This window comes from Ammospiza nelsoni, chromosome 2 (assembly GCF_027579445.1).
Source record: "Ammospiza nelsoni isolate bAmmNel1 chromosome 2, bAmmNel1.pri, whole genome shotgun sequence".
NCBI classification, from domain to species: Eukaryota; Metazoa; Chordata; class Aves; order Passeriformes; family Passerellidae; genus Ammospiza; species Ammospiza nelsoni.
This window is the reverse complement of record NC_080634.1, coordinates 74898835-74970923: the sequence shown is the minus strand read 5'-3', so window position 1 is coordinate 74970923 and position 72089 is coordinate 74898835. Positions and strand designations below refer to the sequence as shown.

Here is a 72089-nt window from a genome sequence, read left to right as displayed (position 1 = left end):
AATGTGATCCAAGATTCAATGAATATTGCAAATGGATTATCTTAAATAAACTTTTAGTCTGGCTTTGAGAATCAGATGTATGCAGTGAAGTTTTTTTAATTAATAATACAGTAAACATGGTCTCAATTTCTATAGTAATTTTCATGTCATGTACCATAAATTTTAATGTATTTCTTAATTCCACACTAATGTTTAAAAATACCCAGATTTTTCTTAAAATTAGAGTGTAAACATCTAGTTAATTTTTTCAAAATGTTTAGTTATTATTTATAATTTTCTATATTAAAAGTTAACAAAACCAAATCAGCATGAAGATTTTGAAAATATAAAGCATTAGCTTCTAAGCATGTTGGAATTAATGAAATTCACAAAATAATTTTTTCTATTTTAAGACAAATACTGCTATGAGATATGTTATAGCAAAATGTCCTGGTCATCAGAAGGGGAATCAGTGATTAATTGCTTTGTTAAATAAGGCCTGTGTATGCTGACTTAAAAGAACCTGTTAATAAAAAAAAAATTAAACTATTTTCAAATAATTTCTTTACCATAGTATTTAAAACTACATTCTTTTTCTTGCCCCTGTTAGTGCAAGAGGATCAAACACTATAAAATATAATTCAAGCATTTACTTAAAATATCATTAAAAATAAAAACAGATGTCCTTATACATATTTAAATTTTTAAAATGTAACATTTTTGAACAACCTATTCTGATTTTATTGAAGTGAAATGAGGTTTAAGCAAAAATAGGTTTAGACCAAAAAGCAAGATGTACTGTATAAGACTATTGTAGTGTTTGCCCTCTAGATCTTCCCATAAATTATATCACCTGACAGCTTCTTCAGGCAACCTAAATATGTGGTTAAGGTCTAGAAAAAGATTAAATCAAAATGATTAACAAAGATTAAATCAAAATGATAAACACATCCTGCTTTAAAAAAGCCCTAAGCATAACTCAAAGTGAAAACAATTCCTGACTACAGGACAGAAAACAACAGGTTTACAATGGCAATTTTAATTTATTTTTGTGACTTTTTACATGTTACTACTGGCTTTAAAGAAACACTATGACATGTCTTATTTCTCTGTTTTTCCTTGTTCCATTAAAAAAAGTGCTACAAAGACATCTACATAGACAGGCCATTTACTATAACCCTTGATTTTTCTCTAAACTGTAGTCTCCTTGTTGTGATTAGGGCATTCCTACAAATTTCTTTTCTGTTTAGCTCATTTTAAATGACAAGTATAGAAACTCTTTGTGTGAAAATAATATTCTCATTTGATGGGTATGACAGAAGTGTATATTTACCATTTTTTTGGCATGAAGCTTCTTAGTTTCATTACTCCACTTTCTGCCAGCAAATTTTGCTAAATTTCACCATGGAACAAGGATTTTGCCATTACTACTAAAAAACATCAGGCACTACCCGACATCCAAAATGGTGACTCAGGGCCTTCAGAAATTATATCAGCCTCAGTTTTAACAATTTTAGTGGTCAAGTGACTATGCCCTCACCTGTTGCAGCATCAGCTTGTTGAATCACAGATACAGCAAGGGCCTGAGAAAATTTGGTGGCCATTGTGTAAGAAACAATAGACTTTCATGTCAAATAACACTGAAGAAGGCAGTTGTACAAATTCCAGACAGCAGCTGGGAAGCAAGAAGTCTGTGATGAGAAGGAAAAGGCATTTTTTTGAGGGCTTAATACTAAGCAGAAAGAAGACACTACAATGGCTAGGACTTTTCTGTCAGAAAATGCTTTATATTGCTAATGTCTTGCCACAACTCCCCACCCATCATTTCCTTTTAAAAAATGAGAAGTATATAAGTATATAACCTCAGATATGAGGTTCACTGAAAGGATATGTGTAACACCTAGGAAAAAGTGTACACAAATATAACATCCCTGCTCAACAGTCCTGTCTCTACTATTCTATTTTCAGTATTATTAGACTGATAAATTCTTTGCTTTGTAAATAGTCCAAGGTGGTTTTTTTGGTAAGAGTTGAAATGTGACAGTGCTTACAAGTGAGATAAATAGGGACTTAATTCAGTTTCCCACCTTACCCATTAGTGTCATCTGAGAAACCCAAGGAGTTGAAGCATCCATATATGACAGAGTTATCCCCATGTCTTTAATAATTTTCTCCTCTTCTTCATTTCCCCTGTCTAATATTTCCAAGGAAAAAAACCTATTTTCTTGATAAGGAAGTGTCATCAGACACTATGAGGTTGTTCCGAGTCATAATTGTGAAACCTTTTCCTTATTTTTCAGGGTTTTTTTTTGATTTCTTTTGTCCTTTGGCTTGTGTTCTGCTACATTTATGATTTTTACATTGAAGTTTGAATAATACTAGAACTACCACTGATAAATAGTGAAAATGCACAATAGAAATTGAAGGAATTGAAGGGAGATTAAGGGACTGTCACATTTCAGCTGTTTGGAGTAAATTTTAAGATAGATGAGGCTAACTGACATTAATTTTACTTTCTTTTATAATCATGACTGCTTCTATTTTCTATTCTGACTGTTGGAGAAGAGTCACAATAAAAAAGTTACAGTGAGGAAAAAAGGAAGTAAATGCAATGTATTTAGCCTCATCAAAGTTTGAGTTAAACCTGTGTTTTGTCTCACTGTACACGTACAGAGCAAATTCTCACCACTAAAGGTCCAAAGCTTATGGTCTTGAGGTTGTGGGTGTGTGTTGAATGCAGCCCTGGTAAAAACACCCACATCTGATATATGTGTGTTGTTTACCTGTAAAAACATATGAAAGGACAATACATCTATAAAATAGGACATAATCTGGTTTGAATACGTACATTAAAAGTCTTTGTAAGTCAATCCTTAAATGCCTTCAGAAACACCATTATTTCACTCTTTGGTAAAATCAAAAGAAATCTGTCATAGGATCATAAAGCACACTAGAAAGATGAGTTAAAACTCATGCTTGTCATGACATTTGACATTATGTCATCCTCCCTTTTTGGGGAAGGGGGTGTTCAGTTGTCAATAATGGTGGTGGTGACTGGACTAGAAATTTAGACCCAGAGTCAGATCACTACATGGAACTAAGCTTGCACATTTTGTTACTCTATTATAATTACTGCTTAATAGCATTTTATCTGCAGTCAAACTTTTGTGTTTCTTAAATTAATGTGATTGTCAGAACATTTTATGTTGAAAATGTTTTCAATGCAGTATGCAACAGAGTTGACATATCTAATAAGAACTGAGAGTATAGTAAGGTTCATTTTATTCTTTTTCATTCATTAATTTTGCCGGCGTAGACTTTGCTCCCATTTTATTAATAATATAGCCACTCTTTGGTAGAGGTAGAGCATTATAAATATAATAAATACTGCCCAAACAGGTACAGAAATGGAGAATGTAAAATTTAAAATCAGAGAAAGCCATGAATTAATGAGCATTTAGATAGGCATTAACCAGGTACCATGTGTCAAGATTTGGTTTGCCTAAAACACACTTTTCCCTAGACAGCTCCAAGTAAGAAAAACTTCTTTTGATGATATATTGCTTAAGAACTTTTCAGAGCAAGGGCAGTCTCCTGTGATGGCACCATCATGACCTTTATTTATGATTTAACACCACTGCACTGTAAATAATAAAAAACAAAAAAAAAGAAAGAAAAATAAGGCAAAAGAAAAGAAAACAAAACAATGCCCCCAAAACCCCAGATGTGTTTCCTAAATATGCAGAGCTTAAATATTTCTTGATACACAGAGTAAACACCTTAGTCTAAAGCATTTCTAGTGAATCAATTTGGGTGGGATTTTTGTTTTTTTCAATCCAAGAAAATTCTGTCCTGGTCTTAAAATCATCACATAATTTTTCAGAACACCAAGACATGAAAATCGGTGGGAGACTTCATAGGCAGTACAGCTGCAAACAATAGTTGTAAAGTTGTAAACAGCTTTACAAAAATTTTTGTAAAAAATTGTTTAGATACGCTTGCAGAAGGAATTTCAAATAATGCATTCTGATGTGAATAGAATAAGAAAATAGGGTTAAAATAAAGGCTGATTTCTGTCACCAAAACTCAGAGCACTCATTTTGCATATGAAATTTTTCATGGAAGTAGGCTTTTGATTTCTGAGCTTGTAAAGAAGTGTGAGGAAGTGAAATCATAATGCTGGTGGCAGAAACTACCCACAGATATTTCGAAGCATTACCTGAATTAGACAGTTTTAATCCAATTTAATCTGCAAAAATAAGTCTGAGTTTGGCAGCATATACATATCACTCAGTTTACATATAAGGAGAATTTGTGAGTAAATTATACATAGTAACATACATTTGTTCTTTGTATTAATGCCCTGAAATTAGGTTTACAGACTTATGAGATATGAGTTCAGATAGCTAATGAAAGAATATAAATATCATCATGAAAATGATATGCTATGCTGTTGACTGAAACATATAAGGGGTTTGCATATCTCATCATTTTTCATACACAGATCTCAGACCAAAAAAAAAACCCAAACAAAAACAAACAAAAAACCCCAAACAAACGAAAAAAAATAAAAACCAAAACAAAACCACCAATCCAGCAAACAAACCTGATCAAAAATTTGTCCACATCTCAGATAACATTTAATCAATGACTGGGAAAGCAGGCTTACTTTGAGATAGTCTACATAAGTCAACAGTGTGATATCCACGTAATTTCTCTAGCTATCTAAAATCTTCCTGTCTAGTCTGAGCTGACCATTTGCACTACAGCCTTTGTAATGGACTGCTCCAGAGGCAATTATCTCACTTGTTTTGCAAATTCAGAATGGGATGAGTCAATGTCCTGAATGTTTCTACAGAGTGCAGAGAGAATCTGTATGGTGAAATTAGAGAACTACTTCTCAAGCAGAAAATAATGCACAAGGTAAATCTTTTCCAAGTGTCTAGATATGATGACAATAGATAATATGTCCATTGTCACAGCAATACAGGAAGCTTGAGATTTAGGCATTCACATCATATTTTTGTATCTGGAAGAGCAGTACAACATTTAAATTTAGTTTTAGGTGAAAAAACTTGAAAATATGGAAAATTAAGACAGTAAAAAGTATGGGAAGTAAGCAGGGTTAAAGTCTAAACTGTTCAAGGATTTTCATAGGATGAGAACACAGAGCTGAAAGGAATGGTTAACTTCTGCTCTTGCACAAAATGTGTAATTTAGAACTACTGGCAAAAATGATTTTGATATGATGGTACTCATCACAGGTAAAAAAACAATTTTAAAACATCAATAGCAAACAGAAGTTATTAAAAATAAAAAGAATGAAATCAAATATTAAAAGGTTAACTATGTGCCTTATAGTACTCATACTTTTGAGGTGGATTGCCACCCTGTCTCTCTTAATGTGAGCACCCAAAAGCTACTAAAGGGACTTTCCAAGATGTTTGTGTTCCAGAAAGTTTTTCATATGAGCATTCTTCGCTGCTCACAGAGGTTCAGTCTTGCTCCTTCTTTTCAGAGGTCGCTCTGTGCAGTTGCTCAAATCAAGCAAAAAAATCCCAGACTTTCTCTCTTATATCTTCTCAAGTACTTCTAAAAGAACATAATTTATGAACATACATGCATGTGTGTGCAACTTCACAATGAACATAAAGAGCTAATCAGAGCAGGCTTGTGCTTTTATCTTATTGCAAAAGTTCCATACCTTCTCAGTGATTTCTCATGGTCACCTCCTCATACCACTGACTCCTTCTGCCTCACAGCCCAACCAATAAACTCCAACTCTCTCCTCACCCAGCTACCCCACTCTTTTGTAGCACTCATCCTCATTGGGCACAGCTGAGGCCTGTTAAGGGCAGGGCTGTTCCTAATCTTTGGTGATTAGTGCAGCTGCAACTCCTCAGGGGTGAGATTGCCTTCTGCACTATTCTCTTACATTCTATCCCTCCACAGGTTTGCAAAAGAAGGTGCTATTTGTTGAGATCAATCAAAGGCATTAATTATTTCTATTAAAATTTTTCAGACAATGCAATGAAATAATTAATTCAACCACCTTAGACTACTTTTGAGACTTTTTTGGGAGATGGGATTAGTGTTTTTTCTATATATACATTTTTCTACACACATTTATAGATAAATTTATTAGTTATTACATAAGAAATCTGTTGGCTTTTATAGCATGCTATGTTTCATCATTGTCCTTCTAGACAACTTCATATGCTATTAGTAAAAAATAAAAATTAAAAAGTAAAATAACCTAATTTCCCCTAAAAAAATAGCTATGTTTTTGTGCTCTAGCATACTAATGTGTTCACATTAATTTTGGGTCACTTCCTCTATCATACATTACCCTTTAGCTCATTTGCTACTATACAAGTACACAAACTGCTCATGAACTGCTGATACTAAATGTGTGGGTTTTGCTGAAGGAAAACTACTGACTTTATAATATGGGTTTTTGATTAGCTCTTTTTCCTCAGCACTTCACTTACTAGCAAGAGGATATTCAGCATATTTCTGTATATAATTATAAATAGAGACAATTCAAGGCTCACACTGTACTCCAGTTCTGTAGCTTTACATAATTGCTTTCAATTTAAGAATGCTGAAGGCCAATTAAAATGGACAATTACTGAGATTTTATTAGTTCAGTTACAGCTATGTAAGCTTTGAAATTTCCAAACTCTTGAAGAACTAAATATGCCTGAAGGTATCTTAGAAATTTCCATATACCTTGATTTATGACTTTGTCTTTGGTAAAATAAACATTTTGTTGTAATTATATAATTAAAGGAACAGTGTAATTATGAGGAAAGCTGAGAGAATAATTGAAAGAAGACTGTCTAACAGCTATTAATTTTTCAGCACACTAAGATAGAGTTTCAAAAGCATCTATATATTTTGGGAAAAAACAAGAAATCAATGTACTTGAGTCAAGTGATATTTAAGAACCCAGGGAGGAATTTAGTTACATGCCCTTTAGAGATATCTCATTTTTCAGAAACAGACCCCTCCAGGTGAAAACATATCTGTTTACACATAGGAAGTGACTGACTAATGACAATCTGTGCAGCTCAGCATTTATTTTATTTTTAAATCCTGAGAGAGTTTCTAAAATTAGGATCTCTGCCTCTCATCTCCTTGAGAGATCCAAGGGGGGGGGTGTATTTTAACTTGTATATCTTATATATTGGTGATCTTATATAATACTCAAGATGACCATTCGTGCAGTTGACCTGCTACTTTACCTTGCTTTGCAGATGGTAAATTTTCAATTTTTTAGTTGAAAAGACCAATGAATGGCACAATAACCAATGGTTTGCTCTGTACCTTCATCTAGAAATCACATTCTTTTTTCTTGCTCCCTTCTCCAGCTTTCCTACATAAATAGCTTCAGTTTTTCACTAAATTTTCTAAGTTGGATTTGCAAATGGTTAAGCGTACATAAAATAAAGTTTTGCATCACACGAACTGTGTGTCTAGAACTGTCTGGAGTCAAGTGTAATCTGTACAGGGAAGGAAATCTCTGCAGAGTGGCAAATCCTTGAACAATAAATTGTTTGTGGTGAATTTACCTGCCCCTTCTTTTACCATGAATATTCCACTAACATCAACATAGTCTTTGAATTTCTACAGACTTTGATTTATCAGAGTATGAGTTAGAACAAGGTAACTTTTGATACAGAGAAAATGCAAATCACTCAGCTAATAAGCATTTTAAATAACTTTCAAACAAATATTTTTCTTCTTTCCTACAGTCTGTACACAAGGACAGATTTTATTTTAGTCCACCAGCTTTCATTGTCTCCCCTTCTGCAACAGACTCCATGCATTCCTCCCTGGGTCTTCAGGGCACATGTCTCCACCAAATCTCTAACATAGCATGGTACCTCCCGAGGCACTGTGCTTGCAGCTTTTCTCATTGCTGTGTGAGCCACTGGAACCCAAATTAGCACCCAGCTGAACAAAGCTTGTACTTCTCTATTTCATCTGTTGCAGATGAGAAATAAACAAAACCGCTAACAGTTTAGACCATAAGAGTCACCCATTTCTTGCCACTTCCAAAAATGTAGTTTTGAGAAGACCGCTTCATTAATAAAGGGCAAAAAAGAAACTATTGAAATTTTAGGGTTCTGGTTTTCCACAGAGAGAAGCTTCTCATGTGATTTATTCTTTATTATACAAATTGAAAGTAGGTATGATCCAATACCATTCTTTGTTTCATACAAATGAAAGAGCTTCATTAGCATACTTATGACTCAAGCATCTGTTAAATTAAAACGTTTTAGAAAGAGATTATGTTTTGTCTGTATCATTTGTTTATATTGTGATGGGATCATGTTTTAATTTAGAAAACAGATGTAGTGATCAAGAAAAAAAGAATCTGTCTGGCATGTTCTACTGAGATGTACATCTTGGAATGTTTCTTTACCTTTAGTTGCAGTTGTCTTTTAAATAGAAACTGCTTTTTCTGAAATGTTCTTTGCATAATGATGTTTCATTAGCTCACTTTAAATTGTTACTCAGAAATATTTTTCAAGTTGAAAATTATGTGAGGAAGAAGAGATGAAATATTTGCTGATTTTGATTCTGTAAAATTTTTTTATTGTTGGTTTGTTGTAACTATTTGTTTTGGTTTCGAGTGGGGCTTTTTTGTTATTTTATTTATTACCAGAACTGTTATAATGACTTCAGATAAACTCAATGGCAGTGCTTAGGTCTGAATTGCATAAAAATTAATTACCTTATTCATTTCTTATGTTTTACTCCAAATTTGTAATAATTATGTAAAACAGCTCTCCTCTCTACTCTAAAATTACTAGTAATAAGCATGTCATCATCATTTTATTTTGTTTTCTTGGAATTTTTATGCTCACAAATGTAGTCATTTTTAGGTATTTTCCTGTTAAGCAACCTAGAACAAGAAAGAAACATAAAGGAAATTTTAAACTAATTTATAAGAAACCTTTATTACTGAAATTTAAACATTCATCTTAAAATTCCTTAATTACATTAGGTTATGGATTTGGAAATGTGTCTTTCAACATTTGTGTTCCAATCTCCTGCCCCTTTTTCTTGCCTTTCTTATGTGAAGGTTGGTGAATGGTACACAGCAACATTTAACAATCTGTCAAAATTGTTAAAAAGGCTAACAGAACAGACCGGTAGGATTCTTATTGCTAGTAGTCTCAGATTTCAAATTCAAAAATAAAATTCAAAAAGAAACTAAAATTAGAAAATATCCCTTTGTCAGGTTCGGTGAATCTGAAGGAATGATTCACTTTTTACTAATAGTCTTTTTTTTAAATACAGAACATGAATTAAGGAACATTTTCACTTAAGAAATTTTGACATGGATAGATAGAAAATGTCTAAATTATAGAGACTGCCTGTTAAGCCAGACCCCAATTCTAGGTCTTGCTAAGGACAGTTACTTCAGGGTGGAGACAAAACCAGAATTCTGAACATGTGATTTCTTAAAATATCTTACCCATTGTGGCAGCAGCTCTCTGGCCACAGGAAGAAACACAGTTTTCCCAGGCTTCAGTCTGGGAAAGGCTGTGAGGAGATCAAAGAAAAGAATGAGAAACAATTCTTAACTTGCTGCACCTGGTACTGTGGAGTGTGTAATGGAGATTTGTTTACTAAAGGATGGTTTCTTCATTGGCCAATGGTGATGGTGTTTTGATTGGAGGAACGATTAGCTCCAGCTGTATTGTGACTGTCTATTAAAATAATGGGTTTCTGTTGGGGAAGATGAAACAGGAAAGCCTTATAAATATGATTGCCTGGCAAAAGATTTTGAGAATATGGAAACTAAACATGAGATTGAAATGAAAACGAGCTTTGAGATACCAAGCCTTAGTTACTGAACAACTGGAAAACAATGGTATGGCCAGCTGAAGGTAATCCCCTTTTGATTAAACAATGCCCTCTGCTTGCAGACAAGTCCAAGGGTCAGAGCAGACCCTTCTAACTTGGCAGAAGGGGTCTAAAGAGCAGTTTTTAGGGTTTAAAATGTAACACAGTATGGTAATGTAATGATTCTTATAGGCTGTATGTAAATGCTATAGGATTTGTGTCTTGTACTAGATTGGTTAGTGAAAATTAGACTGTTCAGCACAGAATAAGATTTATTGTATTGTAAGGAGAACTTCATCTTCTTATTCTTCGCTGTGTCTCTTTTTTGGGCTCCTCTTTCGGGCCTGCTCCGAGCAGGGTCCCTGCACCCAGGCTCTTTGCAATAAACCACAAGTTCTGGCTTCAGAGATCTCTCATTTCTGTCCATCCTGACTGACTGTCCTACCCACTGTCACTCCTACAGGTTTCCTAATAAAGAAAACGATCAGTCTTCTGTAAGTGCATGGAGTCTGTGTAACTTGTTACCTGGCTGTGAGCCCCTTGCAGTGACAACCCAGTTTGTGGAAAATGGAAATGGAAGAGTAGAAAATCAGAACTCTTTTAGTCTTCATAAACAATCTATATTGTGGTTATGTAAAGCCAAGAGATTTTTGGCCAAATAAATTTCTTGGTCCTGTGAAACCACGGGGCTAAACCAAGCTGTCTCAGAAAGTAAGCAAACAAGCAAATTAGTCCAACAATTTATTTAGGATATCAGGCTACTGAAGTTAACATGTTGTGGTTTTCCCTGGATCACTAGTTCTTAATTTCTCAAGAATTAAAATTGAGGGTTGTTCATTCTACTTTGCTCCTGACTCACAAAAGTGAGTGTCTCCCTGATAAATCTAACTTCTGGCCTCAAAAACTTTCAGAGCTGTCTTGCAGCTTTATTTAAGATCCTGATCAATAGAAAATGAATTTTAGATATTTCACTAAGACAGGAACCTTAGCAGTTTTGGGCTGATGCTTTGTTCAAGTATGATCATAAAATTTCTGAGGCCATTAACAGAGTTGTGCAGTCTGCCTAAAATTCATGGATATTATTCATAACTGACATTGTCTCTGCCTGCACAAAATGCCTAAAGAGTGCATCTCCTGATCAGCTATTTACTCTTCAAGCTATTGGATCTCTTTTATCACTTAAAACAGTGTAAGCACCTCTGTGAAATGAGCCATTCTATGAGGCAGGGAGATATAAAATGAATTTTTTTTTTCTTTATTTTTTTGTGGTGGGTGAAAGTTAAAGCTTATGTCTTCATAAAAAAACATTTTAATACATTTTCAATGAGCTCAGCCAACTTTGTTATCTGGTATTACCTATACATAAAATATATATATGTATAAGTATACTGGAAAATATATTTGTTAATACCACTGCCAGATTCAAGATGGGAAGATAGTTATAATCAGATCAGCTTGAGGATTTCAAGAAGAGATAGACTTCTGCAATTTCCTAATCCAAATAAACACTTCTCAAAGTCAGAGTTAGGTTAATAATGTGATAGAGTGAGATATTGAAGCAAATTTTTTCAAGCCTGTTGATTACATATTTTACAGGATATGATTTCGAAATTAGGTTTTGTTGCTAAATTTCTTTGTGATTTTTATCAGTTTATTATATTGTGAACACTTCCTGGGATAATTATACTTCCATCAATACTAGGAAAAGGTAAATAAACTAGACAATGGGAAAACCAGGACAAAAAGGATAGCGTAAAGAACTTGGAGAAAGCTGATGCTGATTTTATCTAAATATGACAAAAACTCATTCTAATATTTCTGAAATTTCATCATGTTGAGGAAAAAAAATTCAAATAAATCCTAATGTAAATTGAGATATATCTATATTTTCATCACATTTGATTTTTCTTTCCTTTTTTTGGTGTTAATCTCCCATCTGACAGCAAGGGCTCTCAATAAAGCTGCATGAAGTCTACTAGCATGTATATTTAAATAAAGAGATACGTATTTTATATGTACCCCTTTTGTAGCACTTTTGTGTCCAAAAGAATAACCAAGATCATCATAATACGATAGCATACACTGTGTACAAAGAAACTAAAATAAAAAGAAGAAAAATGTTGATTTTTCACACTGGATTTATTATTTGAATTCATCTCAGTCTCAAAATAGTGGTTTTTATTTTATTTTTGTGTTTATTGTGATCGGGAAGCTTCAAGTTGATTAAATTATTTATTTACTACCTAAACCACCTTGTTTAAATTATATTACCATAGAATTAGCAGACACAATGAGAGTTGCTGTTCCCCTCTAGTCTACCCTCATGACACTCCACCTGGAGCACTGCATCCAGCTCTGGGGTCCCCAGCACAGGAAAGACATGAACCTGTTATAAAGGGTCCAGGGAAGGGTTACAAAGATCACACAGGTCAGGAGCAGCTCTCCTATGCAGACAGGTGGAGAGAGCTGTGGTTGCCCAGGCTGGAGAAGAGAAGCCTTCAGGGAGACCTCACTGTGGCATTTGGGTACCTTGGGAAGGCTTAAAAGAAGGAAAGAGGAATTTTTTATACAGAAAGAGGAATTTTATACAGGAAAATTGTGAAACAGGGCAAGAGCGAAAGTTTCTAAACTGAAAGAGAGAAGGTTTAGATGTTCAGAAGAAATTCTTTACTGTGTAGGTGGTGATGCACTGAAGCAGGTTTCCCAGAGAGGTTGCAGATGTCCCATCCTTGGAAACATTCAAGGCCAGGCTGAAAGGCACCTTGTGCAACCTGATCTAATGAATGTCATCTCTGCTCATGGCTGAGGGGTCAAACTGGATGATCTTTAAGGTTCCTTCCAAACCTAATCATTCTATGATCCTATAATTCTGTAACATCAGTAACTAGGCTAACCATTTTTATTTGATCAGAATGGTATCAAATATCTGAAAAAAGATCTCACAATAGAAAAAAAAATAGATTCTAGGAAACTGATTACACAATCAACAGCTCAGATTACTCAGTGGAAACAGAAATTCATAGAATCCTACAAGAATATACATCAATTATTAGGGCATTCATATTGTTCAAATATACAAGGGACAAAAGTTACTGTTTGTAGGGGGATACAGTGTAGGTAAATGAAGGTGGTATAGAATGTAATCTTATCCCCTAAAGAGTTGCAGCTGAGCTAATTATTAAAGATTAGGAGCAGGCCTGATGTTAACAGGCCACACCTGTAGCAAATACGAAGAGTGTTATAAAAGAGTGGATTGGCGGGAACTGGAGTCAGTTGGATACTGTGAGGACAAGGAAGAGTCAGTGCCTAGAGGAGCTGTCCATAAGAAACATCAAAGAGGTAACAAACTCTAGCAATATTGAACCCTTGCAATGAACTGAGAATAGAACTCTTGCACTATAATGACAAAAACTGTTGATATAAAATTCATTAGGGTGGCCAAAAGTAAAACAAAACACAATGAGATATGGAAAAGTACTATGTTTTTAATGTCCATGTGGCAAAATGAAAGATGTAATTTAGTGCTGATAAGAAAAAACTAACAAACACTGAAAAATATATCCCTAACTTACAATAAAGTTTCAAATTTATTTTCCCTTGGTTTCTATATTAATGACTAAGATATGCTAAATAAATTAAAGCCCTCAGCTTGAAGAGGAGCTAAATAACATAAGTTATAGCATATGTTCATAATATTTTTAATACAGAGAAAATTAATATTGAAGTTGAGCTCAATACAACAGCTTGATTACCTTCTCTTAAAGGTCTTTTCCCACCAAATTAGTTTATGATTCTATGATTTACTATTTCTCCTAGCACAAAAATTGTAATGCAGCTACCAGATACCTTGCTTGAACTAAATAAAAGGATTAATATTTTATGCATTATCATTGAAATGCAGAATTCGTTTTTCACCAGTTACAATAGAGCTTAGTAAAACAAATACAGTAAAGAAATAACATTCCATCACTTCTTCAAAAATGCAAGGGTGTGAGTGAAATCTCCAGATACAGAACTCCATAACCTGCAAATTCTTGGAAAAATCTAGGGTGTGTTAATTTTTTTAAAATTTATTCATTTTAAAGTTTATTTCTTAGAATAAATCACTAGTGCAAATAATAGTTTGATTGACTGGCCAGCCCTTTGAACTGACCCACACTATCTATTTTTATGTTTTTAAATATGATGCAATACATAATGGTCTTAACAAATATATTTGGTTACCATTCTTATGATTATTTTACAATATTGACACTTTTAATAAAAATTGTTTTCGCATGCCTTTCCATAACCTTGCATATGCATCATAAGTAAGAATAAATGTCTCACCTTGTTAGGGTAGTTAATTGAATAAATACTGTAAATAATGCCTGTTTTTCCATCTACTCAGTCATTCTTGAAACCGCAATGAATATTTTTGTTTTTCACATAGGTCATTTCATAGAGAATTCCCAGTAAATGAATTCATCATAAAAACACCTCCAATTATATCATTATCTGATAGTCTATTCCTAGGTCACTAAGTTCCCAGGACTGGTTTGGTTCTGTTGAATGATTTCTCATCAGCTTCTTGCATTTCCATGTGGCAGCAACCAGAGTCCTTACCGCAAAGTTAACTCTTTCACACAATGTATGCCATGCCCAGGAGGACTACAAGAAACAATGGGGAGGCCACTTCAGAGCTGGGGTAGCCAGCTCTGCTATACATTGTCTTCTAAGCTCTGTTTATCAAAGGAAGAGAGGAAACATAAGTTCAGATGACAGTTTAATAAATGCTACATATTGCAGCTTGACCTTCATTATTTCAGCCAGGTTCGGAACCCTTTGCCCCATACAGTATATGACATTTGGTCTCACCTATATAATTAATATCTATTTCTATCTATCTATATATAGAAAGATAGATATTTGCAATAGAATCTTGATTGTCTTGAATAAGAAATATTTATTCACTCACAAATTTTAATTGTTGGGAGTGAATAAGCACTCAAATTCAAGACCATTTATTTAAATGAAGAAGATGACACCAACCACCAGTTCCTGAAATGATACTGTTTTGGAGAGAGGAAAGAAAAATGAAAGCCAGAGTCCTTGATATCTATCAGATTGAAATTTAATGGGCTCAAAACCTATAACTAGCCATGTCTGGGCTTCACAGCTGAATGGTTCAATCAGCAGCTTTTTATAGTGCACTGTGGTAATTACCTCTTAGGTGAATTATCTGTTCTTGAAAGAATGACACTTTAATGAGCTATATAGAGATCCTGACATTTGAGGTACCCTGTGCTTTTTTTATTGTTTGGAGGATTTTTTTGTTGGGGAGTTTTGTTTTGTTTTTCTTTGTCTGTGTGTTTCTTTTTAATCTGCAGGTTTTTCGTTTCCTTTTGACTTTATTGTTGTTGAAGGAAAGATGTTTGGACAAGGATACTTGCTCAGTACTACAGCCCAAGTTGATAATCCAGAGCAGGAGGTTGCTTATTAGGATGATTTAATATAGAAATGTGATACCGAATTTTGCCCCAAAAGGCGAGAATAACTGCTTAAGAGACTCAGCTTAAGTCAAATAAGCAGGAGGTATTTTATTGAAATGCGTCGGAGAAATCACAAAATGGATTTCTAAGTTTCCTGTAACAAAGGCAAGCCTTTTATACAGTTTTTACGTATAAGATTACATCGGATCATATACATAGTCATATCTTTGCATGAATATTCATATGGGGCGTGGTGTAGGCGGAGCATGGGCGGGGACACCTCTTTTGAGGATCATCTTGGTGGTCGTTCCGGTTGCCTTCATCATGGGCTGGGGTCTCCTGATGAGTCTTCCTCCTTGAACCTTTGAACCCCTTTCCTAATTTGGCCAATTCCCGGTGTACTTGGCTTGGTCCCCATGGCTTGGCAAAGCTCCTAGGGTCAGTTTGACATTGTTGGCTCTGAACAGGCTTAGCCCATCAGTTCCCCTATCCCTATCTCTCTTTCCTGTCATTGTGTTCCATGCTTTAGCTGATTTATTGCTCTATGTGTTTCCTAAATGCTATGCTTCCTTCAAATGCCTCACATTCTATGTTTTAACTCATTATTTCTTGAAGGCTATCTGTTTTGGGGCTTCAAAAGATAGTGTAGAGTATACATTGACATCTTCTATCATTAATATGTTTTGATAATTTTTATGTTTAATCTTCATGTACTTTTGTCCATGGAAAAATGTTATTGCGCTACATAGGCTGTTGTACATAAAGATTTAGGTGGTTTTTTTCTGCATTCAGTAGCTACTTTGTTGATGGCAGCTATGTCAGACAAGACATTTGTTTCATTCAGGTTTAAATTAGAAGTCAGACAGAATTGATAAAATTACCCTGGCATAAACTAGAGAAATGTGAGAACCCCTGAGACAGGGAGCAGAAGGATCATCTACTAATGTGAGTAAATAAGGGACACAGTGAAGTTTCTGGAGCAAATTTCCAAACAAGCATAAAATGTTTCTTGACACTTCATTACCTCTAATCTAGAAAGTCCCTGCAACTCAGTCAGCAGTCTGGATCCTTGTAAGGACAATAAACAAGAGATGACAAGATGCAGGTAAAAGCCAGCACATACTGAAGCAACGTAGGAAGTGGCACTGATTCCAAAATTCCAAATCCAGACATCCATATTTCTACCAGGCCTCTGATGGTTCCATAGGCAACCAGAGTCATGTAGACAAGGTAGCCTGTTTTTTTAAAATAAATTTTGTGCCTTTTAGCCATTCAACTTAAATTCTATTCCCATCTGTATTTGTGCATTTTCAAAATAAGCATTAAAACTCCTTAATGAATTAAAGAAATTTCTTCTGGGGAACAGCATATTTATTGCAGTTAATTTTTTTATGATACTAAAAGAATGAAGAAGCAGATGCCTTAAACATCCAAACTTTATTATATTTATTGGCCAGTGAGCAGATGTTTCTAAATTTTAAAAACCATATAGTACTGCTTGTAGGCAGGGATAAATAATTGACATTTTAATATTAGAGAATAAAAACTTAAGCACATCACGGCCATTTTCTGCAATGAAAGATAAGTAGCATCAAGTACATCAAAAAGGAATATTCTGACACACTGATTATGTAAACGAAAGTGAAATTCACATAAATTTTTCCATTGCTTATTGAAAACGTAAAAGCTGGTGAAATATTGTGACCACGCATCAGTCCATTAACAAACACTGGAAAAGGGATTGACCATGTTGTTTTTTGGTTTTCCAGAGTTGATATATCCTTAAACAGTTATTAGAGCAGCATTTTAATAGATTCATAAACAGGAAAAACAGTGGTGGGATAGATGTTTTATGGTGAATACTGGTGAGACCCATTAAACACATGTTGCAACAAAGATAATGCTTACAAGGATTGCGACCAAAGCAAAAGATCAAACAGATCCTGTAAACAGAGGTCAAGAGGAAATAGTAAAACAGTGTCACCTATTCAGGCAATGCGAAGGAAAACAATTCTATCGAACTTAGCTCCCTTTTTCCTGTTTTTTTTTTTTTTTTTTTTGGTGTTCATTCTCCCCAAACCAAGTACATAAAATTTGTGTCTCGTGAAGCATGTCACATTGTTTCCTGATTTATTGAAGGCCCTTATATACGATTAAAATATTGATTAAATGCTACTGTCCAATTGCAGATATGGACTGCTCAAGCCTCAAGAGATGGGGTGGAAATTTCCCAGGCTTAAAGCCAAGTAAGTAACGGACAACCTTGTTGCAAAGAAAGAGAACAAAAATGCCCCCTCTTCCACAAACCCTTAAAACTCCACTGAAAAATACTGTGGTATCAATATATCTCTACAGATTGATTGATACAAATTTGATTGACAGTCTTTATTAACTTTTGATGGGAAACTTCAGTGATTTTTGGGGGCAGAAGAAATTAGGGGAGGTGAGGTGAGATAAGGGAAGACATTAGGCAAGATGATGGGAAGCAAGGCAAGACGGAAAAAAAGAAAGGAGAGAGGCAGTTGCTCACATTGAGAAATAAAAATCAGAGATTAGCAATATTTTGCTGATTGAAAAATATAAACAAAAAAGATACCTTTTTATATATTCCATAGGTTTCCTTTGAGATTTAGATAATACATTTTATATAGCAATATTTCTAGAATTTATATTGTGTGGTCAAATCTTAAAGAAAAGGAGTTTAAAGTATGCAACACTCTTACAAGTAGATATTATTGACTAAGAAATTAGTACTTCATGCATTTTAATTTTTTTCTCAAAAATAAGGTTTGACTGTGACTTGATTTAGCTTTTTATACATCTAAAAATGATTTGTTTCCCACTGACTGCTAATGATCACAATCAAAAGCATAAAACAACATGCAAATATGTATTGGAGTGTGTGTTTTCAGGAAAGTTACCCATTTCCCCACACTAAGCTGGAGCTCATAATTGATCTTCTAAAAGCTATTTGACATAGGGATTTGTGGTTTTATATTGATGCTATTTTAGTAATTAAGGAAGATTTTTAAAAATACTATCTGCATTTAGTTATCACAAACTTTCAGAAGTTTTTCAGGTGTGGAAGGTATAATGACTAGGGGAAAATGGAAACATACTGTGGTTAAGTAAATCACAGTAGAAGAACAAAGAGACCTGAAAAATTATATTGCTTATTTAAAAGAAATTATTTTCTTTAGGAAGCACAAGAACATTATTTTGTAAATCTCTGCTTGTGAAGAAAATTACTACTCTAAAACTCTTTGGGTTAATAAGAGAAACAAGAAATAATCAATACAGATTTCCAACTTTTCTTTGTCACATTAATTATGGCAGTGAGAATAAACTACTTTTCTTTGATAAAAAGTTGATTGATAGTTTCTATTTTAGGCAGAAACATGCAGATAAAAAATTAGAGAACAAACATAGCAGACCAAAACTAGGGCAAGTTGAGCATTTTAAAAGCAAACCTAAGCTTTTCTGAGCCCCATATCTGATCAAATATTTCTTATAGTCTTATAGTGTCAGCATTTTACAAGAAATTCAAGATAAATCCAATACTCAAAGTAGCTCATATTAATCACTGCCTAAGCAAAATAGGAAATGCTAGTATTTCATTTCAGAAAACGTGCATGAATTATTCACTGATACAGTTTTGTCCTTCTTAAGGGCTACCAGTTTAAATTCCTTTCATAGTCATACTCACAACTCTATTAGATGGCAGCTACTCTTATGACAAAAATGCAAAATATTTTTGTATTGTTAATGCAGTGAACTTACACTACAAAAGCTGTAAATCCACTAGCAAGACCAATAGATATTACCCATCTCTTCTGCAAATGTTATATAAAGGTGACATTTTTGCGCTAATTATAGTAAGGAAAAAACTTTAATATACAACATCTTTTCTGAAAGACGATCATGCTTGAAGCTACCAAAATTTTCTGTTACTTCTACATCTTGTGTAAATAAAAAGCATCTTAAACTTGTGAATTTAAAACTAATTTTTGGTGCTTTTCTTAATGAATAAAAGCATCCATTAAATTAGTTGCATTATAAATGTACACACATACACATATCCATACAGAGAAATAGAAACATTTATATAAATATGTCTCCCAATAATCCATTTTAATGAGAGGCAGCTTCAATAAAGATTGTCAGATTCCTTCTTCAAACTTTCCAGCAAGAAAGGTAGAAGGAAAAACCGGTGAAGTATATGAAGAAAATCACTAAATTTTATCAGAAATGTTTTCAAAATTTACCAGATGCTTATGTCCACATTTAGTGACTAATTCAGTCCTTAGCTCAGTGGTTGAAGCTATTACTCTAAATAGGGTATACCCCATCTGAAGCTGTTGTCTCCAAACAGCAAGGGATATAAAGAGAATTCCTGCAAAGAGAAATAAATAATACAAAACATTCTTCAGGACATGTAAGAAAAAAATTAAATCAGCAAAACACCCCCAAACCCCAATACTAGTTATAATGATTGGATTTTAAGTATTTTGTCTACCAAGTTGTCTGTGATTTAAAATGATAGCAAGGCATGGAGATGTAGAATTGGATAATTAAGGACCTTTGTCAGTGCCTAGAAAAATAGATCTGGTCTCTGTGTCCATATTTTTTTTTTCTAATTCTGCTATAATTTTTATTTGCCTGTTGCATATTGCATACACCTATGAGGTTGCAAAAATAATTATTAGAATATCAAATGTATTGATTTTGTCAGAGTGACAGTCATTTTCTACTTTACTGCTTTAACTGCCATTAGCATCTAATATCTCCTCCATAGTTAGTGAGGAGATTAATAATGGCAAAAATAATGATAGTTACTGATTATGTAGCATCAAACATTGGAACAAGATGCCCAGAGAAGTAGGGGAATCATCATCCTTGGAAGTATTTAAAAAAAGTATTGAAGTGGCACCTGGGGACATGGTTTAGTGGTGAACATGTGGCAGTGCTAGGTGAATGGCTGGAATTGATCTTAGAGGTCTTAACAATTCTATAAAGAAGCTTTTAAAACAGTTTAAAATTTGCAGCTCTCATTGTAGTAGATAAGGAGGTCATATTTGGAGAATTAATTTGCAGCAGAGCTAAATACGGAAAATGTTGAAGTCAGGTAAATGAAGTGCATAAAATGTTAAAATAACAAGTTCTGTAGGTATACAGTAACTTCATTCTTAATCCCCTAGAGATACTTGAGTGATTTGCCAGATGTAGCATTTATTTCCTTTTCTGAAATTTTCCTCTCTTTGTGACATGTTAGAAAGATATGAATATAAAAAGAAGCCATAAGCCTCTAAGTTATATTGTTTTGAAAGCTTACTGCCAAGGAAGAGGTAAGATTGCAAAACAAAAAGAAGCATGATGTGGAGGCTAGAAAATATTTCACTAGATCCCATTTTTTCTGCATTGCTGAAGTTCATTTTTCAGTACATGTTTTGGAATATTTTCTTAATTTTTTTTTTTTTTTTTTTTTGCTTAAAATTCAAAATTCTCCTTTGGGAGAATAAAATATTTATTTATTCATTTAGGTTTTGTTTGTTGGTTTGTTTACTGTTGTCCTAGGGTGACTTTATGATGCTTGTATCTCCAATCATTTCTTCGGTTTGTGCTGGGTATTAAGTTCTGCACCTTGAAGACTGGTTTTGAGAGTGATGTGGGAGGCAGAAGAAATGAGCAGTTTGTTTTCAGAACTGCACTTTCTCCCCTATATTTTTCTCCGTCGTGGACTGTGCTGTGTGCAGTACGAACAGTGGCACAGAGCTCTCCTTTGCTTTTTAGCTAGGTTTTCTTTAGCTAGCTGAGGCAGAGAAGTTCCCCAGACTGTGGTTTTCCTTTTTTTGGAACTGATTGTCCCAGCTCAGGACTGAAAAACTAGAAAAACACCGGGAGCTCATACCTGTGGCCCATCTGGGACATGGCATTTTCCAGCACTAGAAGGACTGATAAGAGACTGAGCGAGCCAAGCTACAACCCAAAAAAAGACTTTCTGAATTTGCCATCTCTTCAGAACAAGGAGAACTTTTATTGTTTAGTATTATTCTTTTTTTGTTTTTTTTTTTTTTTTTTTTATGCTTGGGAGTACTTTGCTTATTAAATAAACTTTTTTTTCCCACTTTTCTCGAAGGAGATTTATGTCTCCTGTATTGGTGGGGGGAGGGGCTGCCTGAATTTGCTTCCTAGGGGGACTCTTTTGGAAGTTCCCTCCCTAAATTTGCCGTAAAGCAGGACAACATTATTGCCTGGTGTACAGAGTTGCAATACCTTGGAGTGGTCCAAAGATGCACCAAGAGAGTTCTAGGCTTGGCATTAAGAAATTTTTCTTTACCAATGGGGCCAAACACTGGAACAATTTTCCTACAAGCTCAGTCAATGACCCAAGCCTGTCTATGGTTTAGAGCCATTTGGATAATGATTTTAATAATATGCTTTTACTTTTTATCAACCCTGAATTGGTCAGGTAGTTGGACCCAACTGGTCACTCTGAAATATTCTATTCTATTACATTTGTGTTTGGTATTGATTTATTTTACAAAATCACTCCTAATATTCTTATTTATATTTTTAATTGTAATTATTTCCCAGTGTGGGTGGACATGATATTTGAGTCTGGAAGTGTGAAATTATGCATTAAAAAGTACAGTGAATTATGATTAATTGCTCTGTTCTTATACACTAGAAACTGTTTATTTCTCTGCAAATACCTTTTTCTGCACATGTAAGGCACAAAGTGTTCTGCTGTAATTTTATAACCCCAATATAATTGCAGAGTGGGAGAAAAAAAATGCCATATATGGTAATTTGATGTTAGAGGTTGTTGTAGGTTAATGTACCTTGATTAAAGCAATGAAACATATTCACAGGAAAACGAGGAAGGGTCATCCTCCTGAAACTGTCACAAGATATACAAACCATTTGTTCTGTTTTGCAAAATGAGAAGAACCAGTTTATATTTAATAATAAACTTATTGCAGTCTGCACATTGTTCTTTTTTATCTGAAATATTATTTTACATAGTAAATGCATTTGTGTGACTCACACATATGTACAGATTAGTACAAATGCAAGAATGAAAATTTGTTCTTAAAATTACAATAAGAATACACAGAAGTCTCCTTTCCTATACTCTGGAATTATGTGGTCCAAGTAGAAAAATTGAATTACTGAAGTCTACTGTAAAATCTCCATTTCATTTTGGCAAAAGATTAATTTCATTTTATGTATTCTTTATTGCACCATTCCTCCTGATGTACCCATCTATAAAATGTCTTTATTTCTGTCCTCACCTATTTTATCTTTACTTACTTTTCCCTTCTTCCTTCTGCTTCTATCTGATACTGATTTTATATGAATCTAGCCGCTGAATCCAGATTATTAAGGGTAGTTTGAAATCTAATAACAAAATGTCCAATAGTTTTTGAAGACATCAGCAGGGATATGAAGAAGACCTTAGAAAAAGCTTGCACTCCAGTGTCATTTGCCACTGTTGGGCCTGCTAAGATGTCCTGCTCTCCAAACGAATACGAAATTTCATGAAATTTCAGTGCCACTGTACCAGGTACTGATAAGACTCAAGAGCTGTGTGCAGCACTGTGTCTTTCCCACTGCATCCACCCTCAGGAGAAAACTGTCTGAGAATGCTGCAGCCCGGGTGTTGGGAGCCAGAGCCAGAGTGCTGCACTGGCCTGAAGGAGACAGCACGGAGAAATGTAATGACACTAAGGACTAATTTTATAGCAGTCAAATGACTGCTGGGGCTGTTCTCTGGCACTGGTACCTACTGGCAAGGCATTCCAAGCATCTCAAAAGGAGTGCCCAGTGTAAATCACCCACTGGAATTGTCTTTAGCTTACAGTATCTCCAGAGCCATACTGGAAAACCGATTGGATGCGCACCAGTTTGTTCAGGACAAAGTGATGTTGGGAGCCATGCTAACCATAAAATACTAAAAATGCTTTCTATGTAAATTAAATGCCACTGTTTATCTTAAAGCTATCTTAAATTAATTTAAATGAATAAGGACTGTCACTGCAGTAGTGAATCAAAGCAGGAGTTGCCAAATCATGGTGGGCTTGATGGGGATTTCAAACAAAATAAGAAAACAGTTTTCAGAATTAGCTATCTTCTTATTTATCTACTATTGTGAAATTCACTAAAAGCTCTGAACTGGAAGTTACTGGAAATAGGATCTTTGTCCTGTAGCCTATAAATTTTGAGGTTGTTTTGAAGAAATTAATTTCTGATTCTTCTCCCAGCTTTTATTAAAGTAACAATACAAACTAAATGTTGAGTATAGAAAAAAGAAATACATATATCTCTGAAAACAACTCCATCATAGAGGGTATGGTAGAATAATGCAAAAACATAAGATGCAGTTCAGCCTGCAACTGAAATTATTCAAAAAGAAAGATTTGCATTTGGCAAATAAGTTTTTTTTTGTTGTTTTTTTTTTTTTTTGCAGTGGACTCACAAGGCAGTTGTGCATAACATTTCTCTGACAATATCCTTTACTAATGGCAATGGTTCTACAGACGTGTTTTGCATCAAGCATTCAATACAAAATTAACTAGATCGGTATATTTTGGCTACATGGTTGTGCATTATTCACCCATCTCTTAATACTGTACCTGAAAGTTTTCTACTTCCACTCTGAATTCATTACACACTTTTACAAAATATTTATCTTATAGAGCCTTTATATCATCTATATTTATAAAACAATTTTATTTCTATTCATTTACCTCACTGAAAGTCAGTATTTCTGGAAAAAAATCAAATATAAGGGGAAATAGACTAAAAATGTGCACGTATTGGTACATCTTTAAGTCTATTATAAACAAAAAATATTATTATAGTGAAATTAAGACTGAAAGAATGTATCAGCCCTCATGTAAAAAAAATAAAAATTGTAGTTATAAAAAACATTTATCTTGAAACAATATATTTCTTCAAATACAGGAAATTCAGCCTTAATTTTACCCATAGGGGAAGTAAAGACAGGGGAGCTAAGCAAAGCACTCAGCCTACCTAATTCTACTTCATTGTTGTAGGCTTGTGTTTATTGGTAAGACACTTCAATACTTGCGAACACACGGTTTGTCCCCACTTTTCCTCCCATTTTTGGACAGTGGCTGTTGTCTAGTCATCCCATGCCATCTGCCAGAGAGAAATTCAAATTATAAGGGGATAGAGTAATTCCCTCAAGAAACTTCTTTCAATAAAAGGAGCATATAAACCGATTGCATAAAATTAGATGGGATTATCCAAGTGGCATGATATATGACATACAACAAGGGATAAGGTCATTGATCCTTTTAAAACCAGTGACATTTGAGACAGATAATTAAATTTTGAGTGGTTTTGACCTTTCTCTAATCTCACTTATATCTTAACCACCATAATAAAGAAAACTGTTGCCTGCAGGTAAACTGTAAAGGAATGACGAGTTTCATGAATTGTCTGGTAGGGCAATGGCTTTTTATTATTGTTGGAAGGCTAGCATTAGTCTTTGCAATTATAAACATCAGATGTCATTATCAATACTTACAGCCATTATAAGCTTTTCTTCCCCAGCTGTGCTTTTGATATAACATAAAAGTTAATTTATCTGCATAGTGCTTTCAGTATTCAGTGTTCTTCCATTTAGATTGTCATAACATACTAAAAACACTGATAAAACTATGTGCTCAAATTAATTTTATAGTTTAAAATGTTTATATTAGAGATGCTACTTAAAGTCCAGAACTATAAAACAAACAAACAAACCAAAAAACCAAAACCAAATAATCTACATATTTCTTCTGGATTTCTTCTTCCCCTTGTCTTCTTCTTTCAATTATTCCTTAGTCAAGTTCTTTTTTCTCCATCACCCCTCCCTTGCAGCTGATGATCTGTACAAATTTAGTGTTACCTATCAAAACAGATATTTGGCTCTAAAAATGCATCTGCACTACTATATAAAGAAGAAAGGGGGCATACACAGCTAAGAGCATTCAACAATTTGGATTATTTGAAATACTTTATTCTTAGATCACTTGCAAATTATCTCACCTCTTTTTTTTGTCTGCTGAACAATAGCATTTCAAAATACCTTCAAAATACATTTGTATGAATGGGACTAGTCTTTATAGACACATAGATTGTCACTGAGACAATCACTTTTACTAATCTTAGACAAAAAACATTGATCTTTTTTTCCCTTTTGCATGTTTACATAACCAGAGACATAACTGCAGAGATATGATGACTACTTCTTATATTTTTGTAATTAACATTCTCTGTTACACGGCTGTTAACCATACTAAGACATAGTTATGTCTTGTAGGTGCCAGTGACAGACATGCTACCTAATAATAAAAAAAACATTTGAAATATTTGCCAGGGCAGTTTTGCAAAGGTAGAAAAGAAGAGAATATCTTGGCTCTTCTCAACAATACAGGACTGGAACCTCAGGAAAGGCTTTCCTGTCTTCTGATTAACACAGAAGACCATATTTTTGGCTTTGTCAAACAAAACAAGGGAATTGATTTGCAACAGTCTTGTCAGAAGAATGCAAGATAATGCAAATAGCAGAAAATTAATAGCTGCTGGGTAATTCTTTGCCAAAATCAAGTCTGCCAAGGCTTCAAGGAAGTGCTTTTCAGGAGGTTTCTGCATCCTCCCTTGGAAAGTAATGATTCTGTGAACCAGAGAGCAGTAGCAAGGGGTGTCACTCAGGAGTGACTGGTACTGTTCCCCATGGCTTTATTAATGACATAGTGGGACTCAGTGAACCCTCAGCAAGTCTGCAGATGATACCAAGCTGAATAGTAAAGTTAATATGCTAGATGGAAGGGATGCCATCCAGAAGGACATTTTCCAACCTAGATTTCTAGATTTTAATAAAGCTTTTGACAGTTTTTTCTCACAGCATTCTCCTGGAGAAACTGGCTGCTTATGGCTTCGACAAGTGTATTCTTCACTGGGTGAAAAACTGGGTATATGGCTGAACTTAAAATGTGGTGGTTAATGGAGTTACTTCCAGGAAGTCTGTTCCAGGGGCCACCTTCAGGGCTCACTTGTGGGGCCTAGCCATGTTTAATAAATTTATCAAGGGCCTGGAAAAGGGGACCAAGCACACCCTCAGTCAGCTTGCAGGTGACACCAAGTTGAGTGGGAATGTTGGTGCGCTGGAGAGTAGGAAGATTCTGCAGAGGGATCTGAACAGGCTGGATCAATGGGAAAAGGCCAGTGAGAAGATGTTCAACAAGGCCAAGGGCCAGGTCCTGAGCCTGGGTCACAGAAACCCTATGCAGTGCTACGGACTGGGGGCAGAGTTGCTGGAAAGCTGCTCAGTGAAAAAGGAGCTGGGAGTGTTGTTTAGCAGCTGCTTGGACATGAGTGTGCCCAGGTGCCCAAAAAGGTCACTGGGCATGCATGGATCAGCAATGGTGTGGCCAGCAGGACCAGAGCAGTGATTGTTCCTCTGTACTCAGTACTGGTGAAGCCATACCTCAATTCTTGTGTCCAGTTCTGGACTCCTCACTTCAAGAAAAACATTGAGGTGCTGGAGTGTGCCCAGAGAAGGGCAACAAAGGTGGTGAAGGGTGTAGAGAGTAAATCCTGTGAAGATTGGCTGGGGGAGCTCTGATTGTTCAGCCTGGAGAATAGGAGGAGGCTGAGAGGAGACTTTTACTGTTTATCACTGCTTGAAGTTGCCAAGTAACAAGTGATAGGACAAAAGGAAGTGGCCTAAAGCTTTGCCAGGGGAAGTTTAACTTGTATATTAGAGCAATTTTCTCTCCAGGAAGTCTATAAAGCATTGGAATGGGCTGCTCAGGTTGAGTCACCGTGCCTGGAGGCACTTAAAAAATGTGTAGATGTGATGTTTAGGGATATGGTTTAATGGTGAACCTGGGGTGCTGGGTTAATGGTTGGACTTCGTTTTCTTAAAGTTTTTTCAAATATAAGTGATTGAATGATTCCATGACAGGCTTGAGGAGCAAGTCCAGTCTGTATGAGGCTCATAAATGTCAAGGTCAAATGCCAAATACTGTCAGAGGGTTTAAAATGCATGATCTTTAAAGGTTTCTTCCAACCCAGTATTCTATGATTCAGTAATAGCTGCTCTTGTTTTTACCCTGTTCCTTGCTTCCTTCTCCTTTTAATTATTTCTTATTTCTGTCAACCTCTATGGTTTTTATTTCATGCTCCTCTCATGTCCTAATTTACCAGGTTTCCACTGTTGTGTCAAGCATTTATTTACTTATGCTTTCCTCTTTTCCTCCTGAACATTCTCTTGTTACTAAGCACTTTACTGCAATGGATGTAAATAGACTGAAGAGTGAAGACTACGGTTCCAAAACAGATCCTTCACTTTCATGTGAATGTGCAGTTTTTGGTTTGTCAGAAATGGAGACAAACGAAATTACTTTCAAACAGCTCTTTTTCAAAGATGTCTCAGTAAGCTTGTTCAGTTTTGTAGTTCATTCATCTCTTGGTCAGTGATTGCACACTGCTAGAATTTCTTTACATTTTTATTGTGTGGTTTTTTTATACATAAAATAACCTCACCCCAAACATATTCAATGTTGATCCTTTCTCTAACTTAATTAATTTGATATCTTCCTGATATATCTCTCACTTTAATATTCCCTTCAAAAATTATGACAGTACAATTTTACACCTTACATGCAGCTTCTAAAATGTCTCTCTCCAACACATAGAAAAGGGGAAAAAAAAAAGAAAAGGAAAACAGCCTAGGACAAAGCCCTAAACCCAACCTTTTATTCCATGCTCTCTAGCTGTCATTCTGAGTGCTTTTAAAATAAACATCTATCCAAAGCCTAACGATGCTGACATAATAACATTATGAAAAAATTCTAGTCCATACCTAAAGGGTTCTATAACTGGAAAAAAAAAAAAAAAAACAAGCAAAAAACCAAAAAACCCAACTTCTTTCAAATGACTATGCATACTCAAATGTTCATATTGTTTCCAGATTATACAATTTGTAGTGTATTGCTCAATAAAATTCAACTAAATGGTTTCAGTTGAAATTGTTCCATATGCTTCCACATCTTGAAGTATTTTAAAAAAGAAGTCATCCGTGCCTTTTATGTAGCTGAGCTCTAAATATTTTTCAAAGTCAGAAAATGCTGAAAGAATAAGATACTACCTTTCACAGGAAAATGAGAGAAACGACAAATGAAGGGAAAATATCAGTATTTAAGCTGCTGTAGCCAAGTGTAGTTTTATGGAGTTCAAAGGGTCATCTTTTATTGTAGAGACTCTAGACTTTAACAGGTAGGGGAAACATTGGTGTAGTCTGTAGCAACTGATGACAAAACAATTGCCATGGAATGTAGGAGAGAAAGCCCCATTCTTGGAAACATTCAAGATCAGCCTGGACAGGTATCTGAGCAATCTGATCTAGCTGAACATGTCCCTTCTTATTGAAAGGAGGTTGTACTGGATGATCCTCAAAGGTCCCTTCCTGATGAAACTGTTCTATGGTTCCATGATTAATACAAACTGAAATTTGAATGCTATGTGCATTTCTTTTCAGAAAGTAAAGCTGTATTTAGCCTCACCGTGAATATTGTGTGAATCTTTTTGTTGTTCTCTTAAAATTATTTCTCCTCACTTAGAATTTGCATTTTTTCCCAGTACTTAAAGCCTGTCATATCCTAAAAGATAGGTACATAAGTTTTGGTATATGAAATGCTGAAGTCAATGAAAAAAATCTCAGTTCACTTCATTAAAATGATTAAACCCTAAGATAAGTTTTTTTCATTATACATATTTAGAGCAGTCTGCCAGGTTTCTAGTTCTTAAGGTTTCTGTTCTGAATTCCTTACCATTATCAATGTTTTGTTAATTGGACATCTATGAGTAAGTGATCTTGGTGAGCAGGCTCTACCTTGAGATGAGGTGGGAGGGAAACACGGGTTAATTACTGGCAGCTTCTCTTTTGTCTCCATCTAAATCAATCAGGCTATTTTTGTGTTACTTATCTGGCTACTTAACTTTTAAACTGCTGCTTCAATTGGTATTCCTACAGCTCTGCTTTCTCTAAAATCACTGAAATCAAGCAAAGTACCTCTTCATGCGCTTTCAATTAAGAAGGAGAATAATGCACACATGCACATTTAAGTACTTACAATTTGAAAGGGTCAAGATTAACTGATTTGTGATATTTTCTTGAACTTTAACTTCCTTGGTGCCAGAATTTATTTGAAGTTATAATTTAGGCTTATGGTTTAATATTGTTTATTTATATTCTGCCTATTTATTCTCATTTTTCAATCTTATTTTTCATTTTTTTTCCTCAGGCTCCCAGTTATGTTTCACATGCAAATTCCGTCAACATAGTTTATCTGATCTTTCAGGCTATTACTGAGAAACAGCTCAAATGACAAAATCATTGCTGACCCAGTGCAGATAGCATAAAAATAAATTTACAGTGAAATATGCAGATATCACATAACAGCAACACACATTTCCAACTCTTTTGTTTAACATGTAGAGCACACACTTTCATTATATATCATGTGTTAGCTACATTCTTTTTATTCATATATTACTCTATTACTTTGGCCACTGAAGACTAAATTATACAAGAGCTTAAACTTTTTTCATATATATTAAAAATAAGTAAAATTAGTTTGATAAAATAATAGTAAAATAATGAATCATATATATATCAGGGTGACATTTTTTCTTATAAAATGATTTAAATTATTATATGGAATGTATTTTTAAAATACATTGAACACTTCCAAGGACACAAGGACAGTTCTATATTCCCCAGAAGGGCTTTGAAAAAAAACATAGACTTTGTTTAATTGTACTGCTTCTTGAAGAACTAAAGAAGCATTAGAACAAAGCAAAAGATTATATATACATAATTAATCTCCAGTTCAGAGATGTAGGAATGTTACTATGCTAGATGCTATGTTGCAACATCATATTAGCATGAATTAGATAGAATCCACTGTTTTCAACATCATCTTCAAATGGTGTTGCAAGTCTATTCTACCAACAGAACTGTGCCGTACAGTTACTGTTACTAAAGGCAGTTATTCTATTTGGTGGCACAGAAGAGACAATTTTCTGTGTATTGGCTACAGCTTAAATAAACAAAGTCTTTTACAAGCTAAGTTATCCCAAATTTTAGTTCATGATCCCTACATTTCTTCTTCTGAAAAGTCTATTTGGTATTATCATGATTGATTACCAGTCACTGTTTTGGATGACTTCCCAGGCATGTTTCACACATAACGTTTAGACCAGATTGCTCAAGGCTGTGCTCAGTTTGATTTTGAAATTTATTCTAGGGATAGACATGTCATAGAGTTCCTGCACAAACTGTTTCTGTATCTGACATTCTCAAAATCACCAAGAAATCTTTTTATGTGTGTTAAATTGAATTTAGTGTATTTCAGAGTATAACCATCTCCTCTTGTCCTCACTGGACCACTGAGAAGAATTTGTCACTGCCTTGCTTGTATCTCCCTCCCCTTTCATAAGATCTCTCTGAGCCGTCTGTTCTCCAAAATGAACAGTCAGAGATATCTCAGCCTCTCCTCACATGACAGATACTCCACTACACTTCATTCCTCTTTGGGGGAGACCAATTGACCAGTGAACAAAAAGAGCAAAAAAACAGAATGCCTGTTGTGCCCATCATCTAAGCCTCCACTTACCACAAGCCTAGACTTCACTGTGGGCTACTTATTCTGTGAACCTTTCTTATATTTGGAAATCCTTGATCTGACGCAAAAAGCTGAGCATTCTCCTTAAATAGTCTTCTTTGTAACCTGTGCTCACACTGTATTCACCAGTAACCCCCCTCCTGTTCCTGCTCCCGCTCCTGCCTGTGGGTGAGGACAGAGGCACGTTCACAATTTGGGGTGGATCTAGCTGGCACCTCTTTGCAGCTTTAATTTGAAGTGTTATCCTACAGTTCTCACAGCAAACAACTAGTCCTGAAGCCACTGACTTTGCCTGAAGGAAGGCATATGCACACACTCTTTTCACATATATTTTATGTCTCAGGAGAAGAAATATTTTAACAGTGACAGCAGCATTTGGTATTCCTTACACACCTGACAACCTTTCCCCTCAAGCTGAACTAATCCTCCTGTTGTCTTTCCTTGGGACAGGTTCTTCTGGGACCTGCCAGGTGCCCGTGTAAAAGGCTTTCTAATCTGGGAAAAGGCTGGATCTGTTTATAAGTCTAATCACCATGCATTTCAGGTTAATTCAGTCGCTTAAAGCAGAAAATCTTCCTCCATTTCTCTCCCAAACTTGAAACATTAGGTTTCTGTTGGATTATATGAATTTGCAAGGCACATCCATGCTAAATTTTATGCCCTTCAAAAAACAAAGTCATGCTAATTACCAAAGCCTGTCAGTAGCAGTTTCTGAAATATCTTGAACTTTTAATCTTAAATAAATTTGCATTATTCAGAATAGCTGTACAAACTTTTTGATGCAAGCTGTGTGAAAACACAAAAAATTGATTCTTTTTCCCCTGGTAGAACACAGTATTCTAACATGACCCTGGTGTTCACAATATAATTTCCAGCAGACTGACTTTTCAAGTGGGAGACTCAATTCACCCAGGGATAGTAGAACTGTCTGAGTAAAACTATTTCTCTTCACTGATTAAAGAGGGTGACTGTATTTTAACAGAAATGCCTCAGTTGACTACAGCACAATCAAACTTGAGGGAAAAAAATGTCCAAGTCTAACTTCTTTTTTATTGTTCTATAAATTACATCAGTAGACTAAGTAAAAATCATTTTAGCCCTTTTAGAAATTGACTTGCAGTAACTGAGGAAAATTGATGGAGAATGTAAACTTAAGTTACATGGCAGTGTTTGCAAAGATACAGGCAACATTTGAGCAGCATGCATTCAGTAGAGGTCTGTTTAAATAAATGAACATGTGCTCAAGTAGTGAAGTTAGATAATGGCTCTAAAATTATATTGTTTAAGATGTCTAGAATTTGAGTAATAACAAAGGAAGATACCATTCAGAATGAAATTTTAGTTTTGGTCATGCAAGTGGGAAATGTTCTTGTGTGATAATAGACATGTCCATGCTTTCATAAACATCAATATTTTTATTTATATTTTTAGAAAGTACATCTTTATGCAGCAGCGTTTTGTGAAATCTTTGGCCTATTTGTGCATTCACAAATTTTTTTTTCAGAGCACTTCAGAAACAGGAAGATGTTGTGATGCCTCTTCTAACAACTCAGACTTTCAAAGTTTTCCTTTTATTTTTAAATTTTATTAAAAACTGTGGTTAGGATAAATAATATTCAGTACACAAGTTATTTGTGTAAATAACCATTAAACAGAAATTTTTCCAATCACTTCTAGAATCTTTATTAAAATTTTTGTACTCTTCATAATTAGACGTTACCCAAAGGAAAATCAGCAAAATGAATAGTTTACTTACTATGCTTATATGTTGTTTTGGATATAGATATCACAAGAAGTGTCAAATTCCATTTCCAGCATAGGGAAAAAAAAGCTTCCAACTGTTCTGCAACGTTAGTTTACGCATACTGCTAGATTTGCTCACTTTTGTTTGAACTGCTGGAAATTAAGAGCTAAATATTTAACTTTGAAGTGAATCATTAGCAGTCATTTGCAGACTGAAATACATGACATACTGGTAAACACATACAGAAAAAACGTTTAATATGAGCTTGTAAGAAGAGTCTTTTTTTGATTGTCAAACTACCTATAGTATAAGCTTTGAACAAATTAATTTTTTGTTACTAATTAATTCATTTAACAGTACATTAGTTGTGAGTTAGACTCCTCAAAAAGGGACTATTGTTTAAATCAATACATTGTGAGATACGAATATACACTGTGAGAGAAAGAAAAAAAATCAATACCAATGCACAAATATAATATTATAGTAGTAAGGTACTTATATATAACATATTTAATTTCTTAACCTCTATATAATTCCTATATGCTGTTCAAGCATGCATGCAATAGTGAAAAAAGAGGAAGGGGCAAGGACAAGAGAAGAAAGGGAAAGACACTGAAATAAATGTTAAATGTCAATGCCAAAAAAAGAGAGCTGCTTGATATTCCTAATTTTCTTCACACGCTTCAAGTACTGTTTATCAATCAAAAAGCAAAGCATTTTGAGAACCTCAAAACACAAAAAGGTTGCTCTGACAAGAAGCGAAAGAAAAGACAAGAAAACATTCATTTTACTACTACCCAATAATTATCTGTCTCCTTTTGATTGTGATGTTGGCTGGATTAAAATTTAAGTGAAAATGTTAGTTGTTTAAATGTGAGTAAAAATATTTTTATATAGAGAATGTGTCTGTTAAACCAAATAAGTTTGACAAAGCTGTCAAATGTAATATAATTTTCCCAATAGATGCATATTATGTTAACATTAGCCTGAAGAAGATTTTGTGTAGGAGCATCCGAAAGCAAATACCATAATGACTACTTCTCCTCTGTTAACTATTTGTTCATTTTTATGTTTTTATTTTTAAATTAAATTAAGAAATGGTTTACTATTTTATTTTCAATTCACTTTGCAAAATAAGAGGGATATTTTTAATTATTTATTTTTACATCATAGTGTGTCATTACATAGAGACTACATGTATGGTCAGAATTATTAATCACAGGCAATGCTACCTAAAAATCAGGTTTTCAAAAACAGAACCAAAGAGGGAGGAAAAACAAGAGCAACCTAACCTGGACTTCTGTTTTCTAAGTGGTGACCTTTACAAAACTGCAAACCCCATGTAAATAAAGAATGCGTCAAAATATTGAATTTGACTGTTAACTAAAGAACTTCCTTCTATTTTTCTTCAAAAACCAGAAAAGCATGAAGACTAAACAATAAATGAGTTCTGCCATGAAGAAAATAACATCTAATAAAAAAGTTTTAAGGTCTGCTTAGTTTCCTCCCTTATTCATTAACCATAACTGAGTTATGTAAGTAACAGAGGCAGCCCACTGCCTGAAGGCTAACCACCCCCATTTGCCTCAAGGCAGATGCTGCAAGCCAGGACTGACCACTCTTGACTCCAACCAGATCCCAGCAGCTGGCACTTACTCACACATGCAGAACAGAGTGTGAGATTATGCACAATTAGGGTTAGATAGGACGGGACAAACTCTGCTGATCAGGCACAAGGCTAAGCCAGAGAAGTGTGCTGACTGTCCCCATTTTACATGTGAATACATCTTTCTGTCTGTTCCCTCTTTGCTCCTTACCAGTTTCCTTCTGCTGCACATTCCTTTACTAGTTTGCACAGATTTAGTAATTTCACTGTAGTATCCCAACTCCTTGTGTCTTTAGTTCCCACTTTTTAGCTACAAAATGCCGATGATCCCCTCTAGACTTGTGCCTGGAGTTTTTAATAGCCTGTCAAGTACTATGACTGACAAGGTTTTTTTCTTGCCATTGTCTCCATTATTGTCTCCCTATAAGGCCTGTGTCTCTGTATATTTTTTTGTTTTTTATGGATGGCCTTCTCCTTTTCTTTATGATCACATTTAGCAAGGTCTTTAATCAGATAATCTTCAGGGAGCAGACACGCTCTTCTTTCTGCATATTCTTACAAAGACCTGAAAGGATAAAAACCTTGCACAACAGTCTGACCTCATAGGTGACTTTGCACTGAACAGTAGACTGGCCTAGTGGTCTTCTCAAATTCCTTCTGAGTTATGAGAGTTACAGAATTACTCTACTGTTCTATAAGGGCATTTAGGAGATGTTGCTAAATTATGGATTGTGTTCAGGCTGGTCATACATATTTAGTGACATCAGAGGGCAGGAGACCTTCTTTGTTAAACTCTGTTACATTACATGCTATGTAATTGATATTCTCCAAGACCCCAGGTAGGAGCAGATTTTGATAAGTATTGAGATATTTTTTTCTCTGTCTCAAGAGTAATGCTTCTATTGTTAGCTGTCTACACTAGATGCAATGTTTCAATAAATCAAAATAGAAAAAACACTGCCATACTGAAATTGATATTTGTAAAAATCATTCCTGTCACTCAGGACAGATGCAATCCCCTGGAGTTATTTCTTTATGTAACTCCACTGTAGCCATGTATTGCTTCACATATATATGTTTCAGCCATTTTAATGCATTAATCAACAATATTTGGAATATAATCTTTTAATACAGCCGTGAGTTTTTCAGCCTGAGGGAAGGCAAATTGTTGTCAGGATGAATACCTTGTACTTGGTTTACACAGCAAGGTTTTGCTAGCAGGAGGTGTTTGTAATGTAGAGGTGACTCCTGTGAGAAACTGCCAGAAGCTGTTCCCATGTCAGCCAGTTCCAGCCAGATACACGGCAGACCCACTGCTAGACAAAGCTGAGCCAACTAGCAACATCAGTAATGCCTCTGAGGTAACACATTTTTGAAAAAGTAAAGGATGCTTCACCGCAGCTGTGAAAGAGATTTCAGAAAATGTTAAAGAAACAGCTCTGCATATATCAAGGTCAGGGTAGAAGAAGGGAAAAAGACTCTGTAGGAGCCAGACCAGAGCAGGAGAAGAACAGGAGGAGGAAGAATCAGCACAAATTGAGAATTATGAAATTAACACAACTCCTAATTCCCATTCCTATGCTCTGCCTGGAGTGGGGGAAAAGAGATTTGGGAATGAAGTTAAGCCTAAGAAGGAAGGGGTGAGAGAAAAGTGGTTTTAGTTTTTTTTCTTATTTCTCGCTACCCAATTCTACTACAATTAAACGGCAATCAATGGAATTGAATTTCCCTACTTGAGTCTATTTTGCCATGATGGTAAAGGGCAAGCTATCTCCCCGTCCTTAACTCAGCCTGCAGGCTTTTTGTCCTATTTTCCCCCATCTGTCCTGATGGTGGAGGGAAAATGATAGAATTGCTTGGTAGGCACCTGGCAGCCAGCTGAGGCCAACCCACTACATTTCTTTAAATTAATGTCTAAAGATAAATTTCCATGAAGATGAATAAGACTTATTTATGCAATTCCAGAAGCTTCTGTAGCATGTGAAAAAGAGAGTTACTGCCCAATGGTGTGAGTTTCATTCAGATTTGAAAAACTTTGTTCTCTCCTGAATGAAAAATTTTCTCTTAGATTTACAGACCTAGGTTCACATCTCATGAACATATATTGTATATCTCCTCAGAACTAAGCTGAGATATTCAGTGTGAAAAATGTAGGGAAATAGTGCAAGGTGCAAGGGGATATCTAGGAATACAATGTAAGTAAATGTCGAGGAATATTTGTGGATGTAAGTCTCATTTTAATTTGTCTGATATTTCCAACAAAGCCAGTTAAATTTCAGAGTTACTGCTCCACTTTTGATTATTTATGATTTTCATCATATTTCTTATCTGAAAGTACTGCTGCATATTTTCTTTCTCCTTTTACTTTTTTGTTTTTCACTAAAACCCACAAAAACACCCTTCAAATTAATTTAGTATCAACAGTTTTAGGCTTCTGAAAAAATAAGTTGTCTTTAACATCAAAACTAGAGATTTTCCATAATATGGAATCAATATAATAATTTTGGTTTCAATACATCAACACAATTCTAGAATAACACTTTTTAAGCACTGGTGTTATTAGGGCCTGGTGCAGGGAATGTTCAAGACTAAATTACAGTATTTACAGCTTAGCTTTGTTGGTGATAAATTTATCAAAACCCCCTAAAAAGTCTGGGGGAATCATAACATAGAGTAATCTGCATTTGTTCAACACTTGCACAACACAATCACAGTGCAGAAAATTCAAATTAATGCATGTAATAGCCATTTTTGCTGAACAACAGTACAAACTCAACAGAGGAATCTCATTTAAATGTTCTTGTAAATTGTCTTAAGGCATGACATGTAGTAAAATATAAATCAATACTGGCAAATATATTTCCTTTATATCCATTACATTTTTCTTTACGCTGACCACAAATGGACAAATTAGAAATGACTTTTGTTTCAAATATCAGAGATCAACAGAAGAAAAGAAACCCCCAGTGTTTCATGGGACTTCATGCCATGAATCTTTCTTCCCTGATGAATGATCATTTGTCTCCACAGACAGCTAAAACCTTAGAGATTTAATGTGAAGTAGGGAGAAATTAGGGTTGAAAAAACCACAGCAGGAATTCTCCAAGTGTTTCCCACTACCAACAGCTCAGCATTTTGTGACTTATCCTTGATCCCTCTGTCCTGCCAACGCCATTCAATACTGATCCTTAGTTTACTTGACCTGTCAGTAACACAGTCCCATGAGTGTAGTCTTCACTTCTTAAAATCCTCCTCTAAAGTGCAATCTCTAACAAGCAGAAAGAAGAATTAGATTCTCAGATACTTTAGCAGAATAAAAAATAGCTCTCCTTTGGAAGACAGTGATAAGCAGATGGAAAATGCAGCTTGAGAGTTTTGTTAGCTTGGACCATTTCACTGCATGTTCTCAACAGGTGTTAAAGGGGATGAGTTAGTTAGCAGAAATAGCCAGCATGCATTTTATTTAGTAATGCTGGTTGGTGAATTTCAGATATAATATGCTCCCATTATGATAGACGCATGAAAATTGTACCTTCTCTTGCAACAATTAGAATTTCAGAAGTGTTCATCATGGTACTACATTTACTCTAACTGAAATAATGTGGATCCTAAATTTTAGTTTAAAGACAACAACTGAACCGGTATGTAAACTTTGCAAATGAATTTTTTGTCCATTGTCGAATTTATATCAATGAACAAATGTAAAGGTGGCAGACAAGGTTTATATTTCTAGGAACATATTTATCTGTAATGGACAATTTGAGTAGTTTTTTTAGCTAGGTAAGAATTAAGAAATCTAAAAACATTTTTACAAATGTGGAAATTTCACATGCTAATCTGGACATTCTAGCATCATCAAATATGTCTCCTATACGAAACACCTGCATGTAGTGCATATTCCTATTTTCATAGTTTGAGATCTAAATAATTTTGCTGGGTTTTTTTGAATGGACTTTTGCTTACTCACTTTTTAGAAAAGTAGCATACGGACTTGAACTCAAATTCAATGAGTTTGGAGGCTGGTCCTCCAAACCGCCCAGCTCTTTATCTCTTTATATTGCAAAATTATTCACTCCTTTCTTAAAGAATCTCTATTTGTGATGTACTATTTCCTTAGGTATATCTGGTTAGCATTTAAATTCCCTCTATTTTCTTCACATCAGCCAAACAATGTTGGAATGCGTCTTCTTATGTCCCTTTAATGTAATAGGCTTTACTTGATTCCTGTATGGATATGATTCCAAACTTCAAGAGAAGAAAGTGAACAAATAAATACATGCACAGTAACATTTATAGAGAATGGAGAAGATAGAAGATGGAGAACAAATAACACACTCTGTGAAGTCTGTCTCAATTCCTGCTACTGCTAAGCGCTCATCATGCATCCTCCATGATGTTGGAGGAGGAAACTGGAATGAAAATAAAAGTCTGAGGAATAAACAGTATAGGAGACATGATATGGATCAGGACATTCTGCACTTAAAAGAGTTCCGTGATAGTAGTCTGAGATCAGCTTTGTTGATAGGAAGACCCTACTTTACAATTCATCATTGCATTAATATTTACCCCCAAATTCAATTGGTCCTCTTAGGTCACTCTGGGAACTTTTAATGACAGAGAGATTTAAAATGGCCAGCAAATTTCTTGTATAAATTGTCTGTGACTTCTCAATAGGTTGGCACTTTTGTCTGATCCTTATACTGCTGTTTAGTCAGCACGAGTTGAAAAAAATGACTTTGAAGAAAAAGGGAAAATATTTGCTCACTTGGGCTATAGTTACATTATTTCTGTGACATAAACCAAGACCATTGTTAAAATACTCAGGAATACACACCCTTCTGTAGTTTTTCTTTGCTTCTAGTTGCTCCTATTCCATTGGGAGAAAAAAAAAAATACATTCCACTGAGTTCTGTTATCTGATTAATTTTGCACTCCTACGGATGTTAGTACTGATATTGAGAACTAAGAGATGGAAATAGAAACAAAGAATGGAAAATCCCTTTTGTGGCAACACAGACACATGAAAGTGACTCAATTAATGAGGTAAGCTAGGTAGTAACCTCTGATTGCAAATGTACTTTCTCACCTTGTATTTAATATGTCTGAGACTTAAGAGTACCAAAGTAAGGTCAAAGCAATTACAAGTAAACAATGTACCTCCCTCACAAATCTGTGATCCAGAAAGTATTCCCAAACTCATAAGCAGAGAGCAAGCACTTAGTTGAAAAAGACACATCACAGTAGCAGCAAGCTCTCTCCTTTTTTTTGTTTGAAAATTCAAACTATTGAAAACGTAAGTCTTTGACAGAGCCCAGTTAACCAAGGCATTTTTCACATCAGATTTTTCTGGAGAATGCAAAAAGGCAGCCAGCAAGTTTGCTGAGGACAGCAGAAAACTGCTCAGCAATTGAGGTGATGTACCACAAGGTCTGGATAGAGCAGCAAGAGGGGAGTTTGCTTCCTTCAGGCGTTAGGTAGAGAACCATCTGTATCATCAAATGAAAGAGTTACAGAAGAACTTCAGCAGCCTGTACAACACAAGGGATCACCAGAAAGAAATCAGTAGGACCTTCTCTGAGACCATGCAGTTAAAAGAAGGGTCTAAACTCTGATCCCTGCTGAATGAGGTGTGGTAGAGTGAGTACTTTTGGGGATGGAAATGTACTTGCCTATCATGGTAAAGGCTAGAAGCTCATGATATAATATTAGAAGCTGCTCCACTTGTAGATTTGCAAATGTAGAAGAGTTTTAGTGTCCTGGAAACAGGGGAGGGAGCTTTGCCCAATGAAATGTTGAGCCACTGCAGGATTAAGTAATAGCCTCAGGTTAGTAGGCCTGATTTCATTTGGAAATTGAGCCAGCTTGATATCAGCTGGAGAGAAAACATAGCAGGGCACAAGCAATCAAGGAGGTTTTTTGAGTGCATTTATGATAGCTTCCTGACACAGGGGAGTCTGGGCTGCTGGACATCAGACTTACAAACAAGAAAGAAATTGTTGGGAACACAAAGGTTGGAGGCAGGCTTGATTGAAATTACCATGAAGTGGTTCTGTTGAGGGTCCAGAGGGAAGGGAACAAGGAAAAAAGCAGGATCACAGCTGTGTACTTTAGGTGTAAAACCCAGATATCAATATCACGGGGTTAGTACCAAGTGGTATTTTCTTTAGGGACTGGATGCTGGGATTGAGTGCATGCTCAGCACTCCAGATGATATAAGAACAAGAAGAATGCTTGATACACCAGATGGTTATGCTCAGCTTCCGAGGGACTCAACAAGTTGGCAGAAATTGGCCAGTAGCAACCTCATTAGGTACATAAAAGAGAATTGCAAATTCCTGCACCAGGGGAGGAATAATACCCATGCAACACATATGCTCAGGCTGCCTGGCTAGAAGCAACTCTAAAGAGAAGGACCTGAGGGTCTTGGTGGACAATGAGCTATCCAGAGGTCACCTTTGCTCAAGGTTACCCTTTGTGTCCTTGCAGAAAGAAAGGTCAAAAGCCTCCTTGGTTGTACTACAGCTAGAAAGTACAAAAGTTGTTTTCTCCCCTCTACTCAGAACTGGTGAAAGACATCTGGATTTCTGTGTCATTTTCTGAGCTCTCCAGCATAGAAGAGGCATAGAGCTGCTGCAGTTAGTTCAGCAAAAGGCCACAAAGACAATTAAGAAATTTGAGCATTTTTCATATAAGGATAGACAGCTTGGATTGTTCAGTTTGGAAAAAAGAAGGCCTTACTAGTTAGCATGAGTACTGGGAAAGAGGGTGCAAAAAGATGTGACTAGAATGCTCTTCAAAATATCTAGTGACAGGAACTCATAAGAAAAATACTTTTTTACTTCAAAGAGTGTCTCGACATTAACTGCTTCTGAAAGAACTGATCCAGAAAGATTTGAGATCATAATGCTTGTAGGTCTTCAAACCCTGCCTGGGCACGGCCCTGGACAACCTGCTCTAGGTGACCTTGGGTGAGCGGAGTGTTTGCACTAGATGATCTCCAAAAGTTTGTTCCAGCATTATCCATTCTGTGATTTATCATTATTCCACAAGTACAGGTAACTTACTTAAAAAAAAAAAAAAGCAAAAAGAAAAAAAGGATGAAAAAACATTGTGCTGTAAATCTCAGAAACTCAAACTGTGCTGTGAAAAAAATAATTGAAATACTTTTGAATTTATAGAAGAAATGTGCAAGTTTTAGTTGCCTAAGCATCAGTGATCTTAGGCAATGTGGGCTATTGTTTTTCAGTGTAATTGTGCAATCTATTAAATTCTGCATCTGTCAACAAAATGAAGTTATCTATGAAATCCTAGCATAGCTCAAAATCTATGCTTAGACACCTTAAATTCTTTCAAAAATACAAATGCTTGGAAAGATTTTTTTATTATTCGTGAATAAACAACAAGTGTTGGTACCCATTTAGCTGCGTTTGTCTTTTTTCTCCAAATCTATCCCAGAAATATGCATTAACTAAATATGATCACTACCCATGCTGGGAGCAAAGGAGCTCTCACCTTCATATTTTATTTTTATCTTAGCAAAGTCTTAAAACATCTTGAAGGATTATAACAGAGTCCACAGGAATAGTAAAGTTCTTCTACATGATTTATAAAGCCTGTAGCAAAGTCAATCTTTGGCTTACTGAAACATTCAGATACAAAAATTCCTCCACAAATTATTAGAATTTTTTGCAATTGTGGAATTTTATATTTTATATGTGTGATAAAGTGAAACATAGGTTTTATAAGACACACAAAAATTACTGTTAAACTTGTGACAAAAGCAGAATGATGAAATTAAAATTATTTTGACAAAGAAACAATATTGACCAAAGAAACATGAGGGAAAGAATAACTAAATGTCAGAAACCTTTTCTGTCTAAAAGCACGTACTACAGTGATTTAGAGAAAGCCGTGCTATTTAAAGTGGATTTAAGTATTGCTTCAAAAAGACTGGAGCTCTGAGCCTTGACCAAGGTTTAACAGGCTAGAAGGAACACTGACCCAGAAGAGATTATAACTAGTTTTGCATTTTTCCTTTTACATATAAAAATTAGTAAAAATCCACTTTAAAACTGCAATTATAGACTGTCTTAAAATTCTGATTTATGTTTGGATTTGAAGGGTCATCTTCAGTGTAGTGGGTTCTTGATTTAGGAAACTACTGTAATAGGATCACCCATTGTGACTTTCCTTCTGACAAACTTAATAGCTTTTGGAGTACAGGAGGAAGGAAAAAGCTTCAAGATTCCTCTTGAGAGGAAGGGATATCCGTCTCAAGTTGTTCTTTGAAGAATGATGGGTAAACGTTAATGCCTTTGACACCTTTGTCATGATGTTTTATAAACCCCATTGAGCAGGTTCAAGTGAAATGGATGAAGTATCAGTAACTACCTGGTACTAAAGCTAGGACTCATTACCCTTGAGACTTTTATAATTTTAATGTAATCAACAGGTGGCTATGTTCTATTAATTGAATTAATTTTGGCAGAAGATAGCCAATTTATTACATTATCTTTTAAAAGGAAGTTGTCCATTTTCAGAAAAGTGCAAGTAGAAGAAGAATCTGCCTCTTCTACAATTTTATCTGATTGTACCTCAGGTCAAATCATTCCAGGGAAAGTAAGTACAAGCTGAATTTTCTTAGTGCAGCTCAGGCGGATGTCATAGAATTTTTTTGTAAAGAGCTTGTCATACTTGCCCTCCACAATTCACATCAAGAACATTTCATCAAAATAGATCCCAAAGGCATCAACACTATTTTCACAACTTTGAAGTAACATTTTATAATTGTGGAAAAAAAATCTCTAGCTATGAAACCTGACCACATTATTAGTTACTCCAATGTTTATATAAAATAGCTCCTATTCCTTCAGTGAAATGGTCTGTAATTTAAACAAGTGCAGAAATAGAGGTTTAGTCCTTTAACTAGCATTTGTCACAAATACAGATTTTGCAAGGTCTTTCAGATATTATTAACAATGAAGACTGAAAAAGTATTACAATACTAATGCTATTTTTCTTATTTTCTTGTTTATCACTTTTTCAGTAAATGCTTAATGGAACAACATCTGAAATAGGAAAAATAAGAAAATATCTGTAAAATAATGCTGTCATTTTATGGTAAATCTCCCACACCGTCTCAGTAGTTTCTCATGGTCACCTCCTCACAGCGCTGACTCCTTCTTTTTCTTCTTCTCACTACAGACAACAAACTTCAGCCCTCTCCACAACACAACCAACAAACTGCACCTCTCTCCTCACCCAGCTACCCCACTCTTTTGTAGCACTCATCTTCTTATTGGACGCAGCTGTGGCCTGTTAAGGGCAGGGCTGTTCCTAATCTTTGGTGATTAGTGCAGCTGCAACTCCTCAGGGGTGAGACTGCCTTCTGCACTATTTTCTTACATTCTATCCCTCCACAAAATAACAGTAAAATAATATAGTTGTATATTTTTTTCTAAAGCAAGTAGGGTTGATGTGCCACTGCTTTGATCATACATCTTTGCTTGTACTAATATAGAAGCAGAACAAAATCATACATCTTCATAAATAAAGGTTTGAAACAAAAACCTAAACTGTTCTTACATAGATTAAAGTAGGAGAATTTTCATGGAAATACAGGACTACAACTTATATCAGAATGAATATGCTTTAAAATGCTTTTTTATGCATGTTTCTTTCAAGTTTTCCTCCTAATATTATGGGAAAATGAACCATTTATTTATGATCTACCTTTTTTTCATGTTTATTTTCATGCATGAGGTATGATACTTTGTGATACTTTTACATTGCAGAATTGTTTTGAAAATTATTATGCTTGTTCTGAGTAAACAAGCTTCAGATTTTTGAGATCATATAGCCATGTTAGAGTTTTATTGTATGGTCCAGCTAATAGACACTACCTCTTTAACTGTGCTACTTGTATTATTCATGCTGTGAATGAGCTCAGCTGGAGCTACTCTCAGCCCCTTGCATCACACTTCACTTTGTAACAGAGATATGTTGGGTGGTATTCTGATCAAATGTAGACAACTACTGTGTCTATTAATCACCACTGTCATTCCTGCAAATGGAGAAAAACAGCTACTTGTGTAAGACAATCAATCCTGCCCTAAAATAGATGCCTAAATTAGGTCAGGTGAATAGTACTCTGAAAGAGAGCATTTCTCTCAGCAGACTGACTGACAGTCACTAATGAAGTCTAGGCAGAGCAGTGTAAATGTAATGCTTGTGTTGGGTACTGCTAGCTTGGCTTAGGTGTGTCCCATAAGTATATACTGCTAGCTTGGTTTAGGTGTGTACTTTGTGAGTATATACATGTATATATTTGGGTGAGATCTTTTGTAGTGTTGAGAACTTGTTTTGTGCAAGGAAACACTTAAAACAGATGCTTAATTTAATTGTATAAATATTCATGTTTGTTGTTGAAGGGCTGCTTAGTTGCTTAAAATTAAATGCTGATGTGAATAAGTAATTCATGGCAATTCTATAAATAGATTTTAGACTTTAAAATTTACAGCAATGAATTGAACTATTAGTACAACACTGGATGTCACTTCACAATGAAAAATACTGATGTAGTAAAATAAAGGCAGATCTCACTCTTGTCACCAATGTCAAAGATTATTTATTGTTACTTACATCATAGTAGCTGTATCCTGATATTAAAAAAAAAATCTGTTTTAGCAATCACAATTTCTGATTCACCCCATAACTTGGTGTCAAACATTTACAGAGGCATAACTAACAAAGAAAGTAGTTACCATCATTTTCCCATAATAGATGAAGAGATTACCAATGAAATGTGGAAGGCTAGCCTCCAATTACTGTGGGGAAAACATTTTCATTCCATATTTTAAGATCTGAATTAATTGATCTAGAAATAAATGTGTGAAATCACAGACTGGAAAAAAAAAGAAAGAAATAGGAAACTGTAAATAGATTAAATTGTTCAAAGCAAAACCAAGAAAGCATAACAAAAAACATTAGTGACTAGAGATTCAGTGATTACAAAGGGCAACATCATAGCCTCAAATATTTTATTTTCTGAAATACGTGTGAAAGAGTAAGAGTCCGCAATTTTTCTTATTACATTTTTTTCACATTTAAAATTCTAAAAAGAAGTATGAAATTAACAAAGCACCATGATTATAATCCTCTCACTGAAGAACTAATAAAGCACAGAAAAATTAGAGTCTTATTTTTTCTGAATATGATGTAGCCCTAGCCCCGGGCCAGTTGTGGTTTTGCCTTTGTCTGGGAAACCATGCTGGGCATTGTCTCTGGGAGGTGTTTTTGTTTGTTCAGTGATGAATATGCTTTTGTGGGTAAAAGTCTCTGTATCTTTTTATTTTTTTTTTTATTAATATTGTTGTAGGTTTTGAGATTTCTCAAGTAATTGTGATTCAAGCATGTAATCTCTTCTAGTGTTCCTCCATTATCAAAAGGGGCAGGGGAACAAAGGAGCATCTTAAATGGGTTTAATTTTCTAGCTGGGTTTTAAACCAGCACACCCTCATTCTGTAAGATGAGGCGCATTCACCTCTCCCACATAGGTCTATGGCAAGCATAATTAATACTCATTGATTTATAATGCAAGGTACTATAACCTCAGAACACTGAAACAAGTAATAATAAAAAGATAAATTTGTAATTTTTCTTTCTGAGGAATATTTACATCCACAGCAAGAATCTGTTTCATCATACTTGTTTCAAAATATTAACACTAGAGGCAAATGGAAGGAAATATGATTTACCCTATGTCACTGCCTGGAGGCTGAAATATCTTGAATACAATCAATCAGCTCTGTGGAAAAGATATTAAAGGTAAAAAAACCCTTTGATTTTCCTATTTCTGTGTTAATATCTTTTTCATTGAAAGGCAAAGGCTGAGAAAATATTCTGATACCATCAAATGCATGCAGAAAGTTTTAACTTGACATCAACTTTTTACATGTATGAATTAATATTATTTTATTATCCCTACTTAATGCACCAAGTTTGCAAATTGTTTGATGTACATTCAACATCAACATCACCCAAAGTACATAGAATCATTCCAGCTCTCACACCAGCTTCTATTTTGTTAACATTCACTAGCATTTTGGAAGCAGTGTTAACACTGACCTTACTGTAAGTCTGTTCTTTTATTATTATTTTGATCAAAACAAAGGAACACTCCCCTTTCCCTATAACAGAATGTCTCAGCTTCATTTAAAGTTTCTAAAAGTTCTAAAGTTTCTAACATGCATAGTTTCTTTCCTTTTAAATCCAATGTATTCAAAATAACAAGTTCAGAGTTTGTTTGTGGTCTGTGTTCAAGTAGTTGTTTTGTGATGATGATGTTTAATGAACTAATGGCCTAAGAGAATCAGAAAAGACTCCAAATCTATTGCTAACTTTATAAATATCACAGTTTGTGGATTTCCTAGTTTCACTGCCAACTATTTAATGTTACCATCCTGCTTTTAATGAGCATTGGACCGAAATCTTTGTATCAATATGCACCATATTTCTCAAGTGTGACATATCGCAGTCACAGTAGCATTAATGAGATTGGGAAACTTTGCAGTTCCAGTAAAGAACTTTAACTGAGTTTGTTTTAGAGCTTGATACAAGGCCTGAGGCTTGAAATTTATGGAACAGTTCCCCTCAGTCAATGTTTCTGTCTCAACATGTATGTAAACCTTAGTTACAGTAGATAAATATCATGGTGACAGTGAACATTGTTCCTATAAATATGGTAGTATTCGAATAAGTTTTATTTAGACAGCTGTGTAATTTTCAAAATTAGTGTATACATTTGACAGATTTCAATTGGAAATTCTCAAATATCTTTTCAACCTACAGATACACATCAAATATTATATTACTGAATAAATTTAAATAATAGGGCCTGAAAATACCTCTGCAAGAACTCTTTTTGAAAGCTATTTAATTCAAACACGATTGGACTTTTGGTAAACCAATTTTTTAAAGTTTTACTTCTAAACCACTGACCAACTATTGAATGTAATCTGTGATAGACTGGAAGGATTGCTGGCTTGAAAACTTCCATGAATGTGTGTGGGAGAAGGGCCAAGGTCAGGCCTTGCCTTTGGTGAGGCAGTGCCCTGCACACGCCACGTTCTCCAGGCCTGCACCCCATCCCTGCAGTGGCCACCAGTCCCTGGCACAGCAGGGGCAATGCTCCACACCTGCCCCTGGAGCCCCTGTCCCAGCTCCTGAGTGGCCAAATGACCAAAGCCCCACCTGGGGGCAGGGCCCAGGAAAGCCAAAGGGTGTTAAACACAGGAGATGCTGCAAGCACATGTCTTGACCCTGCTGCCTCCTGGAACGTCTACCAGCTGAACACCTTTGGAAACAGGAGTGGTAGCTATACTTGTTCTTTTCTATACCTTCTCTGTCTTTTTTTCTGTTTCATCTCCTAATTCTCTCCTGAAGATTTAAGTAACTTAAAATCAGATGGGCATGGAGTTTGCTGAGTTGAATGGTCTGAGTTAATGCTTTGTGAAATATTGTATGTTGATTTAATGTTGCTCTAAACTTTTGCCGAATTTCTCTGATTTTCCAATGAAGTTCTTTTTGTTGTTTTGAGCTCTTAGGAGTATTGTGTCATTATTTCTCCCACGTGTGTAACTCTGAGTGCACGAAAAACCTTAAGCCCTTTTAAGAGGCTTGTCTAGTAAGGTTTTTTGGGTCCTTACAGTTAGCTCCATAGTGGAAAAAAATACTATCCTGATGAAGTTTTGAGGCACTTCACTTACAAACTCCATTTTTTGGAGGGGACAAGGGATAGTTTAGATATTTTTATTGTCTATGTACTTCTATAAATAGATGAAGATAATGAAAGAGACTATTCTTTTATCTCTTCACCTTTCCATCATCTATATCTCAGCTCATGTGTTAGTAGAGAGAAGATGACAGAAATGTGATTTTTAAATTGATGTTCCCAAAAAATTCTAGATCTACTTTTTTTCTTCTGATTTAAATATGGCTGTGTAACTGTTTTCTAAATGGGACTTATTAATTATTTTTCAGCCTAAATTAAGCATAAATAATGATTCTCAGTGGAAGGCAACATTCAGAGTGGGCATACCATTTTTTTGTGAGATAGATATATTCCATATTTTGCTATAAATTTTAATCAAGTCATCTATAAGGTAGCTATAATTACTTCAGTTGCAACAAAACATCATAAAAATCATGCTTAAGATATCTCGTTAGAAGACTTTTTTTACCAACTATTTAGAACAACTTTTTTTGGGTTGTGCCTCTTTGGAACTAACAGTTTTTAATTATGTAGATGTAAACATCACTGATTGCACCTACTCCCACTTACATACCCTGTTTTTCTTTTCCAACCAGTGAAATTCAGTTCCTTTTTACTTAATATTGACTTTCCCTTCCATGCATTGACAGGAATGTTTCTGTTAGACACTCTCACAGCTTTTATATTTAGTTGCTAAAAGGCAGAACAGTAGATGAGCTTCAGCTGTGAAATTCACTATTTCCATATGGAGCGCTCACTGCTCTATTTGCTAAAAGCAAAATTCATTGCAGAATTAAGGCACTTGTAAGTTCTGGGCTGTAACACCCAGGGTTTAAGTTCCAAGACAGAGTTAAGAACTAAAAATTGTGAATAAAATATTGTAGATTCTTACACATTATGAGAAAATCTAATATCTCATAAAAATCTTACACAGGATAAAAAATTACTAACAATGAAATCTATGTGTCCAAAACATTTCTCATGTTAAGAATTGTTAGTGTTCTTGATGACTTGAAGTTGAGGGGAAGGAGCCTTCAGTAGCTGGAAAATACAGCAAATATATTTCAACAGTTTATTTCTTAAATGAAAAAAGATCATTCTTGTCATACACATTTCTTGGTATTTTGAACTACAGTATAATTCTTTTCCTTTCTCAGAAATGTTGTATCATAATTTAAAAAGTGTTTCAAATTTAACATCTCAAACCTCTCTAAACTCTGCTTGCTATTCCATTAGGAAAAAAAGAAGTCCACCACAGTAATCTCAAACAAGCATTTTATCCCAGAGCCTTCAGACTATTAGATGTTCTATACTATTGCATAAAATAAAGTTTCTTAATCTCTAATTCCAAGAAGTTTATAAATTGATTGTGTAACTTTTGCTGGTGATATATAGTCATGGTATTAATTAAGTTGTATTCTATATCCTGCAAAAGAAAAATCACAGGAAAAAAGTTCTGACCTCAGGGAATAGTCATTTAGTTATTCATTTCAAAAAGTGAGACTTCCTTTCCCTTCTTTTTATTGCATGCAAATTTTTGCCTCTTTATTGTTACTCTGCAGAAAATACTGAAAAAAACAAACCATGCAAGAGCAACTCATCTAGCTCCAGGCTGCATTTTGTACCTCCCTGAATACTCTTTCTCTGCATTAACTGTGACACTCTGGGAATAATAACCTGTTGAATGAAATTGCTGTGAAGTGCTCTCCTGACTTCCACTTTTGCCGTTCTCCCTCATAAACTGCATCAACTGTTACGACTTTGTGGTAGCTGTGGTGATTCCTGAAGGGATGTGGGAGTATATGATTGAATGGCACCTAATTTTGTCTGAGTAATTTAATTCACAGCTCTTGGAACTGATGAACATGGTATTGCATAACCTAAAGGTCAGTAAGTGAAGAGTAAAATACAAAGATTGAGGTGCAAAGAGAAGTTCATAAAGGTCCACCTCTAAAAGGGCAGATGTGCACACTTCTCCAAATCATGGGCGGTTTTGTGATGTTTTTATTAAAAAAAGAAATATAACTAATTCAAGCAGCTACATTTCAGAAGCATATCTAACCTCCAAAATAAGAAAAATATGTAAATAGTCATCTATAACAATATGAGGAGAACATGTAATAGCTCAATCAAGTTATAGATCCAAAATTATACAAGCTACCATTCTTATTTGCTCAGCTGACTGATTAGCTGAATAGTTTGGTGGTGCAAATACACCATACACTATGTTTATACAGACAAATAAAAAACCATCTGAGTTCCTTACAAAATACATTAAATTTAACTGATTAGGAGTGTAAAAGCAGAAGGGCTGTGATAGGCAGTAAAAATCTGTAGAAATGCTTAATTATATCCGTTAACTTTCCCCCAAATGAGTGTAACTTTTTTTGATTCTGTGTCCTGAGTTTTGTGTGTACATTTAAGAAGCATAGGAGAAAGCAAAAGGACGAGAAAATGGTCATATAAAAGATGTAGTCACTGTATTTTCTCTATCAGTAATGATTTCTATGTAACACAAATATAACTTTTTGAAGCCTATGTGCATCTTTAAACAGCAACTTTGAATTTGTATAAAAGATACTAATTAATTGGTCTATTGTTTCAATATTTCCGAGCAAATTCCTTTTTGATAGCAAGGAGGAATTTTCTACATAGTAATAAAAGATGATACAGATAAATATAGTGTGAAATGATAGTGTGTTATCTTTTTGTTTGACAGGAAATGACAAATCTTTCGGGCCTAATATCTTTGAGCCATTGCACAGTAAAAAGGAGAGCAACTCAGTTTTGTACATATCACTTTACTCAGCTAAATTTGATGGTTAAATTCTCTTTAGCAAACCAATAATTTAAATAATAGCCAAATTATAGTTACATGACATTAAATTTGGTGTATTATTTTTTTTATTTGTATAAATAATTTTGAATGCTGCAATAAGTAACATGTCTTCCAAAAAATAAGACATTGAAAGTGAAATACATGTGGAACTTTGCAGTAATTTCCAGGTTTTGGTATTTTGTTTCACCTGTTTTCCACACTAGAAGGTTTAACAAGCTTAACAAAAACAATTTTATTTTACACTTCTATATCAAAAGATATACACAGTTTTCATGCCACAGTTTCCAGTTTGTGATATGCAATTTTATAAAACATAAAACAGCTTTTAGTTGAAGATTAAGCAGCAATCTCAGTTTGTCACAGGCTCTCTGTGTGACCTTCCTTAAATTCCTTATGCCAGTTGGAGGAAGGACTTTAACCACCTCATGAGCTTTAAACCAAAGTTTGGAGTTTATTTACTATTCATTATTCTTTGTTTCTTCTGTTTGAACTATTTCATTAATCCAAAAGAGGGTTGCAGAAACTAATGTGACTTAGGTGATCAATCACTCAGAGTGAGTGGTAAAGAGCCATTATAAACAACTCAAGGACAACTGTCAGCAGTTCAAGTGTTTGACATATCTTTGTTTCTTTTTGACCAAGCTTGCCTCGGGTGTTTTTGCTCTTTGCTTGCATATGTTTAGAGTCTGAATCTCACAATTTTTCCGATCTGGCGTCAGGATTTAGCATATCACACTGTTCCTTCTCCTTTTACCAGTGAAGTTTGATACTAGAATTCCTTCCTTTTGAGAACTGTTGGCTGATAATATGGAGTTGTACTTGATTGCGCATTAGGCTGGGAACTCTCTTAATTCCCCTTTCTGAGTTCTTGCTTATGTTCTAGCTGCTGCTTTGGGCTAAAGAATCAATGACTCCATGCTTCAGGCAGTCCAGAAACCAGACTCTAGAACTTGTTTTTTTATTTTTTTTTTGGTTACCTAATATTCTATCATTATCAGTGTCTACTGATTTCAAATGTCAGACAATAAAACATTTCTAGAAGGGCTTTTATTTGGCAGTAGAAACCATCCCATCTTCTTTTCTGACATTATTTCCAACTGTCCCTTATTTATTTCATCAGACATGCTTCTGTATCACAACCTAGCTAAGCCATTGGCGTAATCCTAAAAAAACCGCACCTCTATATAACATAATTTAATGATTTTTTTAATAATGACTTTATTTTTAGAAAATTGAACTACTCTTTTCAGCTATTCAACAAAAGATTAAAAGCTATTTCTTGTAAATGTTGCTTCCAATAAATAGTCAGTCTGGCTTTAAGAATACTATTTACATAAGGAAAATGAACTAAAATAAAATTAAAGGTGTCAAACTTGTCCGTGAAAATAATCTAATTTTGAGTTATGTCTTTGTAAACTTCCAACATCCTTTTGCAGGATTCATCAACATAATCAACTTTTAAAAGAAATAAAATAAATTGAAAAATTATTGGAAGTAAACTTACTTCTCTCCTTGTTGGCAAGCTGTTCATTACAAAACTGCAGAAAATTATTTTTCTCCTCTACCTTTTAACCTTCTTTAATTTTTTTTTTAAATCTAGAACTTTTTTCCAGGGTAATGAGAAGGAAAATATTGTACAGGTAGATATGTACTTCCTTCCATTCTTGATTCTATAAACCTTGTTTACTTAAGTCATTAGGCTAAGTAAAAATTTCACATTCATTTTAATTCCAAAATATATTTTTTATACAGTCTTATAATTTGTGGGGGATTTTTGTTTGTTTTGGGTTTTTTTTGTTTTGATTTTGTTGGTTTTTTTGTTTGTTTTGTTTCTTTCTTGGGGTTTGTTTGTTTTCTTTTTTTTTTTTTTGTGTGGACTTTTTAGGTACACATGACATGATTAGGCCACCTATGACAAAGAGGTTTGCTTTTGAGTACAGGACCTACCTCTAGGACTATAAATAATTTTCTCCAGCATGTCATTTCCACAGTGATTATACAAAGAACAGAAATGGTTCTAATTTTGCAGGACAAAATTATTTTTCAAAACAGTCATAGGCATCAAGGATTTTTCAAAGAACTAACTTGATTCTTAAAATCAAGTCTTAGTGCTGTACACTAAAATGGCTGCTCTATTTGCAGATTTCAAGTAGTTGCCATTTCCAGTCTGTGAAGGTTAGTTTTCTTCAAGCCTAAATGAATTTTAAAAAATAGATATGTAAAAAAAGAACAGTATTTTCACAGTACCTTTTTCTGGTTCTCAGTAAGCTCTACAGTGAGCGCCCTGATTATTCATCACAGTTCTGCAGTAGAGCACTGTAATCACTGCCTGAAAAGCTATAGTTATATACTTGTAGCACAAATAAGCAAGAAAACAGCTGATGCCTCAGCAATGGCAGAAAATTAAACAAAAAGTCAGAATCAAGGAAGAGAAACAAACAAGTTTGGAATTCAGAGAAGGAAATTCTTTTCTGTAGCTAAAGGTTCTTGGAAGCGTTTGTTGTGATATTGCCTCTCTCCACTACTTTGGATTTTTTTAATGAACATTTCATTTTAAAAAACAAAATAATTTCTCTGATATATAATATAGTGTCAGGAATAAAGGAGGAAAGAAGAAAACAGGAAAGAGAGGTACATTAAAATCATGGTGCAAATTTGTGGTAAATTAAGTAAAGTTTTGCTGATAGCTTGTTCCTAAAAACCGTTTCCTCAGAGAGTAACCTTGGGAGGTGTCCCTGCTCAGGGAGAGATCCTGGCGTGCAGCCTGGAGCTGTGCAGGAAAGCTCAGTGGGCTCTCGCTGTCCACTGTTTATGGAAGAAGACGATTAATTTATAGTCATATTTGCATAACAATAATGATGATCATTTCTTCCATGTGTGACTTGGGTCAGACCTTGACCAGCATTATGGTTTGTAGGCTCATTGCTCCTGTTGTACCTTGGATTTTGTGTTATCTGTCTCCCCCAAACTTGCTTTGAGGTTCTGTTATGAACACCACTGTCACAGGGAGACACACAATACTTGCTCTTGAAAACAAATTCCTTTCAGAACTGAGGTCCTCAGAGAATTTCCTATCAGTTTTCCAACAGCTCTGAGCCTACTGCAGCACATACAGCTCTGCAAACTCTCCTTCAGGGAAGTGACACTTCAGCAGTGACTTGCAAGCTTATAAAAAACTTACTTTTTATTATTTGTGGCAGAAAAACACAGATGAAACATAATTTACATGCCCGTAATCTGTTAATTGTTTAGTTATATCTGGAATTACGGTTTTGTGATTCTGCAGTTTAGTATGCAAACATAAAAAAATTTTATTTTTAAAAAAGATTGTGAAATGAAGATGGAATTTCGGAAGAGTATCTTGTCTCGGGAGACTGACTGGTGAAGAACTTTTGAAATTTGTCTTGGAGTTTCTTGCCCTGTTAATGTAGTCAACCATAGCCAATGTGTTATCCATCATCCTAGGGTTATGCGTGTCAGAACTTCAAGGAGGAATACATGGCAGATTTGAAAGAGTCATTCTTTATTCAGGATAATCACACAGTGAATGACAACAGCTTCACTCCACCCCTGCAGATGCCCAATGTATTTTATACTGCTTGCAACAGGAGCATTTTCACCTTGCAAATAAAGGCTTAATATGGGTGAATATATTGCATTAGCTCAGCTACGCTGTTAAAAAAATCACTCCATTTCTTTTTCTCATACCTGGACTGAAAAGCAGAGCAGCATCTCCTTTTTAAGCTTAATAACATGATGTGTTTTCCTTTTTTTGCATGATCTTAAAGGTTTTTTCCTACTTTGATTCTGTGATATTACTTTCATTGTAATTATGATTTGCACAATAGCATATAGGTGTGCATGTACATACATATATATATAATACTTTATGTACGTATGTCTGTATATATATCAACATATACATATAACATACTCCTTAATACACACCATATGTAAAACACTTAGCTTGCTCGTGATCTGTTTTAAAAGAGCAGCCTGAGTCATTCATTGTTTACTGTTGAGACAAAAAGGAGACTGAAAATTAATTTTTTATATGATTGTCTTTCCTTGAGTCTAAAATGGAATAAAAGCTATGCTTTGGATAAAAATTTTGCATATTTGACACCTGCTAAAAGATGAACTGGACTCCATTGTCTGAAAAGGCAAAGCAATATAGGGACATGCTCTTCATTTTTTCTGTTATACCATATTTTATAACATACTACAGCAAATAACTCTATGCCCCTTCCATGATTTTTCTAGCTATGCACTGGAAGAGGAAAATAAACTTTCCTCTTTCAAGCTCTTAATCATATCTCCTCTTTCTGCTAATAATGTAGGGGAACTTCAATAGTGAAGCAAATGGAAAAAAGTATTTACTCGGGTGGTTCACTACTGAAAGCTAATTTAGCATTTCATCAAATACAGATAGAGAGGTGGTGACCTTAGCTGGTTAACCAATTTGCTTTCTTTTAAAACTTCAGCTGCAGATATGATTTTTTTTTCTTACTTTTATTAAATTCCTGTATTTCTTGTTTTGTGATCTCAATCAATAATATGAACTTGAAGTCTGAAAAGGTCATAACAAATATTCTGTACATTTCCATATCTGAAAACACTCTGCTAATGCTCTCGCTGACCCATTAGTAAGGTCAAGTTGTTCCCTTTTCATAACAACAAGTACCTCATTTCTAAGGAAGTGTGTTCTTTCATTTTTAATGCAACTTGACAGTTTTGGCAGGGAAGGATAATGACAGTGTAAAATAGCTTTCAAAAAAGTTCAAAGACTAAAAAAAGATATATACATGCTACATAGCTTTTGAACTGTTCAAGAAATTGAAACGAACTAACTTATTTATGGTGCTGTATGAATGCAGATAATATGCATCTGGTATCAAAAGGATGAGACCCTCAAAGGTTAGTTACAGGAAATTAAAGCTGTCTTTGGTAATTAAAGCAGATTATGCTTACTCATTGAAAAGAAGTATTTGAGCTGACCATTTCAACACGTTCGTGCTTGTTGTTAACTTCCCTCGTCCTAACTCATGTTACTGACGCTTAAATCTAAATGTTATGGATCTGGGGAGTAATCAATATATTCACTTTGCACACGTAGTGGTGCAACCCTGGCCAACAACCCAGCACCACACAAGTGCTCACTCAGTACCACCCACAGTGAGATGGAGGGAGAATCAGATGGGCAAAAGTGAGAAAACTTGTGGGTTGAGATACACCTAGTTTAAAACTAAAAAAAAAAAAAAAAGTGAGCCAACAAAGTGAGAGGAACAAGCCAGTCACTTTTTATAAGACTGAATGTCTCCACTCCAGTTTTAGAATTCTGCAAACTTTTTTGCTGCGCAAAGCTTCAGAAAATGACATCTACTCTGAATATTGCTTTCCCCTATTAAAATACCTGATGCAATTTTATATAAACACTTCTCATCTCTAGCTATGTGTCAGTCAAACTGCAAGATTTCACTCTGATTTTACTTGATTTAGTCATCCTTGGCACCTTTGTTAAAAAACTTTGCATCTACCAATGTAAAATGTTATTCTTACATTCAAATTCCCAACTGTCATAGAACACAAAGAAATGCTAAATCGTGAAATTCTGATTTTTTTTAATGTAGACAGCTGTACACACAACTCATGAACAAATGAAAACACAAGAATTTTCAGCATTACCAGATAAAAAAGACATATTTCAGGAAATTGTTCTGAAATTTAGGCTATCCTACAAAAAATTATGCTGAAAGAACTGTTATGTTTAGTAGAAAACATTTTAGGTGAAGTGTGGAATTGCTACTTTATCTCCATGAATTCAGTAAGCCAAGTTTAATCTATGAAAGTTCAAATGAAATCACTACTATGATCATAAGAATAAAGGATGGAGGTAAAAATCATTCATTTTTTAATCATTCATAACTTTTAATCTTTTTTTACCTCCACTTTTACATATTCAAGTTTTCAATTTAAGATAAAATATTTTAAAATGTACATGTTTAAAAAGGAATAAGTATCGGGTACAGAATCTACATTCGTATGTTAAGCAAAAAAATGAAGTGCACTAGTTTCTCTCTACATCACAGTGGGTGGGATGATCAGAATTTTATGCATAGAATAGAGATGAACCTTTTTTTTTTGAACATGAATTTGTTTTTGTGTCTGGGCTTTGAACTCCCTCATAAACTTAAAGCCTTGGATTTACTCTGGATAAAGCAAAAAAGTTGTATTTCTTCAAATATTACTTTTAAGGTGTAATATTAAAGATATTTTGTAAGTTCTGATATAATAATGTGATTTTACTCAGATTTTTGAGATTATAGAATAATAAAATCACAGAACTGTAGAGTAGAATAGAATAGTACAATTAATTTGGTTCGGAATAGATATCCTGAGATCATTTCCTCACATTCTGTCACTGGGAGAACAGACTGACCCCCACCTTGCTACAGCCTCCTTTCAGGTAGTGGTGCAGAGTGATAAGATCCACCCTGAGCATCCTTTTGTTCAGATTAAAAAAACAACCTCCCTCCTCCTTGTGAAACCTGTACGCCAGACCCTTCACCGATTTTTTGATCTTCTTTAAACATGACTAATACACAATCACTTGTTATTTGATGAGATGCAGACTGATTGCAGTATTGCAAATGTCAAAACAATTTGTTCTGTAGAGGAATCTCTAACCTCAGACCTAGTAGGAAAAACAGTACATAGAGAGTATTAGAAACAGAGAGAGAAACACTTCTGTCAAAATAATCTGAACATTTTTTTTGTGTCATTTCAAAGAATACACCGTAGAATACACTTTGACATATCTTTACTGCTTTCTGATTGGAAAAGCAAGAGAACTTTATTGAAAATGATGCAGTTCTGATTAATTATTGATTGGAGCAAGTATAACAGCGGCCTACTGGACATATGGGTGAACTACAGGTGTGTTAGAATGGTATGCAATTGGTAATGTCAGTCCCATCAGATGCTGCAGGAATTCTGTGTTTGGCAGAAGAAACCTATGCTCTCTTCCCTGCAGGAGCTAATTACTTGTGGAATAGTAGCTCCAGACAACTTTGAAATTCCCATCTAAAAGTATTTGGCAATTCAGCAACAAATATTTTGACTTTTATTTGAGTAATTACTTCTGCTGGGTCAAATTCTAAAGCTTTCCCTGGTTAATGTTCTGTAACTTGCTTTGCCACTCTAGATATGAATATTGCTATCTGAATCTTTAACTGGCATTGTGTTGTTGAATAAGACATTCATTATGTGAAGGTAAACAGAAAAAATTATTCCCTCATTTAATTTTTTGGATTTATTTTAAAAAGAGTATTGATTGAGAAAGGAATAAAACTTTTAAATGTTTGTCAACTCTTTATTTATTGTTACAGGTGCCTTTTCTGATCTCAAAGAATTTGGAACTGAAAAAAATACTTTCAGAATTCTATTTATCATGCAGGTAATTTTTTGACCTATTTTCTTAAATCACTTTTTGTTTTCATCTTCACCTTTACCTGAACCACTAGAACAAATGTAACCTCCTTAAAGTAGGAAATAAACTAATAAAAAAGCTAAATCTACCTTCTTAATGCTTACTGTATTTTAGTATAGATGGACCTAAGTCAAGCTAGACTTCAGGGTTTCTGAAGTGGCAACATATTGCTAGAAGCAACTTTCTCCTTGTATTTCTGTCTCAGCTTGGAACAAGTTATACACTGTACCTCAAAGAGAAAATGCTTTTACAAGGTTTCCAGCCCCAGAGGGGCTAAAATCTCTACAGCAGTTTAGAAAATACAGGCACATAGAGACAGTATGAATAAAAAGAATTGGTGGACACCTGGTTCCTGGTCCACTTTGACCCATCTCCTGAGCCCATGACAAGTGGGATGCATTTCATCAATGTTCATGGGAGCTCTGAAATCCAACCTAAAGTAGCACCTAGACCTTTTAAAGCCTAGAAACATCTATACAGCATCCAGTTGATTGTTTTAAGGTATGGTTTGTATTGGTGATTAAAATAACATTTAAGGCAGTCACAGTGAGACAAAATCTTAGGGACTGAGCTCTTAGGGAGTCCAGGGCACAAGTCTTGCCTTTCAGAAGAGGGACCTAAATATCAGGCAACAGTGTGAGGCTTGTGCAGGGTAAAGGCGTTCTTCTTATGTACCACTTAAGTCTGGACCAAAAGATATCTCCAAGAAGATTCTGATACAAATCCTTACAAGTACATATCTCGATGCTAAGGTTTAAATTTGCACGTGAATTTGCCTTTAATCATGCAAGCTGCCTATAAGATGCATAATAAGACAGGACAATTTAAAACATGGCAATTTTGTGCTGAGAATAGCTACCAAAATTATTTAAGATAAGAACACGAGGGAAATAGAATTACAATTTTTACCTGACATCGTGAACTCTGCAATAACAAAGACAGGGTGAGTGAAGTAATTGAAGAAATTACAGGTGTGTCTCTATGTCATAGATTGGCCACCTGGGGGTAAATATTTTAATTTCTTATGGAAAATAAACACTTAAAGCTATGATAAAAAAATCATGCATTTTGCCCAATTAGCTAGAACAGGAGTTGGCAGGCTTCAGTGATGTGCAGTGCAAATTCCAATTCTGTAAGTTACCACATACACCTGCACATAGACAGGAGCTATCATAGTGTCTACAGAGGTCTCATGACTTTTAGAAGCAGAGAGAAATTCTAGGATACTCCAGGACATCTCAAATGGCACTTATTTTGTTTAAGCAACTGGATCATACTTCAGACTTTTTCTAGTTATTAAGAAAAGCCAGATGAATCAGCTCAAATATAGATATTTACAACTCAGTTGGACACCTCAGGTTAAAAAAATTGAATTTCACTTCACAACTATCACTGGAGTGTGTGAAGGCCTCACACTGAGTTCAATCAGGGCACTTAAAGCCTCTTTGAGCACTTAGGGTGTGGACAGTCTACTCCAATACGTTACTGTCTCTTTTTAACAGAGCATGTTTTCCTACGTGTTTATATTTTCATTGTGGCATGCTGGCATCCCAGTTAAGGCACGTTTACAGAGCCCAGACTCATGACATGGCAGGTAAAGAAGCCTGATGATTGAGGTTTTGTTTTGGTTTGGTTTGGATTTTTTTTTTTTAATTTAGTTTATTCAGAAGAGATAAAAATTGTGCTAAACTTGTCATTTTAGAGATGGGCACACTTACAACTGGAGTTGTAGACATGTGTGGAGTAAATATACCCACTGTGTAAGGCAGCATCCAAGCAGTTACTTTGAAGATCTCATGCTGGCCTGATTAACAAAAGAATCAGATAGTTACCTGAGAAGCTTTATAGAATTTAACTCTGACTTCATTAACACCCTGTTTGAAAATATCTGTGCATGCACAGATGTTGCCACTGAAATTTGTCCATGTCCTAGAATTTTTGAACTACTTACTCTCAGGTTTTATTCATGAAAGTTCAAAAACTTTAAGAGGAAGTTGTGAGCACAAGATAAATTGGAACAAAATATTGTCTATCTTAAAATTGAATGTCTCTAATTAATTTTCTGTACAATCTCCTTTATTTAATTATGGACAAATCAGACTGATCTTGGTAATCTGAAATTTAATTGAGAAGCAGAGAATCCTGAGAATGACTTAAGCAAAAAACATTAATCAAGAGACAAGATCAAATAAGAAAAAAGTAAAAAAAATATAAGCTGAGAATAAAAAATGACCATCTCTTCCTCATTGACTACTGGGATTTAATGTAGCTAATAGTAGATATCTTGAGATGCTTCTATACTGTAAGACAAACATACAGCTTGTGTGTTTTACCAGACCACCTGGTTGTCCAGACTTATTTGCATGTACTGCAGCTCCTGTTTATGCCAGGAAAAAAAAAAGAATCACCTTAGGAATAAAATTCCTGATGTTTTATGCAGCAGTCATGTTTTTTCTCAGTTACTATCCTCTCCTTATTTTGTTTTATGACACAAAATATTGTTTGGAAAAACTCTTAGACATGGAACATGTTGTTGAGTTAACCACACTTTCTCTTAATTTTTAGTCAGCATTTACTGGCTTTAATCAAAGGAAGGTTCTGAGTTGCAAAAGTACCACTCTCTTATCACGGTTTCTCAGAGCAGCTCCTGATGTGACACTTCCCTTAGTCTTAGTATTAAATGTTTAAATACACTTGGGAGTTTTCTCTGAGAAACCTGATCAAAAGAGATTTAAATGGAAAAATTAACTTCTCTTTTAATTTCTTATTATTTTTCTACTCGTAAAAACTAGTAATACCAATAATGACCAAAGTTCAGAAATACACAATTGTTGCTCATGTTTGCCCACTTTAGGACAAAACAATTGTTGCTAATAGGATGAGAAATTAACTTAAAATATGATTAACATATCTAAGAATGATTATCTAAGAAGCAAATTAGAAAAAAATGTTTGGAGTATGTAAAATGCAAAATTCAAAAATAAAAAGTTTTGTAATTAAAAAATATTTATTTCTATAATTAAATCAGAATTCCCAAGAAGCTGAAAAATTTTGTCATGGAAGGTGTGCTACAAACACTGGTTAATTACAAATTCAGGCTGATAAAATTGGCAAATCAATGAAAATTCCATTTCCTTTTGGCATGCTTATTCAAAATAATTTTAAAAATTATTCTGCAGATATTTTTTTTTTAATTTGGAAGGGTTTTCTTTTTTCCCTTATTATATTTTAAAAGGCAAAAAGTTAGCTTTTTGTTCCACGACAGTATAAGTGAGTTTGTTATATCCTGAGCAGCTGTGACTGTTCTCTGAAAGCTTTTGACAGTGCATCCCAGTACGGACTAAACTGCATTCTGCTAAGTATTACTAGGGATAATAGTAATAAGAGATTGATTTTTTTTTTCTTTAGGCAGAGTACAGTGCAAACAACTCTAAAAAGTCAGCCTGGTTCTTCTTACTGTAAGCTTGAAATGTTTTGCTACAAAGCTGATAAAAATTCATGACAGCTACCACACTGCTTACAGATTTCAGCCTGGCATATTCAAGGCAGAATAAAAGTCCACCTTCTCAAGTGGGAGGAGTGAGGGAGCAGTTATTCTCTATCGCTGTGTAAGGATGCTTATATATCTTGGGGACATTCTTGCCATGTTTGGCATACATTTATATCTCATTTGAAAAGGGCTTTTGAAATGAAATTCCTGTTTGCTTTTTAGAAATTTTATTGTAGTATATCTGCAGTCCCTATAAAATATTTTTAATCCTGAAAAAATACTGCTTATTAATGGAGGGATAAATTCTCCCATAAAAATAATTAATTTTTCTTGCCTTTAGCCCATTTCATACTTATTTTGATTTTTTCTTCTTTTACATTTAAGGAAATAAATTGAACATTTCTAACCAGCTTCTTCAAAAGCATTATTTAGTATGTGTTTTTCACTGTCATTTGATAAGAAGCAACTGCTTCCTTAAATTAAACAAATCCTGTTTCTTGCTTTGTTGAGATTTTTTCCTTACTCGTGGTTTTTTGCTCAGTATGTCCCATTGCTTATTAGGATGCAAGAAAAAAGTTTGTCAGACTAACTCTTCTAGAGACCATACAGTATTCTAGAAGTGAAAAAGCTCTTTGTACTTTATTTTTCTATGGCTGTTTATTGCTAGGAATATGGTCTTGACAGTAAAACGACCTGTATTTTTATTAGATTATGTTTAATATTTTAATAAAGACTGGATAATATTAGACAACTTCTAATAATAAAATATCTATTTATTTCAAAATAATAAAATATATATTTAGCTTTAAAATGCTGTAATGCTACTACTCTGACTACTACTACTATTATTATTATTAAATTTAGAAAAAGCATATAGTCCTAAGTTACCATTTTGAATAGTTCAAAATATGAAACCATGCTGTGGATATAGGGCCTTGTTCAGATACAAAATCAATGTAAATTACATAAAGATTTTGTTGTACCACAGTATACAATGAAGTAGAGAGGTAAGACTAAAAGGGCAGGATTCAGCAGTCCGCACGTGGATATTTAGTGTCATTTGAGGTCTCTCGGGTTGTCAAGGATATTCGTATAAGTTTGACAAATACAACAGACTCATGACTCTTTATCTAATCCAAGTATGGTCAGGTGAAACATTGGAGATCACCAAAACCAAAGAGAAGACCTCTCTATTAGCAGCTGAACCCTACCCTTGGTAAGCATTCTGGTGAGTTCTTACAAGGGAAAGAAGTTGAATGACAGTAAAACACAGAAACTCTTCTTTAAAATGTTGCCTATTCTAACACACTAAAGTACTTGAAAATGACCCATGTGTAACCTTCAGTAGTTACACACAGGCCAAATTTAAGATTCTGTAGGTGAGCGTGGTGTCCAAGCACCCATCAGAATCAGTAGAATGACAACGGACTGCATGAAACCTATACAGCTGAGCCTACCCCAAAATGAGTCATGTGGAGTGGGATTCCATTCTCTGCATGCAGGCACCCCCCAATGTCTTGGCACCATGAGGTATCTTTCTTCTCGGTAGTTGTTAGAGTGATGTCTGTGTTTTGGATTCGGGATGGGAATAGTACTGCTGTTTTGTTTTTCGCTAAGTTGTGTTTATCCTAAGTCAAGGACTTTCTTTCCCCTTCCTCTGCCAGTGAGGAGCTACACAAAAGAAACTGGAGGGAGCATAGTTGGGACAGGCGCCCTGAACTGTCCAAAGAGATAATTCATGCCACAGAAGGTCATGCCCAGTATATAAACTGGGAGAGGAGTTACTGAGAAACATGGCCAGTCTGTGTGTGGGTAGAGGGGACTGGCATCAGTCAGCAGGCGGTGGACAGCGCTTGTTTGTTTCCTTTTTATTATCATTACTCTTATTTTTTACAGTTATGATTGCATTTTGCTTTATTTTCAGTTATTAAATTGTTCTTATCTTAACATACAAGCTTTATTTCAATCCTCTTCCCCATTCAAACAGGGTGGGGGGAGAGAGGAAGGGATTGAGTGAGTGGCTGTGTTGAGCTTAGTTTTCAGCTGGACTTAGTTCACAACAACATCTAATGCCTATTTGCAAAGCATATTATTGAAATAATATTGCAAGTGTTAGAAAGCTAATCTGTGGCTTCTGTGTTGAAAGCATTTCTATTTCTATTTACGAAGCACAGCAACTTTCTGGGAGAGTCATATTCCAGGATAATTAAGGTATTAACTTAAGGCACCCAGCTAAATATAACTATTTAATTTGGTAACTTATTTTATGGGACTTAATTATATTTTCACATAGTTGATGTTGACAAGATTATTAACTAGCTCTATTTGTTTGGCAAGCAGAATGGGTGAACCTTTAATGTATCATGGGTTGAACTAATTTTCTGAAGTAACTCCACACTGTGTCTTACTTTTCTGGAAGTCAATTATTTAAAATTTTAAAATATATTCACTACAGTTTGGTTTCTACTAATCTACTACTTAGTTTCTGTCTTAAACCACCTGTCCTCAAAAATATACATCTTTCTAAAACAATAAAGTGGTAAGTTAGATCATAAAGGATCAATACATAGTTTCTCCTGATATTTTTGTAACGCACAGTATTTTCGTCTCTGATAATATTAACTTGTCCTATTCTTGCAATCTTCTGGGTCTTCCTTGATTCCAACTTTTTATTTTAATTGTTTTGCAATGTTAACTTTTTGAGTTTGTGCTTGTTCTTTTTCTATATTCCATCAACTAAGACATGAAGATTCTCAAGAAAATATGATATTGTAGTAGCATACTAGAACTAGAATTCTGCCTAACTCTCACTAAAGTAGGATAATTAAGGTTATTGATGTTAAGTCCTTATATTTGATTCTTTAACAATATATGAATAAATAGTAGTTCTTTACACTGTTCATGTGCTTGTATAAGATTGTTATTGTTTATTCTTTATCATTATAACATTTAAATTTTTTTCTTTAAAAAAATCCACTTTTTACTTTTAATTTACAATTTTCAAATAACATTTCAAAGTAAAAGCTAGAAACTCCTGCTTAGGATTTCATACATGCTGAGTATTTTTTTTTAAATGTCATGTCTTCATTAGTGATATGTTTAGGAAAAATTAATTCAAGCAATTAAGTTTTACATAGTATTTTATTTATCTCTATTTCATCTTACTTTTTTACTTACTATGTTGACTCATTGTTACTAAATTTTTGGAAACATTTGAGAGTTCTATAAAAATCAGGATTGAATGTGCAGAAATTTATTTTAAAGTACTGAACTGAATCACATTTCAGTTCATCACTGACTTGCACATGTGGGACATAGAATTTTGGCTGTCTTAAGGGGTAATGAATAGGAAGGAGTGTGAGTGCTCTGAGCTTTCCATATCTTGCAATTAATAGGTCATACAGATAGCTCTACTTTCCAATATCTTTTTGCACAGATTTGCAAGAGGTAATTATAGCCTATAAATAAACAAAAAGTAGGTTTAAAATGTACTTAGAACTTACACTAATCCAACACAGTCATTGGAACAGTTAAATGTAAAATAGGAAATTAAAATATTTAAGAATATTAACGTCAGCAGAACAAGACAGAAAATATGTTGCAATTAGATACAGAAATAAAAGATTTGAGTCTAATTTTAGCAAATGATGATGATACAAGGAATTAATCTAAACTCTGAAAGAGGAATCCAGGAAGCTATTTTGCAAAAGTAATTTTGCTGCACTATTATTATTATACAAATATACTGTGTTGATCTTTATTTATCTGCATTTTTCTCCAGTTGTGTTTGTAAAAAATGTTGATCATTCTTGCTGCTTTGGGGATACTGAATCAACTTGGGGCTGAAATTGGACTTTGAGATAGTAATGTCTCAAAGTGTTTACAAATGCATTTTCTTATTGTTAACAAAAGCAGCATCTCCCTATGGCAGATAAAAAGTACCAGTTTAGCCTTGTAGATGGAATATTCAATGAGGTTGTAAATCTGCAATTTGGACTGATTATATGTGGAACTCAAAGAATTTTAATCTCTTTAACAATTAAGTGCCTGAACAATGTTCATATATCAGCTATGGCAGAAGGCAGCTTGTTAATAAGAGAATATCCTTTCCACCCCTTCCATATGACCTTGTAAAGTATTTTCCAGTCAAATAAGTTTCTTGAAGCCTTCTCTTTTGAGACATTTGAAACAGAAACAGACAAAGCTGAGAAAACAGGAGAGCAAAATAGCTTACTGACTATAAGATTTGAGGTTATGTGTAGTGCCAAGAAGTAAATCTGTGACCACATAAACAAAATTATCATTATATCTGTTGTGATGCTAAGACAGTTTGTAATGATATTAGTAGAAATATTGTTTTATTCCCCTGCTCTTTAATTTATGATTTTTTTGTCCATACTCATTTTTTCTGATGTATGCTCTTTTAGTTAGGAATCCTCTAGCTTTGATTTTATAAGATAATAGGTGGAAACTTTTTGTTAATAAGGTCATGTTGTGTTTCACAGTTTGGAAGAACATTTTTTTTGTGTTTTACCAGGCTGTTTTAAAGTATTTTTCACAAAGTCCTTGATGAAGTCTGGCCTCACCCTGGCTTCACAGAATGTCTGATGATGACCACAAGTCTATTGGGCCATTTAGTTCACTTAGTAGATCACCTTACTGTGCCCATGGCAACTTCGATGCAGCCTCCAAGTGCTAGTGGCTAAAAGCCAAACTGCAGCAATAATTACAGCAGCAGGAGCCGCAGCATCAGAAGGCACTGAGGTAACATCTGCAACTTGCTTTTTTCCAGGATACCTAGTCTAAGGAAGATCAGTCAATTTAAACATAGAAAGCAGGAGGAAAAAAAAAAGGCTCTGTGAAGAGTCTAAAAGAAATAACAATACGAATTAGGTCCAAGATGGCATAACTGACAGGCAGTAAGCTCTACCTTTTGTCTGATGTTTAAAGAAGCCCAGCCTTGTTTTCTCCATACAACCATTCCTGTCTTCATGGAGCTTCTTATTAAAAGGTGACTAGAATCTGATAAATGGAATGTTTAGTGCTGTAATAGTCATGCTTTCAGTACAAATATTGTGTAATAGTCCAAGTGACTCTATTAATCTGTTTGAAATCAAGAAAATAATGTCAAAAGATATAAATTAATTTACCTACATAAAGCTTTAATTTACTAAATGTCTCTTCAATTTGACCCTGTCACTCTAGCTTGCAAACTCTGTATTTCTGGTTTCTACAAAAGATCATCACACTAATTAAACTTTTTTAAAGTGTTTTGCTTTGTCTAAAAATATCACATGTATCTTTTGAAGTGATATTTTATTTCTTTTTTTCTGGCTGTTTGTCTCTTCCATAGGAGAAAACTTGCTAAAATTTCAAGAATGAATAAATCTCAGTCAAAGAAATAAAACCACAGGTATGCAAACACAATGAAAACACACAAATTATTGGGTTTTTTAATATTCAAGTACATGTTATTAAGAAAAAGAATATCGTAATCTCTGTGAGAGTTATGCCTTTCAGTATAGACAAGTATAATTCATTCATGTGAGTTCAAAGCTTTATTTAGAAGGAGAGGAAATTACATCATTGAAATAATTACAACTGAGTAGTTTAAACTCAGTTTAAATCCATTAACATATTCTTTAGAAGACAATATCAGCTCCAAGTGTTAAATAATGAAACTTAGGATAGCTCTGGTATACGTTTATTAAGTAGGATCACACTGAATGAACATGGTTCTCTGACAAGTGATTGCAGAGGCATAGTATATATACAGCTTCAGGAAAAAAAAAGAAAAATTAAAACAAAACAAAACCAAAAAAAAAACAAAAAACAAACCCACCAACCAACCAAACAAACAAACAAACAAAAAAAATGGAAAAAAAAGCAAGACCGGGTATCTGTGCCTGGAAGGGAGATTCCTTAAGTAGCTTCCTAAGTGCCACACTATTGAGAAGGGATGCAAAAGTAAATAATGAGCCATGTAAGGGATGACTCTTAGTGGAGCCTGTAGAAGAGACGCAAAGATCATATAATTCAGAATTGGGTAGTGGGAAATCATCACGGGCTGTTAGACTGAAGCTGAAGGGAATGCTCTTCTACTTAGGATAAATTTCTTAGTTGAAGAAACTAGCGCTCTCAGCTCTCAAGTACTAATAATTTTGCCTCACTTCACAAACAACAAACTAGAATTGGATCTAACATATGTCCCAAAACTCTTCAAAGCTTGGAACACTGACAATAATAATGAAAGCAAAAGTGAATCCCCAAAGCAAAACTTAAAAATCACAAAAATCACAAAGCATTTGTACAGTGATTAGCTTTTAAGTTTCACTCTCAGGGTAATAAAATAATGTTTGTCATCCATGAAGCCATTACAGAAATTGAAAATGATTTTTTTTTTTTTCCTGATCAGTTGAGGACTGGGCAGAAGTGTTTTTTTCTTTGTCAAAATATTCTATACAAAGTTGAGATATGTAAAGGGCTGCTGGCAATTCCTTTTGATACTCCTTTATTTTGACAATTGTGAAGCCCAGGACGATATGATGTAGCTATTAATGTCAGATGTCTGCTGGAAGAACAGTGAGCTTACAACAACCAAGATTTTCAAATGTACAGATGAAGAAAAAAGCAACAAAGGAGAAACCAAATGCAATATGGACAAGAAAGGAAAGCAGCTTTGATAAAGTATCCAATCTAAGCTAACTAAAAGGACTAGAAGGTGACCCTACTTTTTTTCCCCCATTTATTTCCTTTTTTACAGTTGCTATATCATCAAGTAATTTTGAGTAGTGTTGTTTTAAGATCCTAAACAAAAATCAAATTTCTTTCATCCTTTGTACAGCAGCCAAAAGAACAATAAAAATAGCAAATTAAAAAATTATACACTATTTTGCAAATCTACTGTAGATAACTAAATAGAGAATTTAAGTTACAATAATGAGTTGCACAGAGATTTATCATAACAAATTTAAGAGATTAATGAAAACTGATATAAATTGCAGAGGTCTTCATTAGGGGAAATGAGCATTAATTTCATGTTAATGCTGGTATTAAGTTACATTATAAATTCTCAATTACATTTTTAAAAGATTGCTGGTACCATCAACTATTTGAGAGATCCTAGACTTTTTGGTTATGTTATTATTATGTTTTAATTGCTTTTCAAAAGCATCCATTGGGCTGACTTGGAAAACATTAGTCCTTTTTATAATAAAAGCTTTTGTCTCAAGAATGCAGAGCTGTTGAGCCTTGGAGCCTTTCACTGAAACAAACATTTCAGTACTGCATCTGCTAGGAATAATTTTTATGGCATATCCTGATGCAAGGAAGACAGCAGGAACAAATGGCTACAAGAAAGCTAAGGAGAGTGAGAAGGGTTATCTCTTTGTCTTGCAGCCCATATTCACATCTAGGGTGATGCAGTACTCCTCTCCTTGAACAACTTAGAGAGAGGTTAATGTGTTTCTCTCTAAGTAGCATTACAGTGCTTGAATAGAGACAAGCAAGAGAAGGCATGAACAGAAGTCATTCTGTGTTTGGAGTATTGTGCCGAACATACACTGGTCAGGTGGTTGAACAACCTTACTAGTCCTCTGCAGCAAGGGGAGTTTTGCCTTCTAGTTGGATGTGATATGAGACCTCTTTAGTAACCATATCGGGGTGAAATAAGCATGGCATCTTGGATTGAGGATGCAAGGGAAACAATCACATAGGGATATGAGAAAAACTAGAAGTGTAATCCATCAACCTGAAACTTAATTGAAACTGACGTGGACTTGGGTACAGACATATATTTATGTGATCATTCTATTCTGGCCAGCTGTCTGTGAAGGACATTATTATCTCAATTCAAAATATGAATCTAGACTGTTCAAGTTAAGAGGTTATTTTCTTAGTACGTGGGAGAATGTTGTGGTTTCGGAATGGTACTCCCCAGTTCAGTGCTCTCTCAAAAAGTTTTCCAAACCAGGTGTGGAACACTTGCTCTCACTCTTCCCCACTCCCTTCTCACTTGGGGGTTGGAGCTGAGAATTGGAGGCACAAAAGGTGAAATCACAGGTTGAAATAAGAACAATTTAAATGGAAAGAGCAACAAGATAAGAAAACGAACAGTAAAAGCAACTATTCTAATTGCAAAATTGTACAAAGGGAGGATCTAAGATACTCAGGATCCAAGCTCAGGACAATGAAACAGTTTTGGAGAGACCCTATTCCCACCATGCTTCCTTCCTATCTGGAAAGGGACACCCTTCTTCTAGGAAGCAAGAGAGTCCCCTACCCCACACAATAACATAAAATGGTATGGAACAACCATACCAATTAGGCTCTTGGCCATGCCTACACAAATCTAGACTCTGCCCTGTTATGGCCACTGCGAGAAATTAACTCTGTCCTTGGCCAAAACCAGAACAAACAAATAAAAAATTGTTTTTATTGCAAATCAGATCAAGAATTAAACAAAACAAAACCAAAAAACCCACACCCATATTTTTAATAATTTATAGGTTGTCATGTAAAATTTCAGAAGAACTAGAAAGTACAGAATGTTTTTGGACAAGAATGTCATAAACTTTCAAGATGGGTTCAACCTCCATACTCCAAATATCTAACTGTAAGTTTCTGAATATAAATGTTTAAGCTTCTATTACAGATGTAGGGCTTAGATGAATTGTCCCTAAACTGCCTTAGTCTTAAATGCAATTTGACATAGAATACTATCTTGCCTGAGTTTCAGTTGCCAAACTCTGACAGCAGAGATGAGCTGCAGGTCTAGCTTAATGAAAATGTCTCAAATACCCTAAGGAGTTTCCAATGACATTTGATTCTTATGTATACTTCTGAGAAACTATTCTCTAATTAACTGTGTAGGGATCTGATCTCCCAGTTTAAGGTAAATATCTACAGTTTGTCACATGTGTAGCTCTCTGAATCAGTGACTTGCCAGCATTAGCAAACTGGATCCCATGACTAAATTTAGAAGACTGCAGTCTCAAGCTCTGTCCAAACCCTAACATTTGAAGACATTAGTTAATGCAGATGGATCCATAATTAGTAGAAAGGGAATGGTATAATTTTTTCTCTACTCTAGGCATTTGTAATGCAACCCGTTGTACTATTCGTTGCAAAGCCATAGGAAAAAAAAATACGTAAATCAAGTTGGTAACAAAAACAAATTTTTCATTATACATGAATATCCCTCACAACATTGAGGTTCAAGAGAACCTACTACCTATTCCAGAACTGCTTACATCAAGGGTTCAGCGATTTGAAAATAAGCAAGTGATTCAGAGACTGGTCACATACTTGGGATTCTATGCTCTGAGTTTAGAGATTAGGGGAAGAAAACTATACTGGGGAGTTTTATTCAAGTGCAGTGAATCTTTACTTCAGGTACAGCTATTATTTTTGCTCATGCTTGTTGCCCAGGCAACAGCTTATGCAGTGATCACTCTTCACCAGCATAAAGCATTAGCCTAAAACTGTAGAGATTTGGCTTTAGACAGGATAGAATAGAACAGAAGAGAACTATTTCAGCTGAAAGGGACATAAAGGATTATCTAGTCCAACTGTGTACCCAAGTCAGGGCTGACCAAGTTAAGGCATGTTATTAAGAGCACTGTTCAAAGGCTTCTTAAATAGGCTTGGGATATCAACCTACTCTCTAGGAACCCTATTCCAGGGTTAGACCACTTCTTGGTAAAAAAGAATGATTCCAAATAACCAGTTTGAACCTTCCCTGGTGCAGCTTTAAACTATTCAACATGTCCCATCACTGTGCCAGAGAGAAGAGACCAGTATCTCCCTCTCCACCACAGCTTCCTCCCTAGGCAGCTGTAGGCAGCAGTGAGGGTCACCCTAAACCTCCTTTTCTCCAAACTAGACAAGCCCAAAGTCCTTAGCTGCTTCTTAGAGGACATTCTTTCCATCCCTTTCACCACCTTTGTTGCCCTTCTCTGAATGCATTCAAACACCTTCACATCCTACTTAAGTTCTGGAATCCAGAGCTACACAAGAGGTGAGGCTGCCCCAGTGTGGAATGCAGCAGGATAATCACCTCTTTTGAGTGGAAAGTGATGAAGCATTTGATGCCCCCCAGCATTTGATGCACCCCAGGATGTGATTTGCAATCTGG

The 72089-nt window shown here is 34.8% G+C and overlaps 2 long non-coding RNA genes across 4 annotated transcripts in view; one reads left to right on the top strand and one right to left on the bottom strand.

Moving 5' to 3' along the window:
* Positions 1–5755, bottom strand: part of LOC132070065 (uncharacterized) — a 7098-nt gene extending 1343 nt beyond the window's left edge. The window contains exons 1-3 of one of the 2 annotated variants that reach the window (XR_009417870.1): positions 5684–5755; positions 2666–2762; positions 1520–1670 (exon numbers count right to left, since the gene is read on the bottom strand). This is a non-coding gene — a long non-coding RNA (uncharacterized LOC132070065). Of the gene's footprint in view, positions 1–1035; positions 1671–2665; positions 2763–5683 lie in introns of those variants that run through there. The other variant, XR_009417869.1, reaches the window with a different exon arrangement.
* A 41882-nt stretch (positions 5756–47637) lies between these two features.
* LOC132070360 (uncharacterized) lies at positions 47638–67182 on the top strand. Of its 2 annotated transcripts, none has more exons than XR_009417960.1 (3): positions 47638–47736; positions 58364–58431; positions 61873–62086. It is a non-coding gene; the product is annotated as an uncharacterized LOC132070360 (long non-coding RNA). The 2 variants fall into 2 exon arrangements; XR_009417959.1 differs by lacking the exon at positions 61873–62086 and adding an exon at positions 66747–67182 and having other exon boundaries at positions 47698–47736.
* Positions 67183–72089: the final 4907 nt, after the last annotated feature.